We start from the raw sequence: 72,089 nt of genomic DNA on the forward strand, positions 1-72,089 counted from the left end.
TCCGATATGCAGTTTTATTTTTGACACAAATATGCATACTCAAGATCTTGTTTAAATTCAACATGTTGCAGCGGAAGGTTTTAGTTATCACCTGAGAATAGACATGTTTAAAACGTCAACATAAAGTTGGTGAGATATAGGTTTAATGCCGGCAGCAATATATATATATAGACCACAAGATTTCATATATAAACATTTTAATAAAAATATTCTAAGTGGTTGAGCACTTGGTAACCATACTTAACATTTAATCACGTCGCATATTCCCTTTATTATGAAATCTTACTACACCGTACCAAGTGTAGTCACAAAACGAAGTACTGTGCAACCGTTGAATACTGGTCGTCCAGTCCGGTTGGGGTTGTCAGGCCCGATAGATCTATCAACAGGATTCGCGTTTACAATACCGCTGTAAATAACAGTTACCAAGCTACAGGGAAATATGCCAGTGGTACAACTCAACGTAGAATATATTTTTCAGTTACTTGTGTCCATAACGTAAAACATAAAATACATGTATTCTCATCCCGAAATACTTAGAGTTTAAAAGTGGGACTATATACTCACTTTCGTCTTGAAGATATGTAATTTTGACTTGGTCTCCGATTGATATCACAAACCTAACCATATATAATATATCAATACCTTTTCTTTTTAAACAATCGTCACATATATATACTTATAATACTTTTAATAATTCCTTAGTCCGTAGTTAGCAGTTCGATGTTAGTAATTCAATTTTAAATGGTTCATTTTTAGGTGATTAATAAACCCCCAATGAAATAAATAAAAACCCCATCGTATATGTATTGGTCGAGATTAATCTTGACCCACGGTACCGGTGTTGTCAAATGACGTGTTGCGTACATAAAGTACCGGTGTTGTCAAATGACGTGTTGCGTACAATCATGGGATCTTATGATTAATCTTCTCGTATTGTTTACGGGTGATCCTGAACCATATAAAATTAAATTATGAGTACATATATATAAAATATCATGTTATTTTAAAAAGATGTGATTTATTTAATTTTCTCCAATTATTTTCGTAGCTAAACTAGTCTTAGATATCCGATCTCGTTTTGGTCATAGTTTCTTCGTTACAACTCCGTTTTCGTTGATTCAACTTGCCACTTCCTTGGATCGAGTCCCTCTTTAAGACTATGAACTGTAAATACCTTAGTTTGTATTCGAAATCACAGGTCATAGGTCAAACTTTAGTGAAACTTATGAAGTTAATCATTTTCCATCATGTAAACAACCTTAAATGATTATTTTTCTAAAAATACTTATACTTTGAGTTAAATCATGAAATTTTTATGTGTTATCATATTCATAGTAAAAATCATTTTTCCAGAAAATAAACCTCCAATTCAAAGTTTAAGATGGTTTTTAATTATCCAACCCAAAACAGCCCCCGGTTACACTCCGACGTCGTAAAAACAGTTTTTAAGGTGTTCTTTGAAAAACCAAGTTAAACCTTGTTAAATTAGCATATATTTAAGATATATTACAGGTCTTGAAGTATTTTAAAAGTTAAGTTAGAAGGATCTATTTAGTTTGCAAACAAGTTTGAAAACATTCAAACTATGTTCTTGTTGTTAAAATTTTATACCACAAAATAAGATAGCTATATATATATGAATCGAATAAGGTTATGAACAAAGTTACTACCTCAAGTTACTTGGACAAGATTGCTGTAAAAGAGGAGTAAGAACCTAGAACCAAAAGGGTGATGGAATTGGATGAAAGATTGGAAGTAAGTTTGTGTTCTTGGAAAGGATTCTTGAAGTGTTTTTGTAAGGGTTTTCTTATGGTGATTAAGGCTTGTTTCTATGGCTAGATCTTCATGGTTTCTTGCTGAATGGTTATGGAGTTTAAGGGTTAAGAAAGAGTGTGTGTTTTAGCTAGAAAATGGAAGTGAAAGTTGAATCAAAATGAGGATACATGATCCTCCTTAAAAACGTGATTTAGGGGGGAGCAAGGACAAAATTTTAAGCTTGTAATCTTGTGTATTTGTCAAACAATCATACAAAAGCAATTACCTCTACCTTAGGGCAGTAACAAGGGCTAGTTAGGTGGTGATTTGATGTGTATATACCAATAGTAAATACGTATAGAAGTTAGGTATGATACGAGTACATATACTCTAGATATACGTATAGAAATCTTGTGAAAAATAGAATGAGGATTCAAATATAGCCATCTTTTGTGAATACACTTATATGATTCTATGTATTTAAGTCCTTAAAAGTGATTAAATACATTACATATACGATATATGTATAAACATTATAGGTTATAAGTATTTATGTCAAATAACGTTACGTATGGTTATCGTTTTGAAAACTTAAGTTAGTAGTTTCATAATATACTTATAACTTATTGTTATTAATATAAAATGAGATATTAAAACATTCATTAATCATGTTAAATATGTATATATACATATATATACACAAACATATAATTATCATATATTGTATAGTTCGTGATATCATCGGTCAAACTAGACGGTCAAACGTTGTGTAAAACTCTTTTCGGAAACATAAATCTCAACAATTTGGATTGCTTATAATGTTGGTAAGGTTTAATTTATATAAATATTAATCTTATAAGTATAGAACGATCGAAAAAGTGCGGGTCATTACACTAAGGGACTCGAACTGGTTGAGGGATTCATCTCGTACGATCAGATGAAGGATTTTCGATAAGAAATAGATTATAGGATGTAGATTAGTACCATGCAATACATAATTTGCATATGCATATATAATACTAAAATTCCATAAGTTACGGAAAAATATACGGAAGCTGTCAAGCAAAGGTAACAATAACAGATACGCTAAGATATGAATTTATCTATACACTGTCTATGCAATAGAGGCAGTAAGACGTGTCTAGACTTTAAGAATAATAAATAGGCAATTTCCTAAGGATGATAAGCAGGTAATTTTCGACACAAAATGATAAGCAAAACTTTTGACATGCAGACACGGTCGAAGTCCAGACTCACTAATGCATCTTAACAACTATCAGTTAGACACACTAATGCAAGACCTGGTTCGCTAAGACCACCGCTCTGATACCAACTCTAGTACAGTGGGGACAACTACCGTCCCACCCAGTGCCTTCCCAGCTAACCGCCTGGTGACCACTGAGTGTACCTCAAATACTGATTTTAGGGCCTGCCTCTCGGCTACTGCCAACCCTCGTAAGGGATCTCAAGGAGTAAGAGCCAATGCTTCGTCATAGATAACACTGTGAGAACCTCCTTTACGACTAACCCGCCACACATGGACGGCGTTATACCAGCTCTGATGCCAACTCTAGTAACCCGTCCTAATCCATCTGGACAAAGTCCATATCGATTACAAACGATTCACAATAGTTGATTACATCGCGAGGTACTTGACCTCTATATGATACATTTTACAAACATTGCATTCGTTTTTAAAAGACAAACTTACTTTACATCGAAATTTGACGACATGCATACCATTTCATAATATATCCAACTATAATTGACTTAGTAATAATCTTGATGAACTCGACGACTCGAATGCAACGTCTTTTGAAATATGTCATGAATGACTCCAAGTAATATCTCTAATACGAGCAAATGCACAGCGGAAGATTTCTTTTATACCTGAGAATAAACATGCTTTAAAGTGTCAACCAAAAAGTTAGTGAGTTCATTATTTTATCATAATCATTTATTTTCATCATTTTAATAGACCACAAGATTTTCATTTTCATTTCTCATAAAAATACGTCCCATACATAGAGACAAAAATAATCATTCATATGGATTGAACACCTGGTAACCGACATTAACTAGATGCATATAAGAATATCCCCTATCATTCCGGGACATCCATCGGACATGATATAAAATAACATCGAAGTACTAAAGCATCCGCTCCAACGATTGGGGTTCGTTATGCCCAATAGATCTATCTTTAGGATTCGCGTCAATTAGTAGATCGGTTTACTAATTCTTAGGCTACCAAGCAAAAAGGGGCATATTCGGCTTCGATCATTCAACCATATAATGTAGTTTCGATTACTTGTGTCTATTTCGTAAAACATTTATAAAAGTAGCGCATGTATTCTCAGTCCCAAAAATATATATTGCAAAAGCATTTAAAAATGGAGTAATGAAACTCACCATACTGTATTTTGTAGTAAAAATACATATGACGACATTAAACAAGTGTAGGGTTGGCATCGAATTCACGAACCTATATCATTTATATATATTAACACATGTAATTGTAATTGAATAATTATATATATTATTATTAGTAATATACTAGTTATATTATATGTTAAATAAATAAATTTAATATATTTAATTTATATATTTTATATACTAATAATTATCATTCTTTATATCATGTTATTAATAAAATTTATATTAGGATTTATATATGATAACAACATATATCTATATATTAATTGTTACATTTTATATATATAGCTTAGTTACTATCATTTTAATAATAATATAGGGATATGTAATATTAATATTATTGTAATGTATTTTAATATAAAATATCTATTTGTCATAATACTAATAATGGTAAGTATGATAATAATAATAATAATAATAATGATAGTAATAATAGTAATAATAATAATGATAATAATATTAATAATAATATAGTAATATTAATAATGATACCAAAATAATCATAATTATAATATTTATTATAATTATATATTATCTTATACTTATTTCTATTTTCATTATTTTTTACCATTATCTTTTAAACTATGTCAACTTAATTAATCTTCTTTTATCATTTAATCATAATAATGATATTAATAATAATATCAATAACTAATAATAATAATAGTAATAATAAAAATATGAATACTACCTTAAAGTAACAAGTGTTTCCAAAAAGAAATGCCCCAATCCAGGCTCGAACCCGAGACCTCTCGGTTAACACAAATGACCCTAACCAGTTGCACCGATCATTACTTTCTGCTTTAATTCACCAATAACTCCTTTTAACCCATATTCATCATCATTTTTAGTCTTATTTCATTAACCATCAATCAATTAATTATCAGTCTATTATCATAATCACATAGCATCGTCATCATCCTAATAGATCACAGTTTTCATCATTTTATATCATAATCGTTCATTATCGCTATCATCTTCATAATCAATAACACTTATTATTGTGATCCGGTCATTGAAATCATCATCTAATTACCTCGCCACCATCTCTTGCTTAATTAAACCATCCTCCTCATTTACTTCTTTCGTTCATAAACAAAAAATGGGAACCAGTCACGTAAGCATGATAGACGGTTACCGATTCAGCCCAGCAGGTATTAAACCCATTGGCCCAACAGCATAATAACAGTCCATTACTCGGCCCAATTACATTAAATAGTTATACGGCCCAACAACATAGCAAGTATTTGGCCCATCAGGCCACGTTACAAGTCCAATCTGATAACCAAAATATATTTCGGCCCTAACAGCAACATATAGGTACACAGCCCAAGATAGAAGTCCAGTATCGGGTATCATGTACAAAATGGACTCGTGATTTTTGGAAGTCAATTGCGAGCAGGAACCAACAACGGTGGGGACCTCAATTAATTATCAATCATCATTCATCAACGTGTATCATCATACCTAGCATCCTTATCTAACTTTACACTATCCATTATCCTTTATTATAATCCTAATTCATCTAGTTACTAAAAAAATATTGAACGTCCCTTTTTAATATACAAGTGGAGGTATCTTTTAGGTATATGTCGGCCATTAAGAAAAGGCACAAAATAGCAATGATAAATAGATTAGGATAATAAACACGGTAGTCGATATAATAGGATTTCTGTTTTGTTTGAGTGCCCATCGAAAGAGAAAGAAAAGAAAGAAGTAAAAATTAAAGTAACAGAAGTAAGCTTGTTAGGGTTCATGGTGATGTTTACCAGCTGTACACAGCAGCAAGGCTGCGGTGGTGGTGGCAGTTTATGGCTGCAATTGGCAGTTGCAGCAACGACAGAATATAAGCGGTCTATGGTACTTGTTCACACAGAAATAGATGAAGAAGCTGCTAGCAAGGCAACAATAGGAAGAAAGAAATTTTGGTGGTTTTGGGTTTGGTTCAAAAAGAATCACAGAAATAGCAGTAAGTAATGGTTTGAATAGTAAAGGTTGCAATAGTTGGCTCGAAAGGGTTTCAAGTTTACAACTGTACCAGTAGACGTGTTTGGTTTAGGTTGTGATGATCTTATATTTTATTCTCAAGAACGAAGAAAGGAAAATGTGATTATAGTTTATGATGGTTAAATTGGTTCACTAGATTAGCACTAACAGAATTTATGATCGTGTAATATGTAGATCGAACAGTAGGCATAAGTGATACCCATAATGCAGGAAAAGTTATAGAGATATGAGTGTGTTTATGTTCTGCATATGTATATGTATATACTTATAATATAGATAGATGAAGTTAGATAGAGATAGATAGGAATAGATAGCAGAAAGTTAAAGTAGAAAGAGAAGTATGTGTCGACAGAATTTATAGGAAATCAGAGAAAAATATAAAGTGAACATTGACTAGCAACTGAATTTGTTTGATAATGAAAAAGGAAATTGACAAGTTTGATCATGCTGACAAAAATTTTGAAATTTGATGTGGATATGAACTGACTTCGTACCTTTTCTTGACTTATAGTTCTATAATTATTATTAATAAATAAATAAATATACTAGTAATTTTATTACAAATTAATAATTAAATTAAGAATACTAAGTAATATTACTAGAAATTCTAATAATAATAATAATAGAAATACCAATATTAATAATGATAATAATATCAACATTAATAACAATAATTATATAAATAATAATAATACTAACATTAATGATAAATATTAAAATTATAATAATTATTATAACAATGATGGTAATTATATTTTTAATGATGAAAATAATGATTTTTACTGTTCAAGTAATAACAATATCTAATAATAATACAAGTAATATATAAGGTATAACAAGTTATATTTATTCAATTTCAAACATATATATATTCATAGTAACTTAATTATTCTGTTCATTAGTTTACATTTTTAATTTCAATTGATTAAATTGTATTTCATTACTTCAAACTATTATATATTCTTTTGTTTATGTTTATATATGTATATAGATATATATATATACTTATATATATATATATATATATATATATATATATATATATATATATACACACACACACGCTTATTTATATAACTATATATATTTATTTGTAACTAATTGTTCGTGAATCGTCAGACGTGGTCGAAGTTAAATGAATGTAAGAAAAAAAATTAAAAATTTTGAGACTTAACATTACAGGCTTTGCTTATCGTGTCGAATTCATATAAAGATCAAGTTTATATTTAGTCAGAAATTTCCGGGTCGTCACAATAGGGTTTAGATATTAGGGTTTAGAAATTTAGGGTTTAGGGTTTAGATTTAGGATTTAGATTGAGTTTTTAACACGAATGGTTTAGAGTTTAGGGTTTAGGGTTTAGGGTTTAGGGTTTGGTGTTTTGGGTTTATGGAATAAACCCAAAACACCAAACCCCAAACCCTAAACCCTAAACCCTAAATCTAAATCGGACTAAATTTTACTTCACAAAACATGAAGAAGAAAAACGTTCATATTCTTCACGAACAATATTATCTTGAATGTTATTTTTGTCGATCGTTTTCCCGCCTAAATAATAACATTCATCACGAAGTGTCTCTTCTAAATGTTTATATTTTCGTGTGATCTTGATGCCGGAAAAAAATCCAAAAAAAACGAGAAAAAAAAATTGTTTTTCCCCATTGATCCTGCCCATATATATATATATATATATATATATATATATATGTTATGGGTGTAAGTCTTTAAAGTAGTTGCATGTGCATGGAACCATTGGTTTAGTCACAAACACTCCTTTTCATGCAAAGAGCATGAGAAGCTAGTGTTTGGTTCCTTGTTACGATATTTCCCCAAAATGGCATTGGAAAAGGAGTAGCACATCCATGTTAACATATAGAATAATTAATTGTCATCATCCTCATTCAAGATAATCTTTATTAATACAAATTATACATGTATGACTTAAAAGTTTTAGTCACCAATATCATATATATCTGAAGCTCCATTCACTTCCTAATTTATTAAAATGAAGTTTTAAAGTTTTCAATCACACAAATTAAAAGATTAGTGCTGAGACCTAACACTTCATGTATTAGACCTACAACATTCAACTTGATGGTATTTTGCAACTAAATGTGTTTTTAAATGTCCATATCTGATGATATAAAGAGTCTATGCCAAATTAATTATTTATAATTATTTCATCCATTTATAATTCTTTATATTTATTTTCACAAAGTTGAATTAATTTTAATATTATTTGTTTTTAATTATTTACATATTTATTCATTTTCTTAAATGCAAATTCACGAAATATATACAAATGTCCACCCTTGGACTCGTTGACCGGAAAGAAAAAATTTAATAAGTCACCTTCTTTAGCGGCGACTATTGACATAAATATAATGGAGGATAATTAATTTTTTTCTTGAAGAAAAAAGTGAAAAGAACAAAATAATTGTATCAAAAACTAGCGACGCGATATCGCCACTAAAACGATGGGACATATAATGGTGTAGGCCAATGGGGCCTTTTGGTGTATTTTGTTTATCTTATGGTTCTAATTAATGAGTTGTAATCACTTGTATCCATAAATTTGCTTGAAAACAAAGGGACCAATGAGAACGCGACATGTGGCGCGAAAATCACATGTGATTGGAAAAAAAATTCGGAAATTTTTTTTTTTGAAATTTTTTTTTTTGAAAATTTTTTTTTCGAAATTTTTTTTTTCGACTTTTTTTTTAAAATCATATGTGATTATCATTGTCAATCACATGTGATTGTAAACCCAATCACATGTGATTGTAAACCCAATCACATGTGATTATGCATGGCAAATCCAATCACATGTGATTGTACAATTCAATCACATGTGATTGTGCAGGTAAATCACATGTATTGTAAAAAAAAAAAAAAAATTCGAAAAAAAATTTCAAAAAAAAATTTCGAAAAAAAAAATTTAAAAGTTTTTTTTCGAAAAAAAAATTTTGAATTTTTTTTTCAATCACATGTGATTTTCGCGACACATGTCGCGCTCTCATTGGTCCCTTGAATCTCAACTTAATTTATGGACTCAAATGAATATTCCTCTCTAATTAATATAACAAAAGTAAACAAGATCTATAAAGTTTTAGTTTTTATCTTACGATTAAAATCTATTAAGTCGATTGACGTATTTGTTGCTTTTGTGTCTTTTATATATAAACGCAACTTTTATTTTCATTTTTTTCAAAAAAAAAAAAAAAAAAAAAGTAATTGACAGACCAGCTAGCTAGAAGTATATAGTATGTTAGTAAACTATATTCAAAACGTAGTTTTAACAAAACTTATGTAAACTAAACTGTTTCATATAGCTAGCAATTTACCACAAGTGTTCATACAAATACTGGCAGCCAGCCAGCCACCGATAGCTCTTCTCATAGTCGATGAGAGGAATGTAAGATAAAGCATGGGCATGCCATATATGCATGAATGATGCATCATGCATGGGTTGATCAAACAAAAATAAGGTAACTAACCTACTAGCTAGCTATAAAGCTAAAATATCTAGCTAGCTGCATATATAATCGAGATGGTGTTTTGCCAGGCTCCAGTGGGCTACGGGGGATCGCTGGATGGGTTGACATAGTCAACACAGGGCTAACATGTCCCTGCCGATACACATGTTTTGTAACAATATAATCATATATGATGGTATGATAGTACATTGCATGTGTATGTTGTTTCCATGAAAGCTAGCTCTAGCTAATAGCTACTAAACGTCGCCCCATTTCAATAACAACTTTTTTTAACGTTTTCTTACCATTCTTATTGCATCCAACAAACCAAATATATATAAAGTTACTTATTTTTTAAGAACTCAAACAAATGGAATTAATAATCATTGAATATTTGGTTTCACACACTATAGCGTCCAAGGCAAAGCCTTTTTTTTTTTTTTTTAGAACGGCAAAATAAATAAAAAGCTTAGCTAGAAGCTAAGAAAAAAAGATACACGGAGTACAAAAAGGCGAGTATAGCCACGAAGTCCAATTTAGCGAGAACTTGTGGTACCTGGAAAAATCCAGTTAAAAGACGATAGAATAATGTATTCAAAAACATAAGATTTCATAGTATTATGATCCTTGAAGATGATGTTGTTTCTAAGCTTCCGAATGTGCCAAAGGGTCGAAATTGCCATCACATTAACTATAAAACGTTTGTTGCCGTTCAAGGAAAAGCCTTATATGTGTACGCACAAATTAATTAACAGATCAGGATGTTATCTTAAGAAAGTTTCTTCTGATTCCTCAACTATGTCAATTGTAACCACCAATTAATAGAAATTATGTAGTATTATGATATTATCTAGGGATTATACTGATTGACCGAGGTCAATCAAGTTTATTATTTTTATCTGTAGATCATCGATAACAAAATGAGATATTAATGTCATCTGCAATATCTTTTATTTTAAAAATCACAAGTACGTTTTCATGTAGCCTCATTTAGATGTTTTAGTATTATAAAAATTGCATGAAATAAGTAGTGCTCCAATGGCATCAACATAATCTTGGCTTAAACACTTTTCCACTAATGGAAGTCTTTTGCATGTCGGCTGATATTTGTGGCATGTCACAGTTATCTTTTGCAGATTGTTCAAACTATTATATATAGACATGGATATTTAGAATGTCAAATTTACAGAACATTCTTAAAAATGGTTGAAACACGTAGGATCATTTTCTAATGGAGAGCTATATAATTACTCTTCCCAAAATAATGCTACAAAGAAACTAATCTAATGGAACAAATAAATGTAACATAGGTTAAATTGCATCACTTTTTTGAAAAGCCAATATCATTATAAATCTAGCAAACTCCCTTTCTATATACTCTACCTATGCATTTTACATATCTAAACTGTAGGATGGTTTACACACGGGGCAGAGGCTGCATACCCAATTAGGAATTTACCTAAATTTGAGGAGCAAAAGGTAAATGATATTTCCACCGTAAGTATAACTATTGATGCATGTAGTACAACTACATATTGCATAGTATCCGTAGATCTATCAAAATTTACGGTGGAAGTATCATTGACCGGAGAAAAAAGGTGGGGCGTGATGTACATTAGGCCCACCATTGAAGGTATGCTCTTGTGGTAGTCAATGATCTTAAATAATGACATAATTAATTAAAAAGAATTACTCCACTAAAAACTTGAAATCTGGATTTTCTACAAGAGCACATGTAGGTTTCATCTCTGCAAAATCTTTCTCATGGATGAAGTTGATAAGATCATCTACTGAAAATGGAATGCTGCATATGTATAAAATTAGAATAAGTTTATGGTGTATTTAACGGTGTTATTGTGAACGTACAGTTGTGATGTATCTTTCTGCTTACCAGGGATCATCTTCTAGTAAAAAGGAGCTATTTTCAGAATCGGACCCTTCCGAATGAACTTTTAAGGTGGAAATAACCTGCACACAACTAAGAGGGTGAGATAATAATCACAAAGAGAACAAAACAGAAAAAGACTAGAAAGATTGTGTCCAAATGGTTTCGGTTTGAAACCGGCCATTGTTAGTATGACTGAAATGGACTGGGTCAGGATGGTCTCGAAACAATTGTTAAAATTAAACAATTTAGGAGGTTGTATTCATTAAAGATGGACATCGAAAAGATTTAAACGCATTCTCCATTTAGCTAAAAACAAATTACTTAAGCCATTTTGAAATGGGTTAAAGCTATAAGTACGCTATATACTTTTACTTTTGTTCCAATGTAGACTATATACCCAATAAAATAATAGTGTAAGCTTTTCGAAAAAAATAAAATACCAGTGTAAGCTATATACTTTCAAAAAGTGTCCTAATATGAATACATTGAACTTGTTAACCGGATAACACAAAAACGAGCGAAAAAAAGTGAAAGTACATAGCCTACATCGAAACAAATAATTTTTTTTATATAACCTACATCGGAACACAAATGAAAGTATATAACATATTTGTAGCCAAATAAAATTAAAAAAAAATTGTTCAAATTTGATTTTACCGGTTCAACAGGTAACCGGTCCCCAATAGCCTACATTAGAACACTTTTTGAAAGTATGTGACCTACACTGGTAATTTATTAGGTATGTAGCCTATATTGGAACAAAAGTGAAAGTATATAGCGTATTTATAGCTTTAACCCTTTTGAAATTAATAACATCCCAAAACGACCCATTTGTAAGGAAAATGGGTCGAAGTTGCCACCTCTAACAAATCAGGAACCACTACCCCCAGAATAGCATGTGGCAATTATAGTGTGTTTGATCATACCGCGGGGTCTACGCTCTTAGTATGGTAATTATCATCCCAGTAGAGTGTACAAATTCTATAAAGTTGATGAAGATTTAGTATCTGTAACAAAGTGCATCAAGTATGTTATTACCAAAAATAAATAAATAAAAATGCCGTCTGGATGCTAGTTAACATATAACCACAAACACATTGATACTTACAGGGCATAAATCAGTTGTGAGGTCATCATAGGAAATTCTTGACTTCTGGTGTATGACCTGTAGGATGAAAATGGTGAAAGCGTGTCATAAAAACACGGTTTAAAAGGGTTTACAATCCCAGCATTGTGACAGATAAAAAAGTTAAATTTGGAGACTTTTTGCGCCGGTGGTCCCTCGTTTATACATCAGTTTGCATGCCGCGTCCCCTGTCATTTTCTTTAGCTGCGATGGTCCCTAGATTTTACAAATGTTTCCTTGGTGGACCCTCCATCTATTTTGGTTTAAAAATGTCCGTTAAGTGTCATCACATCACGTGATGTCGTTTAAGATGAATTAAACGTCATGAAACGACATCACGTGTTAATCACGTGATGACACTTAACGGACATTTTTAAACCAAAATACACGGATGGTCCACCAAGGCAACATCTGTATAATTAAAGGACTACCAGAGAAAAAAATGATAGGGAAGCGACATGCAATTTGATGTATAAACGAGGATCACCAGTGCAAAAAAAGTCTAAATTTGGAAGAGTAGAAGTATATACCAGGAATCCAACTGCCTGCCTGACGTGCTTAAGCTCGTCCCATGATGAGTCTGAATACTGATTTAACGAAATTAGTTAGAAACTATGTACATTAAGTTCAAGCAATATAACGGTTTTTTAAAGGTGGGCCCTTTTTTACCTCTTCTGTGGCATGACTACACCAAAGTTCTAACTCCGCTAACCCTGCTTTAACATATTCCCCATGGCTAAACGTGCAGCATTCTCGACGAATAAGAAAGCTACGGTTGCATAGAAAAAACAATTACCATACAAAAATTGACATTATATTTTTTAAGTTCTAAACATCCGTCAAAGGCATAGGATTTACCTGTTGAATAGTGTCACATTGATGTAAGAGAAAACTTGGTTGAAGATCTTTTGATCAAGAACTGTTGGTACCTGTAAAAAAAACTCGTTTGATGAGTAGGCGTGTGGGACCCGAAATCAATAATTAAAAAAGATATATAGATCACATACATGGTTGTCTTCCAAAGTTTTGAGCATGCCATTTAGGCTGTCAATTACACGTTGCCAGAAAACAGATGGAGGCGTATCACCTTTCGATTGCTGTGCTGACTGAGTTATTCAAGAAAAATAAATTTTAGCTTTATAAATGTTGCCATAGATTGGGATAAATAAAATTAGAAGGTATTTAATTTCTAGCTACCTGGATACAAGAAGAGAGATGTGTCGACAATTCCTTCTTTAAATTGTCGCGAACAATTCCGTATATTTTTTCAACATAAGCAGTTAATTGCTGCTTAAAAAGCAAAGCTGGATACTTTGCGTCCACTTGGCGTACTATTTCTAGGTTGGAATATGATGGGGATTTCCGAAAGCTCTACAAATATATTAATTTATAAACAGTTCATAAATTAATCTTCATAGCTTAAGAAAATGGAAATATATATAAATAATGATATGAGTAAGTACTTGTGCCATCCTTCCAAAAATTGATGTTGGCTGAGGGGGTTTGCCTGAGTTAGGACTAATACTCTTTTGAAGCAAAAATAGCAATGATGATGTGGCAGATAACCAATAAGCCATATGCTCATTGTCTTCCTCTTTCTGTAAAGTTGATTAAGCGTCCATTTAAAAAAAAATAAACCCATTTAAATATATGCATTATTACTGGCTTATGTGTTGAATGTAACATTCGTTTTACCTGTATTGCAGATCCAAAGACTGTGATAAGGCGATCAAACACATTAGTTCTTTCTGTTTCAAAAACTTTCCAGTGAAGAAGACTTTTGTATATGATATACGTAACAACTGGTTTTCCATTATTGAACCCGAGATCTTCTGTTGATGCTTTGATAAGAGTATCAACGTTCTCCTGCAGATATATATATTTATATATCGAAATTCACTATTGGTATATATATTTTGTACATGATACAAGCCAGATGATCACATATACTAGAAATATGAACATGCACTAATCAGGTGTAAATTTAAAGTATTTAAACACATACACGGTGTTTGTCAATAGCCGACTGCCTCAATGAACTATCAAATCTCTTCATAGATGTGAAACTATTCTGCGGTTCCTGCAGATTGCGGAATTTTTTTATATTAAATAAATAAAAAATTAATATAGATAAAAAAAATTTGGAAGGTTACAAAGACTGAATCTAATGACTTACAAGGTGGCCGTTCTCTTGAACAGGACCAGAAACCTGACTCTGCAAGACATTATGATTTTTTAAAATTAACATAATAATAAAAAAGACATTCACAAATTGTCCAAATAAGACTTTGTTGTACATTCTGGCATTTTTACCTTAGACGAAAATGAGAAACGCCTTTTGGAAGCTGATGACGTCAGCATTACTTGTTGTCGCAGAACCTGTTCTTCGGTCTCCATTTCATGGATCTTATCTTGAAGCCTAAAGTAACAAAAAGACACGAGGAACCACATAATAATTAAGCATAAGTTACCACTTCAAATTCATAACGTAGAGATAATAATAATTTAATAAAAATAAACGAATATTTTATAACCTATGCATTGTTGTTTTCATCTCAAGTAACTTCAATTCTGCTTCCTGGGTCTGTTTCAACCTCTCTTCACTCAAATTGTTGCTCTCTTCATATTTTTTTTCTGTTTCGTCAACTTTTTGTTCTAGTGTACTAACCATTTCCTGCATGTATTCAAAAGACATGCATAACTCATGATTTTAGAGTTAGTAACTAATAAAGATAGATAATTGAGTTTATAATAAACTGTACCTTGAGTTTCTCATTTTCTGCAGTAAGCTTATCGACAATCTCCATGCTTGAAGCATCTTTCGCTGAACGAGCTTCTTCAATTTCTTTCTTTGCAGCTTCTCGTTCCTTCTCCATTAATTCTTTAGCTTGCTGGGATTGAGCTTGCATCTCTTTCACAAGAGACTGAAATTTTGCACTCTCCTGATTTTTAGCTTCCTCTAAATCACCCTACAAAAGTTCAGTAGGACAACATCTAAGGGTAACACAAGAACACGAGGTATAATAAAAGTGTAATTTTTATAGAATATATCCCATTGTTAGTGTTTCGTATGGCCAGAGGTGATGAATGTTACTTCTTATAGTCTTTGTTTCATTTTGAAAGAAAAGGATGATCGATGACAGATGATCAAAATATGCAATTAATACAGTATAAAAATACTTACTCTAATACGTTTCTCTACTTGCAATCTCCAAGTTAGTTCTTCAACTTCCTTTTCTAGTTTAGATTTTGCTTCTTGTAGAGCACCAGTTTCCCTTGAAGCCTGCATAACCGAAATAATTTATAAGTTTGTGCATTCGCGAATACCTATTGGCATATGAAAACGTCAGTGAAATTTATGTTTATTTCATTCAATAATGTGCAATAAGATGCACTAAAGAACTGAAAGGAAATGCAGTAGATAAACGGGTTGGACACGTTGGGTAATTTGTCAAGGAATGGTTGAATTTAAAGGGTCCAAATGGTGCGGGTTGACCTGTAAACAATTTTTTGTTCAATTTATTATTGTTTAAAATTGATAGAGATTACAGATTCTTTTATAATCTGATCAAAATATCACGTTTCAAATCAATTCAGGTGAAACCTAATTTATTTCTAAAATTAAACGAATGTAAATAAAGTTACCACTCTAAGCTTCCTTAGTTCTTTGCGTGCAAGTCTTGCTCTCCAGAAAGATTGAGTGGCTACTGCTGCTTTTTTCAGCTTACAATAACGATTGCAGGCCACATATTGCCGACATTGTCTCTGCAAGGAGTTCATCAGTTTTACACAAAATGACATAAACCTTTTTTAAACCTCAAAAAAATATTTGAAAAAAAATCTGCCATTAAATGCCAGTATATATACCTGGAGAATGATGGCTGCTGTGTCCCGCTTTTTGTAGCGGTACTCGTTGCGTGCAGTCATACCACGCATTCCACCTTGAATTTTGATAGCCGAAGAGAATAATTGTTTGTAAGCTTTTCTTTTGAGAAACATGCGTGTATCTTTCTGAAGTCTTAATGAAGCCACTTCTCGTTTACGGTTTTCAAAGTGAAAACGACCAACTTGCCCTGCATTTCATTTATTAAATGAAAAAAAAAGTCAGGTTTGGACATTATTCACCCAACTATTTCACATATAAAGATGGATTGATAGCATTGTATACCTCTACACATAGCTTGTATCTGTATTGATGAAGATTTTAACGAGGTAAACTTCTTGCGTGCCGAATATGTGAGAAATTTTCTCTGGACTTTGCTCGCAGATCTTCCCAAAACTTCACTTCTTCGAGCATCCAATTCTGCCATCTGACCAGCTCTCAGAAATACTTTTGTTTTACCAATCTGCAATTTTGTTAAATTTATTTATTATTTATAAAAAAAATTAAAAACTCAAATACAAAAACATGATAGAGAAGGATAAGGTACCTGATAACCTTCAACGTTTGCCTTGTCTAGAAGCAACTTTGAAGTCTTGATATCATCAGTGCTGCATTCGGTATTAGATATTGTAAAAACTGATTACGGACATAAGTCAAAAGACTATTATGAATTCTATCTTTGTGTGTTACGATATTATCAGAATGATAGACTAATAGAAAGTACAAAGTAACAGTATCTGAAAAAAAAAAAAAACAAAAAAAACAAAAAAACAATACAAGCACCTTTTTTTCACATCCTCAGGTGAAAAGATTTTGAAGCGGTGAATAAACTCTTTAAAAGGTTTACGTGTAGGAAATCCAGCCATACTGATCCTAATCGCCTCCATAACTCCCTATATGACATAAATTTGCATATCAGAAATATATATATGTATACATGTATATGTATATGTATAATATAAACAATAGGATATATATTATAAATACAAGGTGTTAACTTACACCACACCGTAGTTGGTTCAGTATATTTTGATTCTCAAAGATGGAAGGCTTTAAAAGATTGTTTGGTTTTACACAACGAATGTAATGTGGCTCTGTGTGACTGAGTGTCTCAAGCAATGATTGCAATTGTTGCTGTATAGATTACACGTGATAAATTAAGCTGAACTGCATATAGCAAGTGCATTGTTGTATTTATTGAGTAAATCAAAATAACATCATACCTTGAACCTTGAACCTATCGATGAAAACTTTGATGATTTAGATGATTGTTCTGGTTCAGGTGGGAATAATCCTGACACAAAAGAGCATTTCGAAGCATTTAAGAGTGCTTGTTGTTCTGCGATAACGTAGTCCTTGTTCTTATCCAAGAAAAACTCAGTTTGATATGTGACCTGAAATCGAAACATCATATCACATTTTAGGTATCTTTGGACAATTTCGGTTCGAGATTTTATTAACATGAGAAATGTACAAAGCATACCTCGCCAGCATAATGATCGATGTTAAATGCTGAGTTGGAAAGCTTTGGCTTACTAAAACGTTTGTGATCTTTGAACGTTTGGAAAAGCTTTTCAGCAAAGGTTTCATGTGTGGATCTCGGAAACATACTGCATAAATAATTATAATTTATAATTATATCTTAGAATCAATACTACATAAGTGTAAATGTAGATATACAAATATATAAAATGCCAATATACCAAGCCTCGTCTAAAAGAGCGAGGATTCCTCCAGGTTTCTTTTCGATAAGGTCTAAAATATCTTGATTGTCGACAAACTCTATGTAACTCCAATCGATTTCCTCTTTAGTATACTCTTCTTGCTCCATCTTAAAAACATGCTGAAAAAAAGGATATTGATATGTTTAAAGATAATGTCAGACTATTATACTTGCTTAACAGAATTTTAAAACGGAGAAATAGGTTAGACTTTTTTCTGATACCTGGTTAAAATGTTGCTGAAGTTTCTCGTTAGTCAAATTGATACAAAATTGCTCAAAACTGCATAGTGTCATCGTTATTTTAAGTTAAACTGGCATACACATTCAATATCAATATCAATATAATATATAAAATGAACATGATGATAGGCCACATATTAAACTTAAAGTTTGTTAAACTAGATAAAACTGTATGTTCCTTTAATGTGATTTGTAACCTATCTTATATGATGTAAACAAAAGCGTACCAGTTAAGCACCTGTTTGTCTTGAAACTTTCGAATCCGTAGATGTCCAAAACTCCAATTAAATGTTTTGAATCGGAATCTTGACCGATAGACTCATTAATCCTGCCTACAATCCTGATCCATGCATCAATAAAGAACATGAGATATAAACAAAACCAAAAAAAAAAAAAAAAAAGTAAACAGACATAAAAAAAATCTTCCATTTGAGTAAACTATACCAGTCAAATAATCGTGAATAAACTATTTTTGCCAAAGCATCTCTATTCAAAGCTGCAGAGATTGGATCAAGCGACTTTTTGATGCTCTCGTCACGAGTTACAATAACACGTTTGCAGAAGGAATCTTCAAGAGCCTCCACGTCACACCTGAATACGGGTCATGTATATCAGCATTGCATTAAACCAGATGTAAAATTGTGTTCTGTAGTAACCAAGTTTACTATGTATTACAAAGTTACAAAATTTAAACTTTACATGAAGAGTTCAGCTGCTGTTTTTAGATGAAATTTAGATTGATCATCCTTAGGTTTAGATGAATCTGGTTCGTTGTCCTTAACAAACTCAATATTTCCTAGATGAAGAATTGCAGCCACAATACGAAATATAGCTTCCTGTAAGAAAAAAACAACAACTTAGTTCGGGTTTAAAATATGGCGGTATCACGTGATATCAGAAATATATAATTATATATAAACATACCTGCTCATTATGAGAGATGCCGACAACATCCATAGCCTTTCTTGTTGCCTGGTACTCTTTAGACTCATCGACTCCATTCAGTTCAAAACAGTTTGTTTGATTAAGGTAATGAAATGTGTTAGGCTTTCCCAGTTTGTATTTTTCAGACACCTGAATGATGCATAAAACAAGAAGTCGGTTTATTAGTGCATCAAACATAAATGATAATATTTATAAAAATGACTAAGTTCGTAAGGAAACTAAAAAAATGTACCACTGAGGAAACTTAAATCTCATCTTTATATTTGTAAACAAAAATAAAGCAAAATAAAAAAGTATGTAAATGCAGAAGACTGATTACCTCCTTAGGTGCAGCGCAGATCATGTAAAAACAATGATAATTTCTCTCGGGGTCAGAAAGCTGACAAACGCGTGATCTCTCCAGCAAATATGTTCTTATTGCAGCTCCAGAAATTTTACCCCGTTCGTTAAATTGGATCTCAACGAACTTACCAAAACGACTGCCATAGGATAACATTCAGTTTCAACAAAAATTTCATCACCAAAACCAAGAACATTAAAGGTTATCTTGAACGAAATGTTCACATATAAAAGGGTTTACACACCTTGAATTATTGTTTCTAACAGTTTTCGCATTGCCGAATGCTTCTAGAACAGGATTAGACTGCCAAAAGAAAGAAACTCATGAAACAAAAGCCAAATCCTTATTTAGTATTGACACAAGCTATATCTGTCTATTAAAATAGTAACAATAATGGTTTCCATAACTCAACATTAGTAACAATATATGTATATTTCAATATATATAGCATATAGATACAGATATTTACAAATCAATAAGGCGTACCTCTAAGACTTGTTGTTCTACGCTCCTTTGTCCCTGAGCTCCAGGGCGACCTCCCATATAAGCAAGATACTGCATTAGATTTTTTGTGCTTTCTGTTTTACCTGCTCCACTTTCTCCACTAACAAGAATTGACTGGCTTATTCCCTCATTAACCATCTGCCTGTATTATTCATACAATTTCTTCATTAATAATTATAACAATATTTGGAAATTAGTAACGGAGACAAATAACAGCATGAATTATGATACATGCCTGTATGAAGAATCCGCGATAGCATAAGGGTGTGGACTCAGCTCCCCAAGAGCTGCCCCTTTGTATTGCCCCATCATATGTTTGTCATATAAACGTGGTATTCGTTTAAACGGGTTCACAGCTATCAAAATGTTTCCTGTGTATGTCTGAAAATCAAGAACATAGTTCAGCTTTAATTCATGTCTTGAAAACAAGTACAACTATGGATATATACTCACATAAATTTCATCCATATTGTATCGACTTCTTAAATTCTCTAAAACTCCTGGTTCGTGCAGATAAGCAAGCTTTGTCATATCATCCACACCACATGGAGGAGCCTCGGGATCCTTAGGATATACATGCGCTGCAGTAGTAGTCACCTACAAAACATAAATGTATCAGAAAACCATAAAAACCTCTTACCTATGTTCCTGTCAAATGTCATTGGTATAACACTGTTCAAATCAATTCAGTACGTGTATTAAAAATATAATGAGATAACAGACGCCTACCTTTTCAGGTAACCTGTTTACGAATCATAACGTAAGAATCGATTAAATAAAGAAAAGTAATATAAAAAACTTACTTCTTTCCCTGATGTAAGCTTTATTTTAATGTCTGCACCTTTGATTTCCAGAACATCACCATCTATCCAAGCAATCTCAGGATCCTCCACCCAAACTTGAGATCCCACTATTATATTAGATGCCTGCAAATCACAAATAAGATATAAGATATTAAACTCATAAGGCAATCATAATTGTATAAACTGTACCAACATTGGGTGTACAGTTTTACAAAGCATATATTATCTCTATCTAAATGTTCTAGTTGATAACTTCATATACATTTAAGTTTACGTATGCATGTATGTATATATAATATACATATATATGCATCTATATCAATAAAATAATGTGGTTTCACTACACTGCACATAGTAACGAACACACGCATCAACAGATAACAATACGAGATAATATAATAACTAAGAAATGAGGAATAAAAACCCTTACCATATCAAATAACAACCGAAATCAACAGAAGAAAAACCCTAGCTTTCGGTAATGTGAGGTAGATACACGACGATCTAATTACATCCAGATAGCTCACAGTGTGCTTAATATCAATTCAAATCGTAATAATTGAATCAATAATTAAGGTGAAAATGGCGGGAAATTAAGAAAGGATGATGATAATAATATTATATTAATGATAGATAGTATTAAAACATTTAGGGGAAATGTTGCAGAGGCTAAATTAGTTTTGTGAAATTAGGTTTATTGAAAAAAATGACCTCCGGCAACGTTTCCGGCGATTTTTACATTAAGAATTTGACGTAAGATTGAATTGAATTATGTATAAAAATTCAATACTCCGATCGAGGTTATTTTCTTTTGTTCGTTTTTTCTAACGACTTCGTGTTTTTTCTTACTATTTTGCCCTTCTCGTAGAGCTTCTGTTTTCAGGTTACACTGTTCCAATTTTGTTTTATTTTTATCAAAAATTACAAGACCCCTATATATATATATATATATATATATATATATATATATATATATATATATATATATATATATATATATATATATATATATTTTAGAAAATGATAAACTAAGACGTTTAAGTATACCATAAATAATATAATTTCTTTTTTATAACTCAGACCTGTCATGAATAATATTATTGTCAAAATTATATAAGAAAAGTCGATATTAAAAAAGGAATAATTATACTTTGTAATTAATTAAAGAGAGTTTACAAACTTAATTAAATGTAGCCCTAAGAGCTACGTTTAGCATTGTTTTTTTTTTTTTGAAAAACAGTTCGTGATTACCCCGAGACTAACCATCCACGAGTTCATCTCCCGCAGTTGCATAATTCGCCCCCAACAGCTTCTCAGTAGAAAACCCGGCCCAATCCGAGGACACAGGCGGTACCCCTCTCCAATGCCCCACAACGCGATGTGCGAAAGGCACTCTTAAGGTGAAATTCAAGGATTAAGGTGCAACATTGTGTGCAATGCTACAACCTATCTAATCTATTTCAATATAAGGCTAACTACATGATGTCATAAAAAAACTCTATTCCAAGTATAAAAAAAAAATTCTAAAGAAAATTTCTTAGCCCATCTTAATGATGTTATCAAATTTTTTATTTACATTTAACAAAATTTACGATATATTAAAAACAAAATGTTGGTGTTGTTTTTCGCTTTATACACTTCCCACTATGAGGGTATCAGTTTTTTCGCGTGTATTTGATTCGCTTATCTGTCTTTTGGTGTTGTTAATTCTTTTGTATTGTTTTAGTTTTTCTGTGTTGTTTTGGCATGTTGGTGGTTTGTTTGGATTTTGGTTTGTTGTTTGACCCCGTCTAGTTTGGTTTATTTATCCCGGTTTGTCTCGGTTTTAAGTTTGTCGTTTTTGGGTTAGCTTATTTGGTGTAGACGTTGGTCTGTTGCGAGCAAGGTTGCAAAATTCGCTATTCGGGGATTAATCGGTCGAGACTTTGGAAAGATTAATCGACAATTCGGGGATTAATCGGGGATTAATCGGATCGTACTGTATACATTTAAATATCAAATTTCATAATTTATATGTGTAAATATAGAAAAAAAAACCATAAATATAAAAATAAACTTTAACATAATTGCCTAAAATTGTTCATTTTGCTCCTAAACTATAAAGTTCTAGTTTAAATTCATGCTAAAATGTTAACCATTTTTTACTTTGACCGACTTTCATTACCAAATTCGATTTTGACCCATCAATTAACGTTGACCGTTTAATTAAACGAATTTTTGAAAATCGGAACGGATTGCTCTTAATAATGATTAATCGGAGATTAATCGGCGAGTAATCGGGTTTTTTACAACACTGGTTGCGAGGCTTCTCGGTGCCCCTCTATATTTTGTCTTTTAATAGGTTCTTTCATCTTTTGTTGAGAGTTCTCTGATTTTTATATTAAAGTTTTTGTTTTTGTGCCAAAAGAAAAAAAAAATATTAATTTTTAAATTGACACCATAGTTTGATTCATTAAAATTTGTGGGCTCGTGAGTTCTTATCCCAATCAGTAACGGGCCTCAGCCCAAAATTTGGTTAATAGGTTTGGTCACTCGTAGCATTTCAACGGTCCGGTAAAACACACCTTCGTTCTTCCCCAAATCCCCAATTCGCCTCAGTTATCTGGTAATCTGAGTTTTTTCAATTTGTTTTCTCTTACTGGTATCACTATTCGGTTGCATCTTTGTCCTGTAAACTTTCAAATTTGTTTGTATATATCTACACGTGATGAACTGTGTTTATGAAATTAGGGTTTTATAGCGTTCAATTTAAACATTAGGCGTGTACCTATTTTAAGTTTGTTTATGTGGCTCGTTTTCATATATTTGCTAAGAAAGTTTTTAAATTTTTGTTCTATTGAGCTAATATCTTTCAATTCAGAAGTATATACTATAAATTTGTTCACAATTTATTAATCATTCCCACCCACTGTTATCGTATTGCCATGATTCAAATTAATTAAATGTGTAATGGATACAATTGTTTCAGGTAAAAGAGTGAAATATGAACAAGAAGGAAGTATTTAAGCTAGCCAAAGGTTTTAGGGGAAGAGCAAAGAACTGCATTAGGATAGCTAGAGAAAGGGTGGAAAAGGCACTTCAATATTCTTATCGAGATCGACGTACCAAGAAGCGTGATATGCGTTCCCTTTGGATTGAGCGCATTAATGCTGGCACTCGCGTACATGGTGTATGTTTCTATACTAATCAACATATATTCATATTTTGTTCTTCAATATTTCTTTAGGAGAAAGCATTGGTACATGCCTTATACGTTTTTCTACGTGTTCTTACATGTTTGCTTAACCATATTCATAATAGAATGGAATCTGTAACCGGGTTTTAATGTCTGCTTATTGAACTTAGTGTATGCTGAACTAAAAATAGCTCAACTTCCCTTTCTCTGACCTTTTCGATGATGGAAAAACAAAATGACAACTGAGTGAAATAGTATGTGATATGATTTTAATTGTTATGCTGGGGTTTGTGCATTAGTTCTTGATTTACAAGAGTGAAAGATTTAAGATGATGTAGACTTCTATAAAAATGTTCTCTTTTCGTATTTCTTATTTAAACAGAGGATCCTTTGCTATCAAAATGGATCATAAAAATTTTAAGTTACACATGTATTATGCATCTTTATTGTTTCACTTGGTGCTTGATAAGATCTAGGCATTTGATGTTGGATGTATTTGCATCTTTATTAGATCTCTTTTTGTATATGCATATTAATTGCATAGGCATGATATGTTGAAATTTGAGCTACTAATGGTAACCAGTGCCCATATGTAAATTAAATAGATAACTAGTGTTTTCAACAGAATGTTTACTTCTAGAAATTTTCTTAATTGTCATTATTCTATTATACTACATTGCCGGAAATTTTGATGCACTAGTTGTTAACTATGTGCGGTCTGTTCATTTCGTTGACTAATTATCTATTTTTTCCTTCAACTTGATCTCAGGTCAATTATGGAAACTTTATGCATGGACTTATGAAGGAGAACATTCAACTGAACCGGAAGGTTCTATCAGAGTTGTCGATGCATGAACCATATAGCTTTAAGGCTCTTGTTGACGTTTCACGCACTGCTTTCCCTGGGAACAAGAGCGTGCCATCTGCTCCAAAGAAGGAAGGCCTTTCGATTTTGGTTTGATTAAAACTTTTTCTTCGTGTTCTTACTCTAAAAAAACCTTGTATTAGATATGTTGAAGAAGTATCATGATGATTTTGTCATTATATTCTAATAAATATCTTGATTAAATGTGTTGCTAGCCATTATCTCACTTTGATTAAACACCACACACACATATATATATGCTTTTTATGCTCAAGTGTCTAGTATATTAAAAACTGCATGTGTTTCACTTATGATCTTAATTTTTTTTAATCTCTGTAAATGCTTGGTGATGTTTGGCTGAAGAGGAATAAAAAGATATACTGCTATTATAACACAACGGATTAAAAAAAAAAAAAAATTTGAATATATAAGTACTTAATACAGTTTAAAATGTAGTACAATATTGGCTCTGTACGGTATCGAAAATTCGGGTACCAAAGCTCATTTCTACTAGTTAGTTTTTGTTAGTTTGTAGTATGTGACATTTTTTTGTTATAGAGCTCTCATGATAAAATACGTTACAAAATATAAAAGAATTATAGAACATGTAAAAAATCACATAGTTATAAGGGTGCTCCCATTGGTGGCTTCTTCACCTGCGCCCTCGCTGCCGCCCTGCACCACTCCTATGGCACCACCCCGCCCACGATCCCGCAGCTGCTCTGGCGCCCTCCTTTGTTTCTTTCTCAAGCGGATTTGAGGACAAGTATATATGTAAATTGAGTGGTATTTTTTGCTTTTTTTTTTTTTTTTTTGAAAGGCAAGTTGTTGGCGTCGAATACTCTCATTTGCCACGCACGCACGCGCTTTCGGGCAGAAAACCCGAACCACATTAATCTAATTATTAAATAATATAGTGGGGTCCAATTTTTTATGAGGAAGTATATTATTGTTGGTAGCGTTTAGTCATGGGTTAGTCCTAAGAAGGGAGTGCTGATGTAGCGCTGATGTGGCATCTAGTCCTGAGGATGAAGTATGTCACCATTGGAATCACTCTAATACTATTATTTGTATGGTCAATGTAAAAGATCATGCCATTTGGCAGCAAATGGGGTACAGGCAGTCTTCAAGTAGAATGTGTCAATAAAACAAAAGATGGAACCAAATGGTCAAACATGACTTTTTCACATTTGACTTGTTCTAGCCCATTTTTTGTACCACTACTAATAAAATTTCTATATATATCTATCACATATCATAAGTGACTTTCAACGTAACCTTAACTTATAACTATATACACACTCATATATTTGCTTTTTCCTATAATGTCTACTCTTAGCTACAATGATGTCTATCGTCTTTTTAAGAAGCTCGACCAAAATGGAGACGGCCTTGTGAGCCCCCACGAGCTCCAATGGCTTCTTGATACCATGAAAGTTTCTTCGAGTGTTGATGAGCTACAATTCTTAACCGAGAAAACCAGTCTTACTTTTCCAGAGTTTTTGGAGTTTTATGATAACATTACAAAAGAAGGCGATCATAATGAATCTGATAGCGACCTTTTCAAGGCGTTTGAGGTTTTTGATAAGAACCGTGATGGATTCATTAGCAATGAGGAGCTCGAAGAGGCGTTATCAAGGTTAGGATTATGGGACCACAATGGCAACATGGATGTTAAGAGTATGATCAAAGCTTATGATGCAAATTCAGATGGTCTTCTTGATTTTCACGAGTTTAAGAAAATGATGGCTTAAACACATTGCATAAATTTCATTCTTTAGTTACAAACTTGTAGTTTCTACATTGGCATTCAATTCAAATTAAATTAATTGGGTTAAAATGAATCTATACATCTTATTAAACTGATAAAAACAATCTCCCTTCATCATGCAAGTGAAAAACTTTATTATGAAACATATAAGATATATCATTTTGATCGCTGATTCTTCGCTCACTTCTTCTGGTTTTCATCGACTCCAAGCGCATTCTTGACTCCGTCATATGCACCCTGAGCCATGTTCGCCACTTGCTCTCCGGTCTGTAACACAAACGAAAAACAACGATATCACACATTATCAGAAGACATCAAAAATCTTATCGAAAAGAAGAATATATGTGAATATTATTTTGTTGTTATTTTATTAATTTAATGTAATGTAATTAAATTTTACGATTTATTAACCTGTTGGAGAATGCCTGTGGCTTCTTCCTTCTTCGCCTGAGCCTGACCTTGATCCATATCGGCAGCATCAGCAGCCTTGTCTGCGGCTTGGTTTGCGGTGTCTTTCACTGCACCAACCGCGTTCTCGGCTTTGGCCTAAATACGTTATATCATCCAACATAAAACGTGAACAATCGTGTGTCAAAAACGAATACATTATCAAACATACTTTGAGATTGTACATATAAAAGCCATATGAATGTAGCATACCTCGGCCTGGCCATGGGCTTGTCCTGCACTCATGTTGTTCGACATGTTTAGATTAAATAAAATATGTAATGAATAATATTTTGCTTAAAGTGATTATTTATGATTGTGGTTTATGTATGTGAAATGAGGAGGGTGATATAAATATTGGTGTTTAGGTAGAGATGGTGAATTGGTGATCACACATAAATACATTAACCCTGGTTTTATTCCACATTACTTGGACAATATATGCTAATTCCCCTGCTTCTACTCGTATCCATTGATTAATTTTGGTTGTTTTTTAGAGAAAGAAATTTTACATTTAAGTATTTTTCTAAACGTATTCGTTAGGACCGTCATTATTTATTAACCCATCCATTTTGGTATATCATTTTCTCCCTTTGTAATATTCGACTCCCATAATAACGTACAAACAGCTATTTAAAAGACTAAAACCATGTAGCTTTGTATGTTATTTCCTTGACTTATATAGTATCTTATAATCTATTGTTCTCTACTATGTACTTTACGAATTGTTATTATGGCATGACCTCAATTAACTTACACATGAAACAAATAACTATAGAGATACTAGAAAACGTACATCAAGAATATCTTCAATTGTCTAAGCATAGAGCATTGCAGTCTTTAAATATTTGATAAATTTGATAACGTGGAATGCTATATAATATAGGCAAGTAAGGCAACATATGTACATCCCATGTAATCATTTTGTATTTTTGTTAAAAAAATTATAATTACTAACAATATTTAGTCTTCGTGGACAATCATAATTGATACATCATTGGCCCCACAAAACCCCAAAATACTTCACATATATTTTGACTTAAAATATTTTTTCCAGTGTAACTTATAAAACTTATTGTTCATGTTAGATGAAATTTATATGAAACGAATGAGTTTTAAACGTATTTTAAGGTCAAATGAAACAGCGAATTTAAGATGGTGTGGGGAAGGCCAAAGAGTAATCAAGGCATTGAAGCAAAAGCTGCAAGTGCCACCAATTATGTTGATATAGAACATGGTATTCTGGGGAGCGCGGCTCAAGTGATAAGAAAAGGAGTGTCACTGAGACATCATCTAGTTTAGGCGGCTGGGAAGACCTGGATGAAAAAAGTAAACTTGCTGGAGACAAGAAACAAAAGGCAACAAACAGAAAAATGATACATCAAACTTTTGTGGGTTCACAATATATTCCATTGTCTTGTGTAGATGGAAGAAATTAATGCATGTTACATCTCTTATACAGTAATAATATTGATTCATCAAATTAAAGTATTCGAACAAAATCTTGACCTCTTCTAGTATGGAGTCTTGGTCACAGGTCCTCGTTGTGCAACAACGATAATTTAGGTCCATAAGCTTCATCTTAATCACCTCCTGCTTTTAGTTGCTTTCTCTTCTTTCGCTTTTGTTCATGCAAACCTGGATGACAGATTGCAATGTTATTAACTATGTAAAAACATGATTTTCAGTTATATAAGTACCGTTTTCTTTTATGAAGAAGAAATGTACGTTTTTTATCTTCTTTCCTCTTTCTTCTTAGGCTCTCTAAGTTCCTCCGCTTTTCTACTGCCCCTTTGGTGTCCATGGAAACCTGAAAATGTAATTGTAGTGTAGTCAATAAGTGTGATTACAATTGTTTACGCACACAGAAACATTTTACCTTATTTTTTACACATTTTTTTAAGTAAACAAAGACCAAGAATTATTAGTCTTGGTCCTTAATTTATGGTGATATATTTATATATTAACTATTAAGCACGTATGATGAGTCAGCTTAGGGGTACCTCCTGACCGCTACTCCTGAGTGCTTCAAGTGGTTCAACACAATCCTGACCAATAACAACCAATTTCCTCTTCTTGTTGTCTCCTGTTTTGCTGACATCACCATATTTCTGTTTTGCTAATTCTTGAAATTGCTGTTGAAGAAGAGGTGAAATACCAGCCTGCAACATAAACTCGGATGTTAAAGTCACAAAAGGAAGTTTAATTAAAAGAATTAAAAGTTTCATATAGAAAAGGGAATGTATGTACGAGTGGTTACCCCTGCCAAATATCGACTGGAGAACGATTGAGGTTGTAGTGGGCGAGAAAGCAATGAATTGAGCTCCTACATTTTGAGCGCACAGGCAATTAGTCAATATCAGCAAGTATAATGCGTATAATGCGAACAGACTCTAGTTTAAGTAGCTGATAATAGGAGAGAACCTGTTGCAACTTTTTCAGCTGGGCAGAACTTGCTTTCTTTTTCCTGATACTGTTCACTCTTTCCTCCTCACTATCATTTTCCTCTACTATCAGATCAACTGATTCAGCATTTCGTTTAAACCAGCTTTTATCAGCCTTGTCCTATAAGAAAAAAAATTAAGAACACCAAAATAAGAATAAACATTTCATGTAGCTAAAAAGTAGAAATCGTAGTTACGCAAGCCCTTAAATCCCAAGAACTGATTTAGCGATCTCTTTTGCGCTAGAGTAGAGGGAGGGACGACCATATCTAGGCGCGGGTTCTATACCCGCGGGTGGAGTAGTGACTTCCTTCTAATCTAGGGTACGAGGAATGATTGTCTACACTCACCTTCCCCATACCCCACTTTCGTTGGATTGGGTATTGTTGTTGTTGTTGTTGTATTAAATTCCTGATAAATCCACAAGGCTTTGGATCCTAGTTTTATAAGCTAAGAAACAAAACTAAGGTTGGTGTGGTGATACAAATTCATCTGAGGCTTTTGATCCTGTATTTTGAGCGCACAGGAAATATGAACACGCGTCGTGTCTAAATTCAATTCCAATTCTGCCGGAATCCCATTGGATTCAGTGAGCCAAACGGGGCCTTATAGTTGTGGTAAGTGTATGACAGACTACAACTTGATTTTTAATAACCAAACAAGCTGCTTGATTTAGGAACCATAAAGAGAACATTTCAAAACTCAGCAGTAATGAACTTTCTCCAGCTACAAAATCATATCAACCTATGTAGTAGAAATGGTATGTTCAGATCAAGTTAGTCAAATAGTTTCAGATGTTGTATGTATTAAAGTGTGTTTAGTTGTAGAAAAATCGAAATGATATCCATAGAATTCATCATGAAGAGTCTGAAAAACTGAAACTAGATCACCATTTTCCCAGCAGGTCGCTATCGAGGTGGCATATATAGCCATTCAAACGTAATATGATAATGAATTGGAGCTGAAAGTATGATCGGCAACACGGGAGAACAAATATATGATTACCTGTGATTCCTTTCGTAAAACCCTGTCTATTTGTCGTGCAAGAGATAGCCGTTTAAAAACCTCGGGCATGTATGAAGCCTCTATGGGAAACTGCCTAAAAGTTTCCTGAGTACAAAACAGGGATGAATTGAAACACAAATATTAGTGCATGACCATATAGTTTTCTAAATAATATCACTAATTATAGTCTAATGAATGACCTTTGAAAATGATTTGCACAAAGAAGTAAATTTGGATGTTTCCTTTGGGGAAATCAGAGCAATGCTGCATCCATCAGCAGAAGCCCTAGCTGTTCTTCCACTTCTATGAACATAAACCTGCCAAGAGTATATAAATATAATTATATTATATTATATTTGAAATAATAATAATTAACACATTGCAAACATTTAAGAGACTTGCACAAAAAAGTGTTTGGGCTCAACTCAGCTCAAACTAGGAAGATATTAACATGTAACCCAACCCGCCCATCTTGCCAACTTTATTGGCAAACAAATAAAGAAAAGAAAAAACAAATAATTTAGCTTACTTCTGCAGAATGAGGAAGTTGGTAATGGACAACGGTACGAACACCGGGAATATCAAGACCCCTAGCTGCAACATCTGTAGCAACAAGTATACCGTGTTCATGTCCACGAAAACGGTCAATTGCCTGCAACGTACGTCAATATTTAGAGCTTCGTGAAACGAAAAAAAAAAACACTAGACGCTGTTTTGTTATGTAGGAAAGCTAGAACAGTGATTAGTAGAATAAAACTGTGAAATTTTCGCGCAAGAAATTTTACATAGAAAGTAACAAACCTTGAGGCGAGCACGCTGTTGCATCTGTGCATGAAGGGTCCAAACATTCACATTAAGCATCTTCAGAAGAGATGAAATATGACGCAGGGCTGCAATCGATGTGCAAAAGACAATAGTGCGCCCCTGCCCATGTACAGACAAAATATAATACAAATATGCATCTTTATCTTCTTCCTTGCACCTGCACATTTGGTAATAAGATAAAAGTTCAAACATTGATACCAACGAGTCAAAATACACATGCAGCCTATGATTGACTGAAATGCACATGCATTGTGCCTGAACATACAAGAGAAAAAACCAATACATTCTGATCATTCAATGTAAAAAGCTTCATAAGATGTAGACAAAAATGTTCAAATTTGATAAGTTATGATGCGTTATGATATCAGGATACTAAATACTAATACATCCTAACTCCAGAGTCAGTAGAACTCTTAAAGCTACGGTATACAGATAAGAAAAAAAAAATATTATAACTTTACGTTGTCAGGATAATAATACTAATAGGTTCTAACGTCCAGATTTGGTATATATGTTTGAATATACAGTCTACAGATAAGATTATAAAATATATTCCACCAATTATAACGGCTACCCAAATACAAACAGGCATCTTTACCTAGCTACAAACAGTCATCTTTTCAAATAACTGATTTGTCTCAACTGGTATATAAGCGAGTCTCTGGTTGTGAGTAGGCCTGTAAAGAATGTTGATCAAATTGAACATGGATTGTTTCAGTACTGTATTTAAGTAAAGCAACCAAATATGGATTTGGATCACCAACAGATGTTAAAGGTCAAAGATACTTAAACTAGACTTCATCGTACGTACATTATTCAAACGTGGGTAGTCATTGAATCCAATACAACTAAAGTTACCCATATATGAACATGCATAATTATCTGAACCCAAATCGGAATCTAGGTCTGAAATTGGAGGTTGTAATCTTTGAACTTCAGTAATTAATAAAGTAACTAAAGACCCTAAACCGGAGAGCATGGTTCCTTTTCATATACAAATGAATTTGAACATGTATATTCATTGAATTGAACTCAGTGGGTTGTGTAATCAGATTCTGAGTAAATATTGTGTTCTTTCTATGAAAGGTGAAACACCTATGTATAGAAGATACAAGATGGGTAAAAAGGAAACAAGATAACTAGTAAATAAACAGACACAGATAAACTAGGAAATTGTATAAGCTTATACTAATACTGATTATATTTAACAGGTTGCAAGCCCTTTCCAAAACACTGTTTAATAATTGACCAAAAGGCTAATTTGAGAGTTGCATCAAATGCTAACACTTTGTATGTAAGGTGTCTTAGCTGCGTGCAACCATTGAAGTCCACACATCGAAAATGGTAAGAGGGAGTGTAATTTTTGTAGCATGTTTAGGTGAACCCCCAAGATGCCATCATGCCAAAGGAAAGAAATGAAAAATGTTACATAACTGAGAGTTTTATTGCAATCTGATGAAAACAAGTAAGCAGATGCAACAACGGTCAATTTTTTATCCTGATGCGTGGAAGACATGATATGCTTACAGTCATCAGAAGCCTTGTAATGCATACTTCTTAATCGTTTTTGGCATATTGGGGGTTAACCCCAAGCACACATATCATTCTTAGATGGCGACAAGTAATTTAGACCCAAATAGGAGGTGTTACCCTTTGATGCATATTTCAATGCACCTCAAACTCTTTTGTTCAGCTTTATAAACAATGTCTTTAGCCTAATGGCGTCCTATTAATTGGACTGGACTGTTCTTCAACTATTAATTATATAGAGAAGAAGAAAAAGAATGAATATATTTGTAAATCTTCAATTAAAGGAAATTGCATCCCTAGTATTGTCCACCAACAAAAAATGAACAGAAATACTAAATAAAGATGACAGTGACTTATGTGAAGCCCCAAGCATCCTTTTGGGTCACATTGATCACAAATACTGACATAAGTTGTTTTTCATGCGAAAACATAAAACAAAGGGATCAGAGAAGAACATACTCAATGAATGACTCCTCAAGTTTATTTGCCATGATTAATGCATTAGTCAGATCAATAACAGCTGCATTGGATCGCATGCCAGCGCGTTCAGAAAGAGCTTCAATCGAATTCAGTTCACCTTCTAACTTCGGTTTCACAGATCCACGTTTAAGTTTTTTCCTAAAATCAGATGATAAGGCAATAGTCGCAGAGAACACAAATGTCTGCCTTTTCTTCCTTTGAATGCCTGTAGCTGTCACACAGTTTATAGTATCCTCTGCATGTCCTTCTTTAACCATTGGAAGCATATCAATAATGGACTGCAACTCATGAAAATGACCATTATCTATCATTCGATCAGCCTCATCCAGCACAAAGAATGACAATGAATGTAACTGCAAAAGTCATCAATAACTCAAGATTAGATACATGACTTCAACAAATATTAAACATTCCCTCTCAGCCCGACCACATTTTCCTGAAAACCCGCCCATCTTGACACCTATACTCTGCAACTTACCTCAACAAGATGAACTTCTCCACCCGACATTAGTTCCCATAGCCTCCCGGGAGTACCTACAACAATCTCGGGCCTACCTTTCAAAAGCCGTTCTTGCTTTTCGGTTGACATTCCACCGACAATCGGGACAACCCTAACATTGGTCCCTGTCGCCACTTGCTTCAGATGATCAGTTACCTGATCAGAAAAAAAAAATATATAATAGGAAACAAACAGCATTTTTACGAGGGTTGAATCCATTTTTCTGAACTAATGAAATATACAAATCAATAGAGTGTATAAACTTAAAAGTACCTGAAGTGCAAGCTCCCTAGTTGGAGTAATAATAAGTGCTCTTAAAAAACCTCTTGAAACAATTTTTTCATCTGCCTGCCCTTTTTGTTCAATCTGCCTCTCGAATTTCTCTCTTTCGTCAAGTAAACGTTGTAAAATTGGTATTCCAAATGCCAGTGTTTTACCAGATCCTGTCTCTGCAGCTCCAATGACATCCTGTAACGACAAACGTAAAACGTAAAACATAAAGTGATAAGATTATAACAAGGGAGTCTAAAGTTGTCAATAATTGAAATCAGCCTCTTTATATTAATCTAAACTAACCTTTCCTTGATGAGCACCTGCAGGTATACAAGCTTTCTGAATCGGGGTTGGTTCTTTAAACTTGAGTCTGACGATTGACTTCAATAACAATGGATGAAGCCTGAGTTCATACCAAGCATGATACTCACTATCATCAAATTGATCTTCAACTTCACTTTTTTCATTGATATTGATATCTGCAACTATTTAAGAACAAAAATAAACTTCAAACAAACTTATGACATATCATAAGAGTAACAAAACTTTAAAGTATAAGTCTTTAAGAACAAAAATAAACTTCAAACAAACTTATGACATATCACCAGTAACCGCTTCTTCATTATCCACGGATTCCTTAGACTCTTCAGTTTTCTTTGTTTTATCCGCGGATTCTTCGGTCTTTTTAGCTTTCTTCTTTTTCTTTTTCGTTTTCTTTTTCTTCTTTTTAACCTCCTCTTCACCCTCACCATCTTTTTTCTCCTCGACAGTAACTTCACCATTGTCAGTTTCTTCCCGTTTCCTTTTTGTCAGTTTCTCCTGCTTTTTCGCACCTTTTTGAAATCCTTTAGGAAGATCTAACCCGTACTCTGATTCATCAATCTCTTCAAGTGATAAAACACCTACCACAACAAAATACAGCTTATTTAAGTTAATAAATCATTAATAAGACAGCATAAATCTTCTTAATCGTTTCATAAAAATGTAAAATAGATACAGCTAATTCACACACTTTTAAATCGAAGGCCTAATGTAGATCAATTACAAATAACATATTCACTTGAAACTCAGTTTATGTAATAGCAAACCCTAAAATCATGATTTGGTACTCAATAATGAGAAATTGACAAGCAGTTTGAGCTGAAATATGATAAACCCTATCAAATCAACAATATGAATACAGCTTAAGTATACATTTATTAGTTACACAGCATAATGTGAATTATAAAAAAAAAAAAAAAGATACGTTCAAATTCAAATCAAAAGAAATTCATTATATCAAACAGGAAACCCTATAGGCACAACTCTGCATTCATTAACTGGTCGTTTACAAGCAATTTGAGCTCGAAATGCTAAAACCATACCATATACAATAATATTAATGAACAGAATGAGTTAGATATTAGAGTATATACGAACCGCCTTCGAAGTCATTTAATCCGGCGAACGTAGAGAAGGGATCTTCATCTGCACCGGGAAGAGATGAAGTCCATGGAAGCGAGTCAAAACGGTCGAGTTTACCAGCGTCTCCTTTGACTGAATTTCTCATTCTCTGTTTCTTCTTTTGTGGTTGAGAGGCCATCTCCGATTCTCCGGTAGGGTTTTGGCGTAAAACGGCGGGGTTTACTCGTTGGAGGCTCAAAAACATGCATCCATTTGTTGAATTAATTTAGCCCGATAGTTTCTTCTTTTTTAGCAATTTGGCACCAAACAAAATTTAATTCTTTATCGACACTAAATTTGTTTATTGTGACGCGTCAGTTCAGTGTTAGTTCAGTGTATTGCTGATGACTGGACGCTGACTGGACTGACATTGGTGAAAAAACAGGTGAATTTGGACGATTGTCAGTTCAGTGTCTTGGAGAGAGTAGATAAGGTCCACCAATTATTTATCTATACATTTTCTTATATATTTTTAACACATTATTAAATAGAATTAATAAAAATACGAACAAATATTAAATTAAAAAATACATTTAAAGTTCTAAAATACACTTTTATTTAAAAAAAAAGTCCTGAAACGGTTACAATTAAAAGTTGCAAAAAAAAAGTCCTAAAATTACTTATTAATCCTAAAAATTACTTATTAAAAATAATAACAATTTAACGGCCATAGCGAGTCGGAGATCCCGATTCATGCGAATACGTATCATCATCTCGACCGTTCGAAGCGGGAAGGCTCCACACGTTCCTACATTACAACGTGATACGTTTTTTCGTCAGTTTGGCCTGTCCGACCATTCGTTCCCACACGGCTTCGGATCGAAATTCCTTGAACAAATCCGTGACCTCGTCACAGTACCAAATAGTCATTAGAAAACGGCCTAACTTTGATTAGTTTTAGACTTTAGCTATTGTAGCATATTTTTGCCCACGCTAAACCAAATCTTTTGGATACGGCCACTGCTTCCAAATACATTATTATGCCTTAAAATATTTTTTGCAACTTTTAAATAATGTTATGCTAAATATGTCATCTACAAAATAACTTATAAGCTCATGAAAATACATTTTCACATGTATTCATTAAAGACAAATCTCTATCTGTATAAGTCACGATTCATACGTTTTGTCAAAAGCCAACTTTAAATAATTTAATGCCCAAATAAAGTTTTTACTTTTCTTCCATATTCATTAAGAAAAGAAGAATGTTAGTATATAAAAAGTTTTGCTGGTCGAGTTACACCGACGATTTCAAAAAAGACAACTTATAAATCTTGGTATTATCAATGGCGGAGACAAGGGGGGGACTGAGGGGTGTTTAGCCTCCCCCAAGGCCCAATCAAGACTCAAGTTTCATTTGTATTAATATGCACAAATAATTGTAAGTCTCTCTTAAGTTCCAAATATCAAATGTAATATTATGACTTGTTAATGTAACATCTTTTGTAATCATCCGATTAACGACTAAGCCACCCCCATATGTAAATCCTAGCTTCGCCTCTGAGTATTATACGGAGCATCCATCAACAACATATGTGAAAATGCACAAACTATTTCATACGAAACTAGATAGATTCAAAATAATATTTCTAACTGATTAGTAAAACTATCTGTACGATATTGAATGTCATATCATTTTATCTTCAAAGATGACATTACCACCTCTATATGTGTGACGACCCGGAAATTTCTGACTAATTTTAAACTTAATCTTTATATTATTTCGACACGATAAACAAAGTCTGTAATGTTGAGTCGCAAATATTTTAAACTATTTCATATATTCAATTGAACTTCGACTGCTCTCGACGATTCACGAACAATTAATTGTATATAGATATGTGCATATATATATACATATATATATGGTAATTGAAAATATAATTTGAAATATTATATGTTATTGCTATTAAAAATTTAATTATGTAAAATAAAATAAAAATAGGATATTATAATAATTATTATTTAGAATATATCTATATCTATATATATATATATGAATAAAGTATAAATGTTAAATGATTGTAATACTCATTTGATGTTCCGATTGATATTAAGTAAGTTAAATTCAAACTTATATGATTTTAAAATAAACGGTGATACGAAAATGAGTTCTATAAATTTTATGCTTATTAAAAATGTATTTAAGAGATGTTTATTAAATTTTAGAACTTTTTATATTTTACTTGGGGTTGGGAGTGAATAATTAATGTAATTTTTATTTAATAATTAATGACCGAATTTTATACCATAATGACTGAAATAAATAAAGATAATTACTGTGAGAGTTTGGGATTTTTCTGAGAACTTTTTATTCGCCACTAAGTAACAACGGAGTACGAAATATTAATCCGTGCTAAAAGCTGTTGATAAATATCAAGGGGCGGCTAAACTATTTTATATGGTGCACGTTTATGAGCTGTAAGTTTATTATTATATTATAATTTTTAATATATTATATAAAAATTCTAGTTATATACATGTACATATAGATACATGAGTTAGCATATACACAGATCACCTAGTTTCACTTCTTCAATCGTCGGTCTATCACCACCATGATTCTTCACCGGCACTACCACTCACCACCACCTTCCACTGTAAGCCACCCTAAACACCACCTTCTTTCGTTAAGACAAACCAACCGTCACCATCTCCATCTATATTCCATCGGCTTCAATCTTCAACCATCCATCACACTCATCACCATAAACAACACACCACCGAATACCATCACAGAGCACCTCACCTCAACCATCGGCTACCACCCTAACCACCGGGACCATCACCATCCACCACCGTATTTTTCTTGTTTAATTCAGAGAACCACCACCATCGTTATCTTATTATATATTTTTTTCTCTCGATCAACAACCATCGCCACCCCATCGGTCACAATGAAACCACCACAAACCGACCTCCATCTCTCTCTTTCTTCTTCTCTCTCTCTATATATATCTCTCACCCTCTATCGTAGTGAATCACAATAAACCATCACCTTAACCACACCCATTGTGGGTCTCCTTCTTCGCAACTACTTAACCACCCATCACCACTATCGTCGCCACCACCACAAGAAACACCACTATGCTATATACTCAACTTCGGTTTAATTATTTATTTATTTTTCCTTCTAGTCGACAAACAGCAGGACTGCTACGTTGCTGTTATTTTCTTCCTGTACTCTGTCAAACAAACAGAAGCCAACCACCATAGATACACCACTGTTTGGCTACTGCAGTCTCGAGTTCTGTTGTTACTGTTACGAAGCCCAAGCCATCAACAAGTCGTTTGTTTCATAAAATTCTTGTTATCATAATTGTCAATGTTATATATTTTGGTACGTTCAATGAGAATAATCCAACTGTTGGATCGGATCTTGATGGAGCTCCGGTGTGGGGTGAGATAATGAAGCTTCATATCAAAGTTGATGACGAAACTTGAAGGATAATTGATGCGTATAATTGATGATGATAAATAATGATATTGATGATGATGGGGTGAAATGTAATGGAGATTGAGACAGCAACTAATTCTGAATTCCTGTTATAATATCTAACGTAAATGTCTTGGGCCATTTACATTTGTTTGGGCCGTGAAACAAGCAGGTCAGTTGGGCTAGGGTATATATGGGCCGTAGGAGTTTCATGTTGATATTTTTCATACGCAAATTAATAACGATAATATTATAATAAACAATGATGATGATGCTAAATGATAGAAATGGTGATACTAATGGAAGATGATAATAATATAACTCACGAATGATACAAAAAATAACAATAGATGATGATGGTTATTAAGACAATTAGATGAGTTGGATTGTGATATCGATTAAGGGGTAGTTACTCGTTTCTGTTATTGGAGTTAATACACGATGATATATGTATGGTGATGCTACGTGAATGGTGAGTTTATGATGATGATAATGGAGTTGATTAGGATGCTAACGATAGATGATTTGAATTGATGATAATATAATGATGATAAGATGATTAAGTTGACGAAGTTAAATGATAGGTATCATGATTTGATGATAATGGTTATGATCATGTTATTTACTAAATGATAATCGATTATGGATGTAATGATATTAAGTTGATGATGATGGGATGATGGAGATGATTATGAGGTAAGATGATGATGATATAAATAATGATGACTGATGATGATCATGTAGTGTAATTATGCTTATGATTATGATCTTCATTATGATCTCTGGTCGAGTTGATGAAGAAGGAGAAAGGAAACTGAAATGGGTTTAAATAAATATCGAGTTAGCGGGACGTCGCGGGTTCAAACCCGGACTTGAGCAATTTTTTTTAAAAAGACTACTTATTTGAGGTAGTTTACTTATTACTCATTATTATTATTATTATTATTATTATTATTATTATTATTATTATTATTATTATTATTATTATTATTATTATTATTAAGTATTATTATTATTATTAAAATTATCATAAACATTAATATTATTGTCATTAGCAATATGATTATTAAAATTATTATCATTAATATTATTATTATCATTATTAGAATTTTTTTATTATTATTATTTTTGTTATTATTACTACTATTATTATAAAATAAAATATCTTTTTATTTATTATTATCAATATTATTTTATCAAATAACTCATAGTTATATAAAACTATATTTACTACATCTAACATGACTATTTTAATATTTTATATTAATAAATATAATTAGTTAGGTAATTAATGAAACACGTAATTAAAATAACAATTAAATTACTAATAATATATACATTTGTTCGATTACCATTATATGTGTTAATATATATATATATATATATATATATATATATATATATATATATATATATATATATATATAAATGATATAGGTTCGTGAATCCGAGGCCAACCCTACACTTGTTCAATATTGTCATATGTATTTTTACTACAAAATACAGTATGGTGAGTTCATTTGATTCTTTTTTTTACTCTTTACATTTTTGGGACTGAGAATACATGCGCTGTTTTTACAACTGTTTTATTAAATGCTTTTGAAATATATTTTGAACTGCGAATACATGAAATGCTTTTATAAATGTTTGACGAGATAGACACAAGCAAAACATTCCTCGAATGAATTATTATGCAGACAGAAGTTCTGCGGATTAGTATTGAATTATGTGGACATGATAATTGCCACCGTTGAATTATGTGGACATGATAATTGCCACCGTTGAATTATGTGGACATGATAATTGCCACCTTTGAATTATGTGGACATGATAATTGCCACCAATTGATATGAATGTTATGTATCGAGAGAATGTTTTTTATGCACGGGTTATGTGTATTAGTTTTTGTGCACGAGATATGTGTACGGTTACTAAGATTTATGAAAAATGGATTTCGTACACGAGAAAGGTGTACTGTATTTAAAAGATATCGCATGTTCATTACAGGTGGGTATAGAATTCGGGCCCATTTGTATCATGCAGTATTTAAATCTTGTGGTCTATCAAAATGATGAATTTTATTGTTTTATGATAAACCTATGAACTCACTAACCTTTTGGTTGACACTTTAAAGCATGTTTATTCTCAGGTATGAAAGAAATCTTCCGCTGTGCATTTGCTCATATTACATGGAGTCGTTCAAGGCATATAGAGGTCAGAACCTCGCAATGGGACCAACTGTTGAAGACTTCGTCCAGATGGATTAGGACGGGGCACTTCAGTCGGTATCAGAGCGGTGGTCTTAGTGAACCTGGTGTTGCATTAGTGTGTCTAACTGATAGTTGTTTAGATACATTAGTGAGTCTGGACTTCGACCGTGTCTGCATGTCAAAAGTTTTGCTTATCATTTAGTGTCGAAAAATTATTTGCTTATCATCCTTAAAGTCTAGACACGTCTTACTGCCTCTATTGTGTAGTGACCCGAACTTTTCTATGTTTATATATATTAATTGAGATTGATATTTACATGATTAAATGTTTCCAACATGTTAAGCAATCAAACTTGTTAAGACTTGATTAATTGAAATATGTTTCATATAGACAATTGACCACCCAAGTTGACCGGTGATTCACGAACGTTAAAACTTGTAAAAACTATATGATGACATATATATGGATATATATATAGTTAACATGATACTATGATAAGTAACCATATCATTAAGTATATTAACAATGAACTACATATGTAAAAACAAGACTACTAACTTAATGATTTTTAAACGAGACATATATGTAACGATTATCATTGTAAAGACATTTAATGTATATATATCATATTAAGAGATATTCATACATGATAATGTCATGATAATATAATAATTTAAAATCTCATTTGATATTATAAACATTGGGTTAACAACATTTAACAAGATCGTTAACCTAAAGGTTTCAAAACAACACTTACATGTAACGACTAACGATGACTTAACGACTCAGTTAAAATGTATATACATGTAGTGTTTTAATATGTATTTATACACTTTTTAAAGACTTCAATACACTTATCAAAATACTTCTACTTAACAAAAATGCTTACAATTACATCCTCGTTCAGTTTCATCAATAATTATACTCGTATGCACCTGTATTCGTACTCGTACAATACACAGCTTTTAGATGTATGTACTATTGGTATATACACTCCAATGATTAGCTCTTAGCAGCCCATGTGAGTCACCTAACACATGTGGGAACCATCATTTGGCAACTAGCATGAAATATCTCATAAAATTACAAAAATATGAGTAATCATTCATTACTTATTTACATGAAAACAAAATTACATATCCTTTATATCTAATCCATAAATCAACGACCAAAAACACCTAAAAACACTTTCATTCTTCAATTTTCTTCATCTAATTGATCTCTCTCAAGTTCTATCTTCAAGTTCTAAGTGTTCTTCATAAATTCTACAAGTTCTAGTTTCATAAAATCAAGAATACTTCCAAGTTTGCTAGCTTACTTCCAATCTTGTAGAGTGATCATCCAACCTCAAGAAATCTTTCTTATTTATAGTAATATATCTTTCTAATACAAGGTAATACTCATATTCAAACTTTGATTCAATTTCTATAACTATAACAATCTTATTTCGAGTGAAAATCTTACTTGAACTGTTTTCGTGTCATGATTCTGCTTCAAGAACTTTCAAGCCATCTAAGGATCCTTTGAAGCTAGATCCATTTTTCTCATTTCCAGTAGCTTTATCCAGAAAACTTGAGGTAGTAATGATGTTCATAACATCATTCGATTCATACATATAAAGCTATCTTATTCGAAGGTTTAAACTTGTAATCACTAGAACATAGTTTAGTTAATTCTAAACTTGTTCGCAAACAAAAGTTAATCCTTCTAACTTGACTTTTAAAATCAACTAAACACATGTTCTATATCTATATGATATGCTAACTTAATGATTTAAAACCTGGAAACACGAAAAACACCGTAAAACCGGATTTACGCCGTCGTAGTAACACCGCGGTCTGTTTTGGGTTAGTTAATTAAAAACTATGATAAACTTTGATTTAAAAGTTGTTCTTCTGGGAAAATGATTTTTCTTATGGACATGAAAATATATCCAAAAATCATGGTTAAACTCAAAGTGGAAGTATGTTTTCTAAAATGGTCATCTAGACGTCGTTCTTTCGACTGAAATGACTACCTTTACAAAAACGACTTGTAACTTATATTTCCGACTATAAACCTATACTTTTTCTGTTTAAATTCATAAAATAGAGTTCAATATGAAACCATAGAAATTTGATTCACTCAAAACGGATTTAAAATGAAGAAGTTATGGGTAAAACAAGATTGGATAATTTTTCTTGTTGTAGCAACGTGAAAATTGGTAACAAATCTATATTAATCATATCCTAGCTAACTTATATTGTATTATACATGTATTCTAATATATTATGTAATCTTGGGATACCATAGACACGTATGCAAATGTTTTGACATATCATATCGACCCATGTGTATATATTATTTGGAACAACCATAGACACTCTATATGCAGTAATGTGGGAGTTAGCTATACAGGGTTGAGGTTGATTCCAAAAATATATATACTTTGAGTTGTGATCTAGCCTGAGACGTGTATACACTGGGTCGTGGATTGATTCAAGATAATATATATCAATTTTTTCTGTACATCTAACGTTGGACAGCTAGTTGTAGGTTACTAACGAGGACAACTGACTTAATAAACTTAAAACATCAAAATGTATTAAAAGTGTTGTAAATATATTTTGAATATACTTTGATATATATGTACATATTTGTTATAGGTTCATGAATCGACCAGTGGCCAAGTCTTACTTCCCGACGAAGTAAAAATCTGTGAAAGTGAGTTATAGTCCCACTTTTAAAATCTAATATTTTTGGGATGAGAATACATGCAGGTTTTATAAATGATTTACAAAATAGACACAAGTACGTGAAATTACATTCTATGTTTGAATTATCGAAATCGAATATGCCCCTTTTTATTAAGTCTGGTAATCTAAGAATTAGGGAACAGACACCCTAATTGACGCAAATCCTAAAGATAGATCTATTGGGCCCAACAAGCCCCATCCAAAGTACCGGATGCTTTAGTACTTCGAAATTTATATCATGTCCGATGGAGGATCCCGGAATGATGGGGATATTCTTATATGCATATTGTGAATGTCGGTTACCAGGTGTTCACCATATGAATGATTTTTATCTCTATGTATGGGATGTGTATTGAAATATGAAATCTTGTGGTATATTATTATGATTTGATATATATAGGTTAAACCTATAACTCACCAACATTTTTGTTGACGTTTTAAGCATGTTTATTCTCAGGTGATTATTAAGAGCTTCCGCTATCGCATACTTAAATAAGGACGAGATTTGGAGTCCATGCTTGTATGATATTGTGTAAAAACTGCATTCAAGAAACTTATTTTGTTGTAACATATTTGTATTGTAAACCATTATGTAATGGTCGTGTGTAAACAGGATATTTTAGATTACCATTATTTGATAATCTACATAAAGCTTTTTAAACCTTTATTGATGAAATAAAGGTTATGGTTTGTTTTAAAATGAATGCAGTCTTTGAAAAACGTCTCATATAGAGGTCAAAACCTCGCAACGAAATCAATTAATATGGAACGTTTTTAATCAATAAGAACGGGACATTTCATATTGCATAGACAGTGTATAGATAAATTCATATCTCAGCGTATCTGTTATTGTTACCTTTACCTGACAGCTTCCGTAGATTCCTCCGTAACTTATGCGATTTTAGTATTATATATGCATATGTAAATTATGTATTGCAGGGTACTAATCTACATCCTATAATCTATTTCTTATCGAAAATCCTTCATCTGATTGTATGAGATGAATCCCTCAACCAGTTCGAGTCCCTCAGATTTCGATAGCTATTTTGATAGTTATTCTGACAGCTATTCCGACATGGATATTCACCTAAGCTCCGAAAGCGGTGTCACCAGAATGAATCAATCAATCAGCCATCCCCAATTCATCTGATGCATTCGTAGTCGACTTAATCAATGGAGACACGAAGAAGGCGATCCCTTCCACCAACCGAATTCACCTCTTGACAGTGAACTTGAAGCGTTTACCGGCGAACCTGTTCGAGACACCATTTTCTCTCTCATTTCCAGAGTATCTCGTCACGATCATATACTATCTCAGATTCTAAACCTCATTCATCTGCTCGTTCGAACCGACAATCATCCCGGTATAATAGAAGAAGTCAACGAGCTTCGCGCCCAAGTTGTAGCCTTGAAAAATATGGTGCAAAACATACCAGCTTCAGCAACATCACCGACACCAACAGTACCATCTATAACAGCACCAGTACCATCAACAATCTATGCCTCAACATCTCATTATGTACCTCGAGCATAATCATCAATCTACGAATCGTTCTACATCATTTATCTTCGTTCGACATGGCGATTATGTAATCTCTAATGTTTTAGAGATTATATATTATTGTTCAAACGGTAAATCAAATGAGTTTAATATCATATTGACTCATTAAATCCAAGATTACATCTGAAGAAAATATATATGTGTATATATTTTCATAAAGATTGTAATTAAAAATTCTTTCATACAAATTGTTAATGGTGAAAATATTTTAACGGGTAGGTAATACCCGAGGAATATTTAGATTTCACATTAATAAGTTACAATGTACATTCTTCGAATCTGATTCAAAAGTCATTTACTATTCTACTTACATCCACAGATATACGAATCTGTTCACCACAGAATATCCATTTTTCATTCAATTTTATATTTGAATTTTGACCTATCAGAATCCAACAAGTGGCATAATGAAGAAAACATTGGACAAAAAAAAATTGTTAGAAACAAACAAATTAATTATGATAAATTTTGTTAAGAATCCACGCTAACTGTTCCTAGCTAACTGTTAATTCCGTATTACCTTTTATTTATCGCAATTTATTTATCGTATTTTATTTATCGCAATTTTAATTCTCGCAATTTTATTTATCGTCATTTAATTTCTGTTATTTATTTTACGCACTTTAAATATCGGGACACGTATACAAGGTTTTGACATATCACATCGACGCATCTATATATATTATTTGGAATAACCATAGACACTCTATATGCAGTAATGTTGGAGTTAGCTATACAGGGTTGAGGTTGATTCTACAATAATATATATAGTTTGAGTTGTGATTGAGTCTGAGACATGTACACGGGTCACGATACGTATTAATTAATTCGAATATTATATATTAAACTATATATGAATTATTTGACTGTTAATTGTGGACTATCGACTGTGGACGAATATTATTGGACAATTAAAATGAATTAAAATATTGATTATAACATATGAAGCTAAATAATTCTTCAAGTTTGCCACTTGATTTCATCTAAAACCTCATTTGTATCTTAACGATTACAATCTGCGTTCAAATCTTTCATGATTATTGAAAATACCTCAAACGAGAGAATGAACCAACCACACTTCATCTACGGAAGAAAAGATTGATGCATACAGTTATGCACCTGAAAAACACTCGGAACCTGAGTAAACGTTTAACACTCATATGTGCCAGCTCCGTTGGCATTAAAAAAAAAATTGTAATCCTTTCTTCAAATTAGCCAATTTTTGTCACACCTCCAGCAAGTCAACTTCAACTTTTCGTTCGAAACAACCTTATTATAACCTTGATATATATGTGTGCTCTTTTATTATTACCGGAGAACCTTTTATATTCCATCATATTACCAGCAGACGTACCAGCAACCTCGTTGCTTCTTGGCTTAAATCTCTCTGATAAATCATTATATTTATTCATTGAAACCCTATCATATACTCATCTGCATCTTGTAACGAGAACTGCCATACCAATTACCGGGAATCAACAATCAGTACTTTGAAAACTCACAGCATATCTACATCAATAGTTATATGTATAACATTTATATCTTAGAAATATGATCTTTCATTCTGAAATTCTGAAAAGCTCTCAGTCTACAAATCAATACTCTGAATGTTGAAAAAGCTGAATGAAGCAGCAGAAACCGTAGACAACCATAAACGACCTTAATCATCGAAAGTTTGATAATAAAGAATAGTATGTTGGAAAAGCTCAGAAAAGTTGTAACTGGAAAACGGATTGAGCTAACCACGAAGGAGACCAAGGCCAAATACAAGGACCAAACCCTATATTCAAAGAACCCAGGTAATTCTGGATCCGATGAAATCTTTAGAGTATATCTTGCTCCGAAGTCATGTTAGAATCTTGCGGAAAAATTTTTCTTCATCAACCTTCGAACTTAGAAATTCCAAAATATCATCATAAATATCTTCGATATTTCTGAGAATATTTTCATAAATATTCTTGTCCGAAATTATCTACCTCTTCGTGTTTTCTGTATTTCATTATATTGGAAACTTCTAAAAAAATCTAAGTATAAATTATGAATGAATTGTGGAGAAGTGTTGGGGATCGAAGCGTGGGTTAGTATAATATAATGACGCCCGGCCAACATGATTATATTACAGTAGATCATGCTGAGTTTCTAATGAAACGTGATGATGGTTCACAGTAGATCATACCATCATCATGTATCATGTTACATAACTCTTTCATTCTGCTTAGCTTCTAAACATATCAAGAAAATATATTCTTGATAGTTCTATTATCAGTGATTCTGGTAATTTGACAAATCAAATCGTGATATTACGTTCTTTCTTGTTTAGAACATTAAGTTCATTCGAAACTCCATACTTACAAATTCTGGAACGTTACTCGCTTTACTAGAGGTCGAGAAGAGAATAAAAAGGCAAAGAGCTTCGAAACATAAGGGAAGATATAAAACTCGACAATAACACAGAAATCACAAACCGTGTACATTAATATGAATAGCGATATAAAGACACGGAAGTATGATAAACACAATAACACCAAGAGCGAAGTAGAAGTAAACAGATTCCTCCGGTGGTAGATGAAAAAGGAGAATGATCGATATGAAAGTCAGGAATATATCCAGAATTAAAACTGGATGAAGCATATTGACTGATGATTTGAAAGTATGAATTAAAGTATAGAGAATGGGAGTGGTGGAACTTAATGGAATGGAAGAAGTTCATTTATAGTGAAAATACCAGACAAAGCAATCGAGACAGATGATCGCATTTAATTATAGAGATCTTAATTTCCATAAATTTCGAAGAATCAGATCTTTTAGATTTCGAAGATTTTCTGTAAATCCCTTGAATTTAGGAATTCAAACAAGACAACGTCAAAAGTTAAGATGAAACTTTATTTATTCATTTCACTCTTTTGTGATAGCTTTATTCGTACTCTTCGAATAATCGAATTGTTTTATCCATATTATTCAATGATGATAAAACTCTATTTATCAAACACATATTCGTCATGAAAACATTTTTATGGTTAACCATGACCACCTCACTCAAATTTCGAGACGAAATTTCTTTAACGGGTAGGTACTGTGACGACCCAGAAATTTTTGACTAATTTTAAACTTAATCTTTATATTATTTCGACACGATAAGCAAAGTCTGTAATATTGAGTCGCAAATATTTTAAACTATTTCATATATTCAATTGACCTTCGACTGCTCTCGACGATTCACGAACAATTAATTGTATATAGATATGTGCATATATATATATATATATATATACATATATATATATATATATGGTAATTGAAAATATAATTTGAAATATTATATGTTATTGCTATTAAAAATTTAATTATGTAAAATAAAATAAAAATAGGATATTATAATAATTATTATTTAGAATATATCTATATCTATATATATATATGAATAAAGTGTAAATGTTAAATGATTGTAATACTCATTTGATGTTCCGATTGATATTAAGTAAGTTAAATTCAAACTTATATGATTTTAAAATAAACGGTGATACGAAAATGAGTTCTATAAATTTTATGCTTATTAAAAATGTATTTAAGAGATGTTTATTAAATTTTAGAACTTTTTATATTTTACTTAGGGTTGGGAGTGAATAATTAATGTAATTTTAATTTAATAATTAATGACCGAATTTTATACCATAATGACTGAAATAAATAACGATAATTACTGTGAGAGTTTGGGATTTTTCTGAGAACTTTTTATTCGCCACTAAGTAACAACGGAGTACGAAATATTAATCCGTGCTAAAAACTGTTGATAAATATCAAGGGGCGGCTAAACTATTTTATATAGTGCACGTTTATGAGCTGTAAGTTTATTATTATATTATAATTTTTAATATATTATATAAAAATTCTAGTTATATACATGTACATATAGATACATGAGTTAGCATATACACAGATCACCTAGTTTTACTTCTTCAATCGTCGGTCTATCACCACCATGATTCTTCACCGGCACTACCACTCACCACCACCTTCCACTGTGAGCCACCCTAAACACCACCTTCTTTCGTTAAGACAAACCAACCGTCACCATTTCCATCTATATTCCATCGGCTTCAATCTTCAACCATCCATCACACTCATCACCATAAACAACACACCACTGAATACCATCACAGAGCACCTCACCTCAACCATCGGCTACCACCCTAACCACCGGGACCATCACCATCCACCACCATATTTTTCTTGTTTAATTCACAGAACCACCACCATCGTTATCTTATTATATATTTTTTTTCTCTCGATCAACAACCATCGCCACCCCATCGGTCACAATGAAACCACCACAAACCGACCTCCATCTCTCTCTTTCTTCTTCTTCTTCTCTCTCTATATATATATCTCTCACCCTCTATCGTAGTGAATCACAATAAACCATCACCTTAACCACACCCATTGTGGGTCTCCTTCTTCGCAACTACTTAACCACCCATCACCACTACCGTCGCCACCACCACAAGAAACACCACTATGCTATATACTCAACTTCGGTTTAATTATTTATTTATTTTTCCTTCTAGTCGATAAACAGCAGGACTGCTACGTTGCTGTTATTTTCTTCTTGTACTCTGTCAAACAAACCGAAGCCAACCACCATAGATACACCACTGTTTAGCTGCTGCAGTCTCGAGTTCTGTTGTTACTGTTATGAAGCCCAAGCCATCGACAAGTCGTTTATTTCATAAAATTCTTGTTATCATAATTGTCGATGTTATATATTTTGGTACGTTCAATGAGAATAATCTAACTGTTGGATCAGATCTTGATGGAGCTCCGGTGTGGGGTGAGATAATGAAGCTTTAGATCAAAGTTGATGACGAAACTCGAAAGATAATTGATGCGTATAATTGATGATGATAAATAATGATATTGATGATGATGGGGTGAGCTGTAAAGGAGATTGAGACAATAACTAATTCTGAATTCCTGTTATAATATCGAACGTAAATGTCTTGGGCCATTTACATTTGTTTGGGCCGTGAAACAAGCAGGTCAGTTGGGCTAGGGTATATATGGGCCTTAGGAGTTTCATGTTGATATTTTTCATACGCAAATTAATAACGATAATATTATAATAAACAATGATGATGATGCTAAATGATAGAAATGGTGATACTAATGGAAGATGATAATAATATAACTCACGAATGATACATAAAATAACAATAGATGATGATGGTTATTAAGACAATTAGATGAGTTGGATTATGATATCGATTAAGGGGTAGTTACTCATTTCTGTTATTGGAGTTAATACACGATGATATATGTATGGTGATGCTACGTGAATGGTGAGTTTATGATGATGACAATGGAGTTGATTAGGATGCTAACGATAGATGATTTGAATTGATGATAATATAATGATGATAAGATGATTAAGTTGATGAAGTTAAATGATAGGTATCGTGATTTGATGATAATGGTTATGATCATGTTATTTACTAAATGATAACCGATTATGGATGTAATGATATTAAGTTGATGATGATGGGATGATGGAGACGATTATGAGGTAAGATGATGATGATATAAATAATGATGACTGATGATGATCATGTAGTGTGATTATGCTTATGATTATGATCTTCATTATGATCTCTGGTCGAGTTGATGAAGAAGGAGAAAGGAAACTGAAATGGGTTTAAATAAATATCGGGTTAGCGGGACGTCGCGGGTTCAAACCCGGACTTGAGCAATTTTTTTTAAAAAGACTAATTCTTTGAGGTAGTTTACTTATTACTCATTATTATTATTATTATTATTATTATTATTATTATTATTATTATTATTATTATTATTATTATTATTATTATTATTATTATTATTATTATTATTATTATAAACTTAAAAGTATTAAAACTTACAAAAAATTAGTGGGAAGCCTAGAGACAATCTGGGCCCCCACACCTCTAGCAATAGCAAAACCTATCCTAGTAAAAATATGAGCAGCAGCACCAGCACCAATATCTTGCGCCATCGATCTCTTCTGAACCCGCTTTAGCAAAGAAACAGCATCCTTTTCTAATTCCCCAAGGGAAGAAAATGAGAAAGGAATGAAACCATAACCAATCGCCTGACAGCTAGATTCGTACTTGACCCGCTTCCGACGAGCCGCATCAACCACAACACGTCCAGGGACAAAGTCAGAAAGCCCAGACTGTGTCAAAGGAGAAGACCCTATCAAGTCAACACAAACATCGCGACCACAATCCCAGGAATAAAGTAACACATCTGCAGGTCTGAGGGCCCTGTCGTTCCCTCCAGACAACCCAATGTCAACCTCCTTTCTCGCTGAAATCCCAGATCGATAATAAACATCAACAAGGGAATCCCGAACAATATTATGTCGATGCTTAACACCCACCATACCAGCACAAGACACCGCGTGATCCCCAAAAATATCCCCAGTAAAAACCCTTGAACAGGCAGAGCATGCCGTCGAGATAGAGAACAATGGAACACCCAACCGGTAGCACATCACACATCGGTACGTCTTTGCGTTCATCGTCTGACCCAACCCCAAAATAGGGACTGCCCTTAGCCAAGCAGAGGTGTGATCACCCTGCTGCGATTTCCATAAGGCCGATTGTCGGGGAGATAATGAAAAAGTGGATTATGCAGAAGCGGTAACCTTTGTGAAATAAACATCTGCCAATTTCTTCATGAGTATGGGGGCAGCGACCTCACTCTGATTACCTAAAATATCAAACCCAACCGTTTTATTAAACAGACCCAATGCATCTTCAAAAGCACGACCAAGACCAACAATACCCGCATGACGTAGGAGCTTGGTCTGCAACCCAACAGACTGTAATCGAGAAGCCAGAAAAGCATAATGACGAACATCTCCCGCAGAATAAACACCAAGCCCTCCAAATGCAAATGGCAAGGTGGCAAGCCGCCACTGCCAATCACCAAACCCAGGCCCTGAAGCAGTAACAATACGCTCCAAGGAAGATCGAAGGGCTCCATCGAAAGCGCGTTGAGCCACCTCAAATATACTAGGAGGACAAGTACGCAAGGTAAAGTAGAGTTTAGAAACTCCCGTACATGCCCTAAGCAACAACAACTCACACTGAGGATCATCAAGCATAGCAACCTTATCCATAAGCGCAATGGACTTGGTCACCCTTTGCATCACCACTTCACTACTAAAACTAAGATCGGAACTTGCGGGGGCCCCAATCAACTTAACACCATTTAAAGGTCGAGCAATATTAGGAGGAAAGACACCCACTTGCCGGCTGCGAGGGTCCTCCGTAGGCCAGAAAATTTCTGTTTTTTCAACGTTGAGATGAAACCCAAAACGAGGCCCATCCCCCATAATCAAATGCAAAACCTTCCCCACCACCAAAGTGTCCCCAATAATAGTGCCATCATCCAAATACCACGCCTGAAGACAAACCTCAAAATTATCTCTGATTTTAGAAACCAAGGGTTGTAAGACCAAAGCAAAAAGCAGCGGACCAAGGGGGTCACCCTGTTGCACCCCCTGAGAAGACCATAAAGTGTGGTTCCCATAATACAATCTTGCTGGATTAGAGTAGCAAAATTCAACCCACTGAGAAATGCTCGGACAAAGGCGGCGAACTTCATGTAACATGAACGTACGATCAACAAGATTGAATGCATTTTGAAAATCAACTAATAACATAGAGAGGCCAACATCAGAGCCACGATCCTCAATCAACCGATTCACAGCATGAAGAATAGCCTCACCACCTGAAGAAACACCAACACCAAATTGAAGACCATCGAAGTAACTTCCCAAAGACTGGCCAACCATAGCAGCGCTAACCTTCGAAACAAGACGTCGCCAAACAGTACCCACAGCTATAGGACGAATACCACCGCCGGGCTTGACAAGCGGTGTGAGGGGAGCACTAGCTATATACTCTCCTAATTCCATAGGGCACCTTCCAGCTAGAAAGAGATTAACGACCCCGGTAATAGAGCCAACCAACTCATCCGAGACTGCCACAGCAGCACCACTCAAGCAATCCATAAGGTGTTGTGCACGTAAACCATCCCTACCACATGATGTGCCCCTAGGAAAACTTTTAATCTGGCCCAAAACAACAGCAGAAGTCGTAACGAGGTGTAGGTGATCAACCGGCATATCAGGCAAGGATGGAGCTATAGAAGAAGGATGCCTAGACAGCAAGTCCGCCAGCGTGGCGTCATTATAAGGAGCAACGCCTGATGAAGAAAGAACACTAGCTGCAGCGGTGTAATGGCCATCACAAATCTTCCTACGACACTGCTTAATATTACGCTCTTCCAAATCAAGGACCTCATCATCAGCCACTGACAACATCGGAGAATCCTCTGCCAAATACTCCCTCACAAGCTGTAAACTTCCACCTGCTGTCCCCCAAGAGCAAATAGCACGGGAAATATTCTCTTCCTGATGCCGACGCTTTATCGAAGACCTAGACTCACGACAACTCCGTGGCCGAAAGGTTTTAAGGGTACAAAGGGGTAACACCAACAAAGAGACCCAACTAGAAATGTCATCAGGCTTATAGATCACCTTATCAATAGCACCTTTCAAAACCCGAGAAAACCCCAAACGACACTTGGGAGGGATAGACTTAACCGTGCGAAACCCCTTAGAGAACAAACGATCAAGGAGAGCCACGTCAAAACCATCGTTATGATCACGCACCGAACCATCCTCAATACAAAGTCGATCAGGAGAAGAGGGGGCTAGTAGCTTGGTAAAATTATGAAGTACAAAACGAACAACACCATTTCCCTCATCGGGGGGAGGCACATCTGGGCCCATACCATGACGGCACTTAGCACGTACCGTGTGTGTTTTGTAGCAAACACCACATAACCAAATCCCCATACGCCTAAAGGTAACATCAGCCTCAGTATAAACACCCAAATTAGAAGTAAGAGAATGTCGAGTGATATCCCTCGCATCGATACCACAATGACGATCACAAATATGCTTGATAAGAGAACTTCTAACAAGCCCATTTTCACTCCCATTTTGGCAGCCACTAAGACCAACAAAGGGACAATGAAACTTCACAGCGGCATGTGACATAGCTACACACAAGCTTTAGTTGTAGTGCATAGCTAAAAAGACAGATGCAAAAACCTCATACACCGTAATATAATTAAAACCATGAAGCCAAGATAAAACTCATTGGGGACTTTATTATTATTATTATTATTATTATTATTATTATTATTATTATTATTATTATTATTATTATTATTATTATTATTATTATTATTATTATTATTATTATTATTAAGTATTATTATTATTATTAAAATTAATATTAGTGTCATTAGCAACCCTACACTTGTTCAATATTGTCATATGTATTTTTACTACAAAATACAGTATGGTGAGTTCATTTGATTCTTTTTTTTTACTCTTTACATTTTTGGGACTGAGAATACATGCGCTATTTTTACAACTGCTTTATTAAATGCTTTTGAAATATATTTTGAACTGCGAATACATGAAATGCTTTTATAAATGTTTGACGAGATAAACACAAGCAAAACATTCCTCAAATGAATTATTATGCAGACAGAAGTTCTGCAGATTATTATTGAATTATGTGGACATGATAATTGCCACCGTTAAATTATGTGGACATGATAATTGCCAGCGTTGAATTATGTGGACATGATAATTGCCAGCGTTGAATTGTGTGGACATGATAATTGCCACCGTTGAATTATGTGGACATGATAATTGCCACCAATTGATATGAATGTTATGTATCGAGAGAATGATTTTTATGCACATGTTATGTGTATTAGTTTTTGTGCACGAGATATGTGTACGGTTACTAAGATTTATGAAAAATGGATTTCGTACACGAGAAAGGTGTACTGTATTTAAAAGATATCGCATGTACATTACAGGTGGGTATAGGATTCGGGCCCATTTGTATCATGCAACATTTAAATCTTGCGGTCTATCAAAATGATGAATTTTATTGTTTTATGATAAACCTATGAACTCGCCAACCTTTTGGTTGACACTTTAAAGCATGTTTATTCTCAGGTATGAAAGAAATCTTCCGCTGTGCATTTGCTCATATTACATGGAGTCGTTCATGGCATATAGAGGTCAGAACCTCGCAATGGGACCAACTGTTGAAGACTTCGTCCAGATGGATTAGGACGGGGCGCTTCAATATGAGTCAGATTCGATTTACTAATTATGCGGAGTTTTGCTTTTTGCATTATACATTGTCATGTTTAAAGAAACTTTTTCAGGATTCCGATTCTTCAGCGTCGCGACGATTTCACTAGGTTTTACATAATTAGTTGACAGATATTCAACTAAACGAAACTCGTTATTATTCAATCGCATTGTATATTCGCAACCTTACAGATACATTATACGTTGATGATTATGTACTGAATTTATCATCGTTATTTACCGAACAATATTTTTCTTTGTAAACTTTGCTACATGTGATGACTCGGAAATTTTTGACCAAATTTAAACTTAATCTTTAACGTTTCCGACACGATAAGCAAAGTTTGTAAAACTGAATCTCAAAATTTTTGAACTACTTTCATATATTCAAATACCTTTTGGTTGTTATTGACAATTCGCGAACAATTATATGTATATAGATACATATATATATATATATATATATATACTATAACTTGAAAACGTAGCAATGTATTAATTGTTTGATACTGTACATTAAACTTATTGGTTTAAATATTTATTTGAATATATATGATAAGTTGAAATATTAATTGTATGAATAATTTACGACGTATATTTAAAACGTGTTTATGAATGTTGAAAATATATATTAACTTGGTCATAAAACGATTTGTTATTATATATATATCAACAAATAGCGAGGCAATGATTTATAGAAGTAAATGACCAAAATACTCGAAAGTTTAAGATATACTTTGAGTGGTATAGTTTAGGGATAATTTAAGGCTATATTTTGAAAAAGGTACGAGTCACAAAACGTAAAATACAAGTTTTCTCAGCGTACGAAAGGACATTTGAAAAACCGGAACCGGGACATAAGTCGAATGATGACGTACGACTTATCGGAACAAAAATTACAAGTCAACTATGCATGTGAATTTAATATAATATATAATTAATTATATAAATTAAATATATTATATATATAATATAAAATTATGTCGACAAACAAAACAACAAAAAATTGTGAGCTGGATTTTGGGGTCATGCGATCGCATGAGAAATAGGCATAAAATCCATGCGATCGCATGGCAGTCAGGATTCAGAAATATGCTATAAAAGGCCAGTTTCTGCTCGAATTTTTACATGGTGTGATATCTCTCTGCTTTATACAAATATATATATATAAATTATTATTATTATTATTATTATTATTATTATTATTATTATTATTATTATTATTATTATTATTATTATTATTATTATTAATCTTATTATTATTAATATTATTAATTAGTATTATACATAAAATACTACGATGAGGTTATGAGCGTGTCACTTTCAAAATGGGTTTTCGAGCGGGATAGAGCTAAGGAAATTATGGGTTATTGCCAAGGAGGTTATGGGTAATGTTCGGGGGTATATATATGAATCAAACCTAGTGTTTATCATCTCCGTTGCGTCTACGTACTTTTCTACAATATTGAATCTCAATATTGATACGTAAGCACTTATATTTTATCTTTTATATATTAATTGTGTAACCATGTCTAGTGCTCGAGTATATATATTTATACATGCTTGTATGCTAAATTTTATCGCTAAACAGTTTATAATGAATCATGAATTAAATACATATATTACTGGTAAAAGGTATATGATATACATGTTTTTGGAAAGCTAGCGAAAAATCAATAACTTTTTATTTAGATATCGAATAGTTTCGAAGAACGAATCAAAAGATATGGTCAACTGAATTATAATTGACGATAATTGGAATTGCTTTTGAATCTGCAATTAATATTTAAACAACTTGTTTGTAAGGTTGATAAACTGGATTTTTGAATATTACCAGCCGAGTAAATGAATTCTTATATAAAACACGTCTCGTTTGGTTAAGCAACTGTCAAAATTGACTTTTTGAAACGACTTCGGATAACTTTTGTATGTCGATCTCGAGCATTAGGATTGTGATACACTATGACCTGGCCTAGCTTGATAGACATTTATTGACCAACATATGTTCTCTAGGTTGAAATCTACGATTATTTGATTTCCGAGTTTCGGTCACATTACGATGAACAACTTTATGTGCTGCTAAGGTGAGTTTCATTGATCCCTTTTTAATTGCTTTTGTAATATATTTTTGGGCTGAGAATACATGCACTTTATTTTAAACGCAATGGATACAAGTACATACTAAATTCTACACTGAGTTTGAACCGAAAATCCCTTAGCTTTGGTAACTAGTAACTGCCAGTTATAAGAACTGGTGGGCGCGAGTAGTAGTATATGGATCCATAGGGCTTGACATCCCCGTCTGTTCCAGGTATAGAAACCCTAGCCTGAACTATAAAACAGACGTATGCTATTTGAGTTTAGTATACGTTGGTTTGCGTGTATTGTACATGTTGGTTACATGTATGTTAAAACAGGGGTACTTATTATAACGTTAAAGCTTAGTTACCTGGGTGCTCAATCTTGTAAAATATTTTGATAAACGTTTCTGGATGAAACAACTGAAATCTTGTGATCCACTTTTATATACAGATTATGCGAAACACTAAAACTATGAACTCACCAACCTTTGTGTTGACACTTGTTAGCATGTTTATTCTCAGGTTCCCTAGAAGTCTTCCGCTGTTTGCTTATATGTGATACAAGCTATGTGCATGGAGTCTTGCATGCTTTATTCAAGAAAATGTTGCATTCACAAAACCATCATCATGTATCCATTTTGACTGCATTGTCAACGGAAGTATTATTGTAAATTATTATTTACGGTGATTGTATATATGTAGAAATCATCAGATGTCTAAAACCTTGGAATTAAATATTCATTTATGGTATGCCTTTTCAAAAGAATGCAATGTTTACAAAACGTATCATATAGAGGTCAAATACCTCGCAATGAAATCAATGAATGACGTGTTCGTCCATATGGATTTGGAGCGATCGTCACAGTTGGTATCAGAGCGTTAGTCCTAGCGAACCAGGTTCTGCATGAATGTGTCTAACTGATAGTTGTTAAGATGCATTAGTAAGTCTGGACTTCGACCGTGTCTGCATGTTAAAAGTTTTGCTTATCATTTCTTGTCAAAAATTACATGCTTATCATTCTTAAGTCTAGACACGTTTTCCTGCATTTATTGCATAAATAGTGTATAGACAAAAATTCATATCTTAGCGTATCTGTTACTGTAAACTTTTCCTGATATCTTCCGAAAATTTCTCCGTGATTTATGGAATTTGGTATTATATATACATATGTAAATTATGTATTGAAGAATACCAAACTAAATTCTATAATCTAATTCATATCAAAAATCATCTCCCTAATTATACAAGATGGATCCCGTATCTAGTTCAAACTCTGACAGCTATTCCGATATGGATATTCACCTGAATTTCGAAGACAGTGTAACCGGAATGGATCAACCAATTAGCCATCATCTATTCTGGATGAATTGGGGATGGGTTCGTAGCCTACTTAATTATTGGAGACAAGAAGAAGGCGATCCCTTTCACCCATCACATTGCCCTCTTGGCGAAGAACCTGAAGCACTTACCGGCGAACCTGTTCGAGACACCATTTTCTCTCTCATTTCTAGAGTATCTCGTCACGATAATATACTATCTCAAATTCTGGACCTTATTCATCCGCTCGTCCGAACCGCCAATCATCTCGGTGTAGTAGAAGAAGTGAACGAGCTTCGTACTCGGGTAGTGGCTTTGGAGAATATGGTGCAAAGGTTACAAACATCAGCAGCATCACTAGCATCAACAGTACCACCGATAACAACACCAACAGTACCATTACCACCACCAACAACATCCGCACCGCAAGCCTCAACATCACAATATGTACCTTGAACATCAACATCATACACATCGTAGTTACCAAGAAATACCAGCAACAATAACCGATGAAGTATTAACTTATTTCCCTTGAAGAAATTTTATGTATATTTAATATATATGAATTTTGAAATCAAAATAAATCTTTTCGTACTAAGCTATTACGTGTGAATCTTAACTGGTAGGTACTACTCGGTTAGTTCATATTACTAATATGCAATGATGTACATCCTTCCTTAACAAATTAACCATTGTTAACTACAATCTCTGTTTCAACTTAATGAATTCCATTTCATAATAAACCAAGTGTATTATTTAATTACATAATTGATTTTACATTTTCATTTTCGATGTACTCGAAACTTTCCAGAAAACATCATCTGTGCCTTGTAAGGTTCACAAAGATTCCACAAGCATCAACATCCTTCACCGAGAAATAAGAATAAATAATGAAGTATCGATTACATTAGCGAAATACTCCGCAAAGATTATGTAATCTTTAATGTTTTAGAGATTAATCATTTCTAAGTCAAGTCGAAAATCAAATGAGCTTAATATGATATTAACTCATTAAATCTGTATTAGATTTGAAAAAAATATACATACATATATTTTCATAAAGACGGTAATAAAAATTCTTTTGTACAAAGTATTAATTGTGAAATCTTTAACGGGTAGGTACTACTCGAGAAATATTTAAGTTCACAATTAATATGTTACACTGTACATTCTTTAATTTTGATTCAAAAATCATTAACTATACTCACTATCTTCACAATGATACACAATCATTTCTTACAAAGTCAATCACATATTCTGATATCGACGGATCAGAATCCAAGCCATAACTCTGAATTGGTGACATCATTCTTAGATCTCTACATCTTTCAAAGCTATACTTTGACTTCAAAACTATGCAAGATCCTTTAGCATTGTTTTTACCGAAAATAACCTTACAATTCCTTTTCAAAGTATCCATTATTATCAACCATTCAACCAGTCAACAACGACCTTTCAGACTTGTAACTTTGGCATATATGTTTTTGTTACTGGGGAACCTTTCATGTTCCACCACATTAGCAGTAAATTTACCAACAACTTCATTGATCTTTGACCTTCCGAAAAAATCCTTATACTCATTGAAACTGTATCATGTACTCATCCACATCTTGTAACAATAATTGCCATATCAACTATCGGGAATTAGCAATCAGTATTTAGAATATCGCAGCAATTCTACGTCAACAGTTATATATACATATAATGTCTATCTTCTAGACTTACATACTTCGAATGTGAAGTTTCTGAAAAACATCCCAAACTATGAACTAGTTCTCTAAAATTGGAACAATGCTGATGAAGCATCAAAAATTGTAAACGACCTTAAAAGTCAAAAGTTTAATGATAAAGAATAGTATGGTGGTAAAGCTGAGAAAAAGATAAGGTTTGGAACTGGAAAATGGATTGAGCAAAGTATGAAGGAGGCTGTGGATAAATCACAAAGACTGAACCTGCCTTCAAAGAATCCAAATAATTCAGTGTCTACTGAAATCCTTAGTAAATACCTTACTCTTTACTCTAAAACCTTTGCGGACAATATTCTTCATCATCATCATTATCTTAAATATTCTAAGATATCATCATATCTTTCATTATAAATATCCTCGATATTTCTGAAGATATTTTCATAACCATTCTTATTTGAAATCATTCATCTCTTCGCGCTATCTGTGTTATAACATAAAAGAAACTATTTTAGTTTCTAACATCTGAAAAATTCGAAAAAAATTTAATGTTTTGAAGTAGTGTTGGGAACTGAAGCATGAAATAGTATAATATAATGACACTTGATCAACGTGATTATATTACAGTAAGTCATGCTGAGTTTCTAATGGAACGTGATAAAGGTTCACAGATCATACCCTCATCATGAACCATGTTACATAACTCTTTCATTCTATATAATCTCTAAAAATATCAAGAAAATATTTTTCTTGATGATTCGGTCTTTTCTAGATATTATGGTAATTTGACAAATCAAATCTTGTTATTACCTTTCCTTTCTACTTTCTATATTATGATCATTCAAAACTCCATACCTACGAATTCTGGACCATTATTCGCTTGACTTAAAGTCGGGAAGAGAAAACGAAAACATGAAGCTCCGAAATATAAAGGAGAATATAGGCCCGATAACAACCCCAAAATTTACAAACCGTGTATATCAATACGTATTGTAACGTAAAGATACGGGAAAATTAATAACACTTTAACCCCAAGATAAAAGTAAAAGTAAATAAAATCCTCCGGTGGTAAATGAAAGAGAAGAATGACAGATATAAAGGTTAGGAGTATATCAAGAATCAGAACTGGATGAAGCATTTCACAATCTTTTGGAAGTATGAAATGAGGAAGAATATGTGGGAGTGGTGAAAATAATGAAACGGAAGTGGGCAATTTATAGCAAAATATCAGACATAACAATCGAGGCAGATTACGCAATTAATCAATGGAAATCCTAATTTCCTTAAATTTCGAAGAATCAAATCTTATTTAAATTACGAAGATTTTCTATTCCTTAAATTCCGAAAATCAATCGTTACTACATCAAGAGATAAGACGAATCTCTATTCTTCATTTCACTTTATTACGATAACTTCTCTCATACGCTTCGAGTAATCGGATTGTTTTATCTGTATTATTCAATGGTGATAAAATTCTATTTACCAACTCATATTCGTCATGAAAACATTTTTATTGTCAGCCATGACGACCTCACTCAAATTTCGGGACGAAATTTCTTTAACGGGTAGGTACTGTGATGACTCGGAAATTTTTGACTAAATTTAAACTTAATCTTTAACGTTTCCGACACGATAAGCAAAGTTTGTAAAACTGAATCTCAAAATTTTTGAACTACTTTCATATATTCAAATACCTTTTGGTTGTTATTGACAATTCGCGAACAATTATATGTATATAGATACATATATATATATATATATATATATATATATATATATATATATATATATATATATATATATACTATAACTTGAAAACGTAGCAATGTATTAATTGTTTGATACTGTACATTAAACTTATTGGTTTAAATATTTATTTGAATATATATGATAAGTTGGAATATTAATTGTATGAATAATTTACGACGTATATTTAAAACGTGTTTATGAATGTTGAAAATATATATTAACTTGGTCATAAAACGATTTGTTATTATATATATATCAACAAATAGCGAGGCAATGATTTATAGAAGTAAATGACCAAAATACTCGAAAGTTTAAGATATACTTTGAGTGGTATAGTTTAGGGATAATTTAAGGCTATATTTTGAAAAAGGTACGAGTCACAAAACGTAAAATACAAGTTTTCTCAGCGTACGAAAGGACATTTGAAAAACCGGAACCGGGACATAAGTCGAATGATGACGTACGACTTATCGGAACAAAAATTACAAGTCAACTATGCATGTGAATTTAATATAATATATAATTAATTATATAAATTAAATATATTATATATATAATATAAAATTATGTCGACAAACAAAACAACAAAAAATTGTGAGCTGGATTTTGGGGTCATGCGATCGCATGAGAAATAGGCATAAAATCCATGCGATCGCATGGCAGTCAGGATTCAGAAATATGCTATAAAAGGCCAGTTTCTGCTCGAATTTTTACATGGTGTGAAATCTCTCTGCTTTATACAAATATATATATATAAATTATTATTATTATTATTATTATTATTATTATTATTATTATTATTAATCTTATTATTATTAATATTATTAATTAGTATTATACATAAAATACTACGATGAGGTTATGAGCGTGTCACTTTCAAAATGGGTTTTCGAGCGGGATAGAGCTAAGGAAATTATGGGTTATTGCCAAGGAGGTTATGGGTAATGTTCGGGGGTATATATATGAATCAAACCTAGTGTTTATCATCTCCGTTGCGTCTACGTACTTTTATACAATATTGAATCTCAATATTGATACGTAAGCACTTATATTTTATCTTTTATATATTAATTGTGTAACCATGTCTAGTGCTCGAGTATATATATTTATACATGCTTGTATGCTAAATTTTATCGCTAAACAGTTTATAATGAATCATGAATTAAATACATATATTACTGGTAAAAGGTATATGATATACATGTTTTTTGAAAGCTAGCGAAAAATCAATAACTTTTCATTTAGATATCGAATAGTTTCGAAGAACGAATCAAAAGATATGGTCAACTGAATTATAATTGACGATAATTGGAATTGCTTTTGAATCTGCAATTAATATTTAAACAACTTGTTTGTAAGGTTGATAAACTGGATTTTTGAATATTACCAGCCGAGTAAATGAATCCTTATATAAAACACGTCTCGTTTGGTTAAGCAACTGTCAAAATTGACTTTTTGAAACGACTTCGGATAACTTTTGTATGTCGATCTCGAGCATTAGGATTGTGATACACTATGACCTGACTTAGCTTGATAGACATTTATTGACCAACATATGTTCTCTAGGTTGAAATCTACGATTATTTGATTTCCGAGTTTCGGTCACATTACGATGAACAACTTTATGTGCTGCTAAGGTGAGTTTCATTGATCCCTTTTTAATTGCTTTTGCAATATATTTTTGGGCTGAGAATACATGCACTTTATTTTAAACGCAATGGATACAAGTACATACTAAATTCTACACTGAGTTTGAACCGAAAATCCCTTAGCTTTGGTAACTAGTAACTGCCAGTTATAAGAACTGGTGGGCGCGAGTAGTAGTATATGGATCCATAGGGCTTGACATCCCCGTCTGTTCCAGGTATAGAAACCCTAGCCTGAACTATAAAACAGACGTATGCTATTTGAGTTTAGTATACGTTGGTTTGCGTGTATTGTACATGTTGGTTACATGTATGTTAAAACAGGGGTACTTATTATAACGTTAAAGCTTAGTTACCTGGGTGCTCAATCTTGTAGAATATTTTGATAAACGTTTCTGGATGAAACAACTGAAATCTTGTGATCCACTTTTATATACAGATTATGCGAAACACTAAAACTATGAACTCACCAACCTTTGTGTTGACACTTGTTAGCATGTTTATTCTCAGGTTCCCTAGAAGTCTTCCGCTGTTTGCTTATATGTGATACAAGCTATGTGCATGGAGTCTTGCATGCTTTATTCAAGAAAACGTTGCATTCACAAAACCATCATCATGTATCCATTTTGACTGCATTGTCAACGGAAGTATTATTGTAAACTATTATTTACGGTGATTGTATATATGTAGAAATCATCAGATGTCTAAAACCTTGGAATTAAATATTCATTTATGGTATGCCTTTTCAAAAGAATGCAATGTTTACAAAACGTATCATATAGAGGTCAAATACCTCGCAATGAAATCAATGAATGACATGTTCGTCCATATGGATTTGGAGCGATCGTCACACTACCATTCCATATTAACAATCATTCTTTTACACGATGTACTTTGTTCCGGGGTTGATTTACTCATGGATATACCGTCACGCTTACACATAAATATAACATTCGTCAAGTAACTGTTTTTTTCATCTTTTGATAACAATAACTTGACTACGAGAATGTGACTCCTTATTTACTTATTTAGCCATTTTTCACGATTATTGAACATCTAAATTTGAGAACTTAGTTTTAATATGATAACAAAATATAATTTAGAGTACTATTATATGAGGTATTATACTTGACACACTTAACATATTTTTTCCCTTATAAGGTTCTGAATATAACTTTTTGAATGTTCAAACTATTAACTACTCCGTATAAGTTTATCTTATATAGTTATCATAATATCACATCTTGAAATGGAGAGGTAGTAGCATACAAAAGTATGTTAGTGAGGTGGTATCTGGTCGAAATTGTATTTTGTATTCTTTTAGGTCTCTTTCACTTTTAATGAAATGATTAAGTTATGTGAAAGTTTTTTGTTTTTTAGTACTCCAATTTATTGTTATGAATGGAATGTGAGTATGATATGATGTGCGGATGGGATGTGTTAGGCATCTCGTTACTCAAGATCACTATAAGACCCTTTCTGACGAAAAGAAGTAACGGCTTGGGATTCTATGTGTTAAAAAAGTCACGCTCATAAATGGCCTAATGGGGCATGGTTTTACATGTTGGTTGGGCGCGAGTGGAAATCCTACGGGAAAAACAACACTTCTAACTCAGACCATCATTAACGGGAGCGTGCTCCCCCAAGTGCTACCCAACACGCCTAATAACAATGGCGTGCTCACAGAAGTTTAATTGGCGTTTGTGTTTGGAGCGCGGGAAAAAATTGTGGGGTGTTGAATTTTAATTGGTAGAATTTATTTTCCTTTTTAATATTTATTCACTATCACTATTTCAGCTAACTTCCAATCATATCACTCCTACCCATCAACACGCCCATTTTATCGGTGAGCGTCATGGAAGGTGGTCTCACACAAAAAATCCACGCCATTACTCGCGGTAGTGGTCAAAATACAAATAAAAATTCACATCCCAAGAAAAGATTCTACAATTTTTTCCCTCTACATTTTTCTCTAATTTGGATTTGAAAATTTGAATCGAATTGAATTGAAATTGAAATTGAAATTGAAATTGAAGTGTAATACCCGACTGTCTGATAATTTTCATTCCTTTTTAGGTCACCATTTCCATCACCTTCCACACAGGTCTATCCAACATTTATGGGTTCTCTAACTGACCTAAATCATTACCCTGATTCTCCGGCCACCAGCACCAACACCACCCCCACCGGCGCTACCACCTTAACCCCAAATATCCCCAAATTAGAACCTAAAGAAGAACCTTATGATGATGAACCCCAATTTACTCCCACCAATTTCATAAACCCTAACCCTAATTTCACTCTCAACACGCAACAACCTGATACATCACAACTACAACTACTAACTCTACAACACACCAGCAACACTAATGAGAATGACGTTTATTCCGAATTCAAACGTGTTTCTGAAATGTTCCGCTCTGCTTTTGAAAATTCGGATAAATACGGTTCTGGCGAGCTCATGGATCCGAATTCGTTGGCAATCGTACCAGTTCCGGATGAAAACCAGCATCCTGTGGTAGTAACCGAATCGTCTGATAGACGAAATCAAGGAAGGTCGTCTGAACTGGTAAGATGTAATTTAGGAATTAAAGAAGAACGGCATTTTCGTGATACTCATAGGAAATGTAGACTGATGTATGATTCACTTAGGGTTTTTTGTGCTGTGGAGGACGAAAAGCGTAGAAATACCGTTTTGATAGGGCGGAGATTGCGTTGGCGTTCGCGTAGTGATTTGAAAGCTGCTACAGTGATGAAAACTCGCGGACTCTGGCAGCATCGTGATAAAAGGATCGTCGGATCGATTCCAGGGGTTTACATAGGCGATATTTTTCTTTATAGAATGGAGTTATGTGTTGTTGGACTCCATGGTTTGCCTCAAGCTGGGATCGATTACTTGATATCTAGTCAGAGTTCGAACGGTGATCCGATTGCTACGAGTATAATTGTTTCGGGTGGTTATGAAGATGATCAAGATGCTGGTGATGTGATTATATATACAGGACAAGGTGGGCAAGATAAACACTGCAGACAGGCTGATCATCAAAGATTAGAAGGTGGAAACCTTGGAATGGAAAGGAGTATGCATTATGGAATCGAGGTACGTGTTGTTCGCGGGTTTAAATATGAAGGTAGTCCAAGTGGTAAAGTTTATGTTTATGATGGATTGTATAAAGTTGTTGGTTCATGGTTTGAAGCTGGTAAATCGGGTTTTGCAGTTATAAAGTTTAAGCTTGTGAGGATAGAAAATCAACCTAAAATGGGAAGTGTGATTCTTAAGTATGCTGAAAATCTTAAAAACGGACTGTTGGAAATTAAGTCTAACGGATGTGTTCGAATGAATATGTCTATGAAGAAAGAAAACGTTCCTGTGTATCTTTTTAATGATATTGATGATAATCAGGACCCGATGTTATATGAGTACCTGGCAACGTCTGTTTTCCCGCCTTTTGTTTATCATACGAAAGGTGGTGGATGTAATTGTGTTGATGGGTGTACAAATGATTGTCTGTGTGCTAGGAAAAATGGCGGTGCATTTGCTTATGATCGAAGCGGAGTACTTATTAGAGGAAAACCGTTAATATTTGAATGCGGGCCCCATTGTAAGTGCCCGCCCAGTTGTAGGAACCGCGTGAGTCAAACGGGTATTAAACATAGGTTTGAAGTGTTCAGGTCGCGTGAAACTGGTTGGGGAGTTAGATCGTTTGATTTGATTCAAGCGGGTACTTTTATTTGCGAATATACTGGAGTTGTTCTTACAAGAGAACAAGCTCAATTGTTTAGTATGAATGAGGACAGTTTAATTTATCCGAATCGGTTTTGTGAGAGATGGGCTGAATGGGGGGATTTGTCACAGATATTTTCAGACTATGAACGACCATCGTATCCATCTGTACCGCCACTTGATTTTGCGATGGATGTTTCTAGAATGCGGAATGTTGCTTGTTATATGAGCCACAGTTCGAGTCCAAATGTTTTAGTTCAGTTGGTGCTGTATGATCATTTTAATTTTGCGTTTCCGCATCTTATGTTATTTGCTTTAGAGAATATTCCTCCTATGAGAGAACTTTGTCTTGATTATGGAGTAGCGGATGAGTCGACAGGGAAGCTGTCCATTTGTAACTAAGTTAACTTTGAGTAGCATTTTAGTAACTGAATTCAGATTCAGTTATTTGCTGTTTTCGTTCAGTTACAAAAGGTCTCTAGCAGGTATGAAGCAATCGACGGCTGTTATAACAAAGCTGATATACAACATCCATGAGTGGATGTGATAGTTTTGTTGTAGACTAATGCATGCTTTAATTACTAATTTCAAGTGTTTTATTATTAGCTATTAGCTAGTACTAGTATATATCAAGTTCAAGTGTCATAATAGATGTCATGTTAGCGCAATTGGAGCTCTTATGTATCTTACAAATTGTACAAGACTTGACATTTCTTTTGCATTTAATTTGTTGGCAAGGTTCAGCTCAGTTTCTACCAAAAGACACTTGAATAGGATCAAACACATATTTCGATACCTTCGAGGAACTACTGATTTAGGATTATTTTATTCTAACGAATCAAAACAAGATTTGGTTGGTTATGTAGATGCAGATTATTTATTTTATCCACATAAAGCTAAATCTCAAAATGGATATGTATTCCTAAATGGAGGTACCGCAATATCATGGCGTTCTCAAAAACAAACACTTGTTGCAACATCATCAAATCATGCCGAAGTGATTGCATTACATGAAGCTACTCGGGAATGTTTTTGGTTGAGATCAATGACACAACTCATTACTGATTCTTGTGGACTAGAACGCGATAAAAGTCCAACAACTATCTATGAAGATAATGCAGCTTGCATAGCACAGATGAAAGAATGGTATATCAAAAGTGACCGAACAAAACACATACCTCCTAGATTCTTCTCATACACTCAAGATCTCATTAAGAACAACCAGATTGAAATGAGATATGTTCAATCCAGCAAAAACTCTGCTGATCTTTTCACCAAATCACTTCCAACTGCTATTTTCAGAACACACGTTCATAGCATTGGCATGAGACATGTTCAAAAGATGTAACAGCTGAAGCGATGTCTACTTGAGGGGGAGTCAATTCTATGCTGCACTCTTTTTCCCTTAGCTAAAGTTTTTTTTCCACTGGGTTTTCTTTAGCAAGGTTTTTAACGAGGCAGTACTAGTTGCTCTCTAATAAAATTGTCATCCAAGGGGGAGTGTTATAATAATATATGTAATATGTATAGAAAGTCATAAATGAAATGCATGTTATAATAATATATATAAGTATAGAAAGTCATAAATGGATGACAATTTTAGTCGTATAAATACATGATAGATCAAGCATGAAAATTGTACCTATTCTTCAATTTACTTCCTAATATATATACTCTCACTTTTGATCTTATATAATACTAGAAATATTTGGTAGAAGTTTAGGCCATAATAGTTGTTAAATACAACTAAATTACAACAGAATGTCAAAACTGAGTAGGTTTCACATTTTTTCTTTTTGATTTTTTATGAATAAAATAAATACAGTAATAAATTACTTATGATAAAAAAGAAACCATCAATATGCGATGTTTAGGTTTAACTTCGGGTGCATATGTATTGTTAAATTGGTGGACGGTGGTGTTTGTGTAGGTATGTGTTTAGGTACACAAGGTTGGAGAATTCGGATCTCGGAGAGATATCGTTTGAACTTTTTTAGGGAGATCTCGGCATCTCGGAATAATCTCGGGGAGATCTCGAACGTTGACTTACGTTGATTTTATAGAGTTTTTAATAAAAATATACATAGAAACATAAATATATGTATATTTATATACGTTTTTACGAGATTTTACAAAAATATCCGAGAAATGAGCGAGAAAATCTTAGAAATTACGAATTTTACAAGAAAATCTTACAAATTAGCAAGAAAATCCGAGAAATCGTGGCTTTGACTAAGTTTGACCCCGTTGACCGAGAAATCTCGGGAGATGAACATCTCATCTCGGTTGCCTTCTAAAAACGAGATCTCGAGAGATTTACAACACTGTAGGTACCTAATGTGCTTAATCTCAATTGTTCATTCTTAATCTCGCGTTTTGAAACGTGTAGAGTGAGCTTTAATGGTTAGAGTCGGATTTAGATTGTGTTTGTACATGCAGTTCTCAGAAGTGTTTCAAGGTTGTAACTACCGGATCATTTGATCTTTATATATATAATATTTTTGTCAAAAAAATAATTTAATTACTTAATTAAAAGCTTAAAAATAAATTTAAAATTCATAAAATTATATTAAAAATTACTTACATAAAAATTACAATAACTAAAATTTTTGAATATCATGGGAAACTCAATGAAACCGTTAACATTTATTAACCTCTCGATTTTCGAAATAGGGTTTATCCTGATTATATGTGTTTGCTTAAACGTCTTTCTCCGGGTTAAAACATGCACCTAAAGTTTGGTATCAACGATTTGCAGATTATGTGGCCACGATGGGTTTCACACATAACAAGTGCGACCATTTGCTTTTTATTTACCGACATGGGGCTGACATAACTTACTTACTCGTGTATGTAGGTGATATCTTGCTTACCACCACTTCACACGCTTTACGAGAACGATTTACTGGTCTCATGGCAGCTGAATTGCGATGAAGGATTTGCGACCCATTAGTTGTTTCCTCGACATATTAGTTACTCGCACTTCGCAGGGTCTCTTCTTATCTTAATCCAAATATGCTGATGATATATTGGAACGAGCATGCATGTTAAATTGCAAGCCTGTCTCCAGCCTAGTTGATACAACTAAATTAGGTTCCAATTCAGGTCCTTTGTTTTCTGACCCTACACAATACAGATGCCTTGCTGGGGCTTTACAATATCTTACTTTTACTCGACTCGACATATCATATGTCGTGCAACAGATTTGTCTTCACATGCACGCCCCGTCAGATGCGCATATGAATGCTCCCTGACGAATTCTTAGATATATTCGCGGGACTTCTAGTTACGACCTTCAACTTTTTAAGTCACCCACTACGAGTTTAGTTTCTTACACGGATGCGGATTGAGGTGGATGCTCTTACACTCGTCGTTTGACGTCGGGATATTGTGTTTTCTTTGGTGATAATTTAGTTTCTTGGTCGTCTAAACGTCAAACAACTATGTCCCGTTCGAGTGCTGAAGCGGAATATCGAGGTGTGGCGAATGTCGTATTTGAAACATGTTGGCTTCGTAACCTTTTTCTCGAGCTTCACTGTCCGATTAGTAACGCTACAATCGTTTATTATGACAACGTCATCGCTATCTATATTGACGGAAATCCAGTTCAGCATCAGCGAACAAAACCCATACAGATGGATAATCATTTCGTTCTTGAAAAAGTAGCTAGAGGACTTGTTCGGGTTTTACACATTCCTTCTAGATATCAAGTCGCGGACATTCACCAAAGGCCTACGGCGTGTTCTTTTCCAAGATTTTCGGGACAGTCTCAGTGTCCGATGTCCTCCCACTTCGAGTGCGGGGGTATAATAGACGTATTATAGATGTAGG

The 72,089-nt window shown here is 33.3% G+C and overlaps 5 protein-coding genes across 7 annotated transcripts; 3 read left to right on the forward strand and 2 right to left on the reverse strand.

The window, feature by feature from the left end:
• Positions 1-11,364: 11,364 nt before the first annotated feature.
• Positions 11,365-20,870, reverse strand: LOC139864725 (myosin-6-like). The gene is made up of 36 exons (XM_071853297.1): positions 20,778-20,870; positions 20,560-20,705; positions 20,307-20,466; positions 20,065-20,123; positions 19,800-19,959; positions 19,460-19,609; positions 19,235-19,371; positions 18,980-19,126; positions 18,774-18,875; positions 18,518-18,575; positions 18,276-18,415; positions 18,056-18,182; positions 17,796-17,966; positions 17,575-17,706; positions 17,356-17,465; positions 17,120-17,180; positions 16,858-17,035; positions 16,557-16,762; positions 16,335-16,454; positions 15,874-15,972; positions 15,452-15,658; positions 15,224-15,363; positions 15,003-15,108; positions 14,866-14,904; positions 14,695-14,769; positions 14,385-14,555; positions 14,153-14,287; positions 13,887-14,060; positions 13,697-13,795; positions 13,548-13,618; positions 13,372-13,458; positions 13,220-13,286; positions 12,672-12,728; positions 12,490-12,570; positions 11,567-11,643; positions 11,365-11,479 (listed from the first exon to the last, which is right to left on the reverse strand). The coding sequence occupies exons 1-36, from the start codon at positions 20,853-20,855 to the stop codon at positions 11,365-11,367; spliced, it is 4,242 nt and encodes a 1,413-aa protein (XP_071709398.1). The 5' UTR covers positions 20,856-20,870.
• Positions 20,871-23,645: 2,775 nt separating this feature from the next.
• Positions 23,646-25,378, forward strand: LOC139862911 (uncharacterized). 2 transcript variants are annotated; one of them, XM_071851536.1, is made up of 3 exons: positions 23,646-23,732; positions 24,096-24,296; positions 25,072-25,376. In XM_071851536.1, the coding sequence occupies exons 2-3, from the start codon at positions 24,111-24,113 to the stop codon at positions 25,261-25,263; spliced, it is 378 nt and encodes a 125-aa protein (XP_071707637.1). In that variant the 5' UTR covers positions 23,646-23,732; positions 24,096-24,110; the 3' UTR covers positions 25,264-25,376. The 2 variants fall into 2 exon arrangements, with proteins under 2 accessions (XP_071707637.1, XP_071707638.1); XM_071851537.1 differs by lacking the exon at positions 23,646-23,732 and adding an exon at positions 23,745-23,768 and having other exon boundaries at positions 25,072-25,378.
• Positions 25,379-26,454: 1,076 nt separating this feature from the next.
• On the forward strand, positions 26,455-27,521 carry LOC139864840 (probable calcium-binding protein CML44). Its single transcript, XM_071853406.1, has one exon. The coding sequence runs from the start codon at positions 26,493-26,495 to the stop codon at positions 26,919-26,921; it is 429 nt and encodes a 142-aa protein (XP_071709507.1). The 5' UTR covers positions 26,455-26,492; the 3' UTR covers positions 26,922-27,521.
• A 1,241-nt stretch (positions 27,522-28,762) lies between these two features.
• LOC139861561 (DEAD-box ATP-dependent RNA helicase 13) lies at positions 28,763-36,085 on the reverse strand. 2 transcript variants are annotated; one of them, XM_071849992.1, is made up of 15 exons: positions 35,861-36,085; positions 35,047-35,343; positions 34,745-34,920; positions 34,442-34,636; positions 34,148-34,324; positions 33,649-34,022; positions 31,636-31,816; positions 31,364-31,486; positions 31,035-31,151; positions 30,835-30,939; positions 29,810-29,950; positions 29,646-29,711; positions 29,389-29,547; positions 29,114-29,195; positions 28,763-29,023 (listed from the first exon to the last, which is right to left on the reverse strand). In XM_071849992.1, exons 1-15 carry the CDS (start codon positions 36,021-36,023, stop codon positions 28,968-28,970), a joined length of 2,412 nt encoding a protein of 803 aa, XP_071706093.1. In that variant the 5' UTR covers positions 36,024-36,085; the 3' UTR covers positions 28,763-28,967. The 2 variants fall into 2 exon arrangements, with proteins under 2 accessions (XP_071706093.1, XP_071706092.1); XM_071849991.1 differs by having other exon boundaries at positions 34,745-34,926.
• Positions 36,086-66,653: 30,568 nt separating this feature from the next.
• Positions 66,654-68,913, forward strand: LOC139862909 (histone-lysine N-methyltransferase family member SUVH9-like). Its single transcript, XM_071851534.1, has one exon. It carries the CDS (start codon positions 66,654-66,656, stop codon positions 68,658-68,660), a length of 2,007 nt encoding a protein of 668 aa, XP_071707635.1. The 3' UTR covers positions 68,661-68,913.
• Positions 68,914-72,089: the final 3,176 nt, after the last annotated feature.

Source organism: Rutidosis leptorrhynchoides, chromosome 8 (genome assembly GCF_046630445.1).
Source record: "Rutidosis leptorrhynchoides isolate AG116_Rl617_1_P2 chromosome 8, CSIRO_AGI_Rlap_v1, whole genome shotgun sequence".
NCBI lineage: Eukaryota > Viridiplantae > Streptophyta > Magnoliopsida > Asterales > Asteraceae > Rutidosis > Rutidosis leptorrhynchoides.

What these genes read in the sequence shown, in the direction of transcription:
- LOC139864725 (XM_071853297.1), bottom strand. Translation starts at nt 20,855, where the DNA reads ATGACAAAGCTTGCTTATCTGCACGAACCAGGAGTTTTAGAGAATTTA. An exon ending in TTCAGCAACATTTTAACCAG is followed by an intron (nt 18,416 to 18,517) that starts GTATCAGAAAAA and finishes CCTTTTTTTCAG; the next exon opens with CATGTTTTTAAGATGGAGCA. An exon ending in AAGTAGAGAAACGTATTAGA is followed by an intron (nt 15,659 to 15,873) that starts GTAAGTATTTTT and finishes GAACTTTTGTAG; the next exon opens with GGTGATTTAGAGGAAGCTAA.
- LOC139862911 (XM_071851536.1), top strand. Translation starts at nt 24,111, where the DNA reads ATGAACAAGAAGGAAGTATTTAAGCTAGCCAAAGGTTTTAGGGGAAGA. An exon ending in CTGGCACTCGCGTACATGGT is followed by an intron (nt 24,297 to 25,071) that starts GTATGTTTCTAT and finishes ACTTGATCTCAG; the next exon opens with GTCAATTATGGAAACTTTAT.
- LOC139864840 (XM_071853406.1), top strand. Translation starts at nt 26,493, where the DNA reads ATGTCTACTCTTAGCTACAATGATGTCTATCGTCTTTTTAAGAAGCTC.
- LOC139861561 (XM_071849991.1), bottom strand. Translation starts at nt 36,023, where the DNA reads ATGGCCTCTCAACCACAAAAGAAGAAACAGAGAATGAGAAATTCAGTC. An exon ending in AACTTCCTCATTCTGCAGAA is followed by an intron (nt 31,152 to 31,363) that starts GTAAGCTAAATT and finishes TACTCTTGGCAG; the next exon opens with GTTTATGTTCATAGAAGTGG. An exon ending in TTTTACGAAAGGAATCACAG is followed by an intron (nt 29,951 to 30,834) that starts GTAATCATATAT and finishes TTTTTCTTATAG; the next exon opens with GACAAGGCTGATAAAAGCTG.
- LOC139862909 (XM_071851534.1), top strand. Translation starts at nt 66,654, where the DNA reads ATGGGTTCTCTAACTGACCTAAATCATTACCCTGATTCTCCGGCCACC.